The following is a 72,089-nucleotide window of genomic DNA, read 5'->3' as shown; positions in this document are numbered from 1 at the left end:
CACCATCATGAAGATCAAAACACAAGGACTGGATGAGAACACAATGCAAAACAAAACAACCAATCGAAAATAACTTGGGAGGACAGATTCTACACAAATCCCAAAGCCAAAAAACCATACATCATGAAATCACTCAGTCGGCTGCAATTTGAGAGTATGGAGTCTATACGAATCCTAATGATGCAACAAGACCAAACATCATGAACTCACTCAACTGGCCTCAATGCAAGAGCATGGATTCTACATGAATCCTAATGTCCACAAAACAATAACAAAGGTCCAAAAGAAACCATAACAACAGGTATAAAATCATTCAACCGAACACAAAGTCAGGAGTACGGATGCCACACGCATCTCAATGCAAACACAAAAGTGCAAAAAAGGTCTGACTGATATCCAAATGGATAATCCAGGTCCATGACCCAACTCATGCCAAGAAAATCTGTGAAATAGGGTGGCACACAAAATGAGGTAAAAACCCCAAAATTTTGAAAAACTTCAAAATTAAAACCCATTTGACCTTTGGGTATAAAAACCCCAAAAATTCAAAAATAATTAAGTTCAGACATCATACCCACCCAACCGAGTAGAACTAGCATACAAAAACAGAGGGGAACACTAGTTCTCAACCTCCAAACAAATGACTACCAAAAACAGAAGTAGAAACAAAGTCAAAACAATAAAACGGGAGAGCCCTACCTTGCAGCCAAAAGGAAAAAATGAGAATCTAAACCATAAAATAAATAGCCCATAGAAGTAACTAAAAATCATGGCAATCCAAGGTTTCCCTAAGCTGGATCCAACGAGCTCAACCTCGTGACGATCCCACGCCTATAGCTCCCACAACGAACAAAATAGTAAATCCTCATGAAGAGGATTTTGGGTTTTACTCTCCAACTTTCTAATTCAAAAGTGAGAAGTGAGGAATTAAATTCTTTTTTGGATATTTATTCACTTTTTGAGTGAATAATCGATTAGGGAAAATAACTAGCTAAACTTGTTAAACCCTGAATCAACCCAAATGAAAACAAGCTATTCCTACAAATAGGAATTCATCTATGGCAAAGCTGCCAGAAATTAAAATAAATCAATTAAAAAGCCTAAAAATCCAAAAACGCATAAATTTTCTTAACAACTTTTGCGATAAAGCGTACCTCTAAACGCACAGACACGCTCACTAGTCTAATCACATAATGCAAATGAGTTTAGATTTAATAATCTCCAAAAGGATTAATTAAACAACTACAATAAGGACACATCGACCATTCAAGGACAACATTGGTAAAATATGAATAGCTAAATCACTAACTCCATGTGCCACTACCAGGGATATAAATCATGCACACTAAACAACGCTTGCATATAATAACATAGCCGAAACAATAAATGCATTAAATCACCTAATTTAACCATTTATTTAATTATATTAAAATAATATATTTACATCACTCATTGTCATGCCCAAAATACGAGGGCAAAAACACACAATTTTTAATTTTTTTTAAAAAGTATAATAAATAAACAAACTATAAGTTTGATATATATATGTGCAAGGTTAAAGTATAAGTTCTCCACATAACGTCTTAATTTTATAGTCTTAAGGAGGAATTGAATCATTAAATATGAATTCTCGATACAAATCTGATATCGATAATAGCTACATTAATATTTTAATTTAAGAGCAATCTATTATAACCTAGAATAATCAAATCAAATTTTCTAATCTCACAATACAAAACAATTCTCTAGGTGAATAATCAACGTTAAAATTTAATCTAATAATCTCCTTTAATTTTACAACCTTTACTAACCTAAAGCATTTCAAGGTAAAATAATACGAACTTTCGATTTAAGAAAAATATAACCATTTATAATAAATGTCAAATAATTTTAAGATGGATTTAGTATGCTAACTACTTAACTTTAACAACATATTAACTAAAAAAAATACTAACTAAAATAATGTCTAACATACAATTAAATGCACTTCATTTTAATAATAAATTTTTTTAAAACTATAATCTATTAAAATAAAACATTCTAAATATTTACATTCAAACAAGTATATACCAATAACTAAATTTAAACTAAAACTAAATAGATTAAAATATACTAATACTAAAACAATAAAAAAAATAAGAATAATAATCTAACATAAAAAATACTACACTACATCTTACTTATCAAATTTACTAATAAGCTAACTAGCATATACTAATCTAACTAACCTATGCTAACTTATAACTAAAATAATTAACAGTAAACAAAACAAAATAATTCACATAAACCTAAACTAACATATTAAACTAACACTAAAATCTAACACCTATACTAACTATAATCTAACTTAAAACTAACTCCAAGCTAACTCCTACAACCTCTACCCCTATGCACACCCTACTCCCTAAGCTCCACGTGCCACCTGGCAAGCGCTTCCCAAGGGACAGATGCACTTCCCAAGCGCTGTCCTTGGGACAGCGCTCTGCCCCAAGCCTGCACAGGCCTCCAAGGTGGGCGATATAACATGAAGGTAAAAAATAAATAAATTTAAACTTATGCATTCCCCAAACAAGGAAACGTGAACTCAGCGCTAAACAAGGACGTTTGACCCAAGGTTGTGATGAGTGAACAGGTGACATCATCAGCATGCATGATGACTAAACAATCAATTCGCCTAGGGAGAAACAGGGGTAGATAAAGACCATGGGGGGGCATTAAATTAGAAAGTTAAATTGGTAAGAAAAGGATATTTAATAATATGATGCCATAAATATATTATTTGAATTTTCTTTGTAAACTTAACAAGTATATCAATGTTTTTATTCTAATTAGTTTAATTTCAAAATTTAAATTAAAAAGGATCATCTAAAGAATATTCTCTGTTGTCCAAACCCATTTAATTTCTTCTCCCATACAAAAGGCAAAGAGTTTTACTCTCTTGCAACACACTTTTTTTTTTGGTCTAAAATTTTCTAAGTATAAAATTTTCAATTGATTAATAACCAAGGGGGAATTAAATTTTTCCTTTCAAAGCAAAACTATAAGGACTTATTACAACTTAATATACCAAGAGTATGGATTATCCGTTTTATTCAATAATGCAATACTTGTTTGATTCAATAATCATGAAAACTGAATCTACATCCATGATCATAATTTTCATTTTCAACATAAAAGAAAACTTGAAATTTTATCAAATTGAACATCATCAATTTCATCCTATTTTGATGTGCATCCATCCACATTAAAATTTACAATTAAATCACATGATAAGCAATTATACTCAAACACCAATTTTATTGGCAAACCTGATTCAAGGGCTCAGCCGGGAAAGAATCAAGAAGAAAACCTGACTTCTTTGCCAATACAAAAAAGTTTGAAATACCAATTTTACATAGGATCTCAATCCCAAATTTCAACAATTTAATCGAATTTTCTTCATGACCCTCATCAAGGGATTTATAATGTTTTTTGCAACACATTTCTAGAACCATGGAGGGAACAAAAACTTATCAGGTGACAACAAACATGTCCAAGAAACAATTCAAACATGCATATTCATACAAGGTTTTCACAAAGGGATTCACAATGAATCAAAACTAGGGAAAGGTGGATTCTTCCAACCAAGAGAAGTCAAGCACAACGCCAAACAGATGCCCAATCGGGGCTATATACCAAGAACTTCTATTCTTCGATTTCAACATACCATAATCATACAAGGTTTTTGTTGACAGGTAGGGGCCCATAACACCCTACCCTTTCTCCCTCTTCTCATCTTGAGAAGAGACTCTACACTGGTTGGAGTCCGACTAAACAAACTTTTCCCAAAATTGGTCACTTCTGCCCTCTCCAAGGGTGAGTAATACCAAAACACCCATGCAAGAAAAATCTCAAAATTTCAAACATAAACATGAAAAGAAATCATCCAAAAATAGCATGGTTTTCAAAGCTTCCCAACATACCCACAAACATACAAACATTGAAACAACAACAAGGTAGCATAAAAATGAAACAAGCATGGAAACTGAACAAGGAAGATGAGAATTTCCTACCTTCACAAGAGGTAATGGTAATGAACAAGTTTGAGTAGAGTTTCCCTTTCCTTGCTTCAATCTTCAAACTCCTCTCTAAATGTAGAGATTGGGTAACAACCTCTACTAGTCCAAGAAAGGCCTCTAAATAAGCCTCAAACTCAACCACCAAAAAGGATCAATAAATTCTTCCGCCCACTTACAATTCTAGAAACTCCTAACTCAACCCATACCATGGTTAAAAACTAAGTGGAGGTGAGGTAAGGCAACTCATGGTAACCACTTGCAATTTTCGCACAAAGGCAAAATGAGACTTTTTGAGTGATCTCCAAAGTCAACAAAAGGGGCTTAGGGGTTGGAAAAGACCCCCAACCCATACCCATACGCCTTGGGTATAATTATTTCATGATTTAAAGCTTTAGGAATAGGTTTAGAGCCAAACAAAAGTTAGAAAATAATTAGGACCATCTAACAACTCTAACAACACAGATTAAGCACTAATCTGAATTAGGGATGACTAAACTCGATTAAGAACCAAATTAGCAACTGACACTAAATTAATCCATCTTAGGTCCCGAGGTTACACAGCTAACCCTACTCAGCACGAAGAAGATCAACATAAACAATTCACGAGTGTCAAGCGACACTAAAAGAACATAGTTACGAACATTAACATTTACTGAACACAGAGAGATACATACATACATCTCACAGTACAACACTTGGATTACGAACAACAAGGTTTCCAAAATTAACACATAGGGATCAGTTATGTTCCTTCGTCGATTTCTTCGGCTAAAATATCTGCACACTCATTGCACACATCAGTAGTCCCGAAAATCACATGTACATATGTAAATATATACGTATCAGGAATCACATAAATTAAAACATCTATCTATAACAAAAATCAGGGTTCCTCTCATCCTATTCACTTCTTAACCATTTAAAATCTCTTAAATCAAAGTAACAATCCTACATTTACTAATTTCATCGACATACATAAACATAAAACATTAAATGACAAACATCAAATATCTGAAAATATCATCACACAACATGAAATATTATGATATGTTCTAAGCATCAGATAATGTCTCGACATCTTGAGACGTAAGTATCAAAAAAGATAAAGTAATAACTAAGGCTACGAAGGGTCGGGGCGAGGCCTCACACTCATGTTCTCATAAAGCATAACAATGCAAGAATGAAGTAAATAACCATAGCATTAAATCCATCACATAACATAATCAATGATATGCCCAAATACTGGATAACTAGGTATCATCATAAAACACACTGTCATCTCAAATGGCATCATTATGTAATATGATCAACTAAGCAGTATAGTAGTCTAATATCTATGATATTGAAATCAAAGTATAACATCTGACCCTCAGGTCCTCTCAAATGTAAAACATAACATAAGTAACAAATATCTCTCAGATCAAATATAACAAGGTGAATGTCCATAGCACATAACCAAATAATCCGCATGAACAATCCATTTCTAATAATTTAAGCATTTAATAAAGGTTGATTAAAGAAAAACAAAAAGGCACTTAAAACACATAAGTGAACATAGTCATAAACATGACTAACCACTGCTACAGGAGCCTAGTCTAGTGTAGCATGGTAATAGTATATAGTGCAATCTCTACACACATCTCAAGGTAATCAAAAAACAACCTCATGATACCACATCGATCCTAATAACCACTGGCACAAACTTTAGTGAACCATAAATCACGACATAATCTCATAAATTAGCCAAAAGTAATAATCAAAGCAACTGATACAGAAACATAAATCAAATCACCTCAATGGTGTAGACCACTCATGGTCACAATAATGATCCATCACCACAAAAGATCAACAAGGTTGCATCCATCAGGATGACATACAGAAGTCAAATGGGAGAGCACTACACCCAAAGACGAAATATGTAAGTTCAAGGAAGAGGTTAAGAGGGATGTGTGTGACCTACAAGGAGATATATCAAATATACAAAGCGTGTTAAGCATGCATATGAATGAAACAAGGAAGGAGTTCTCAAGCAATCAAGGTGAAACCTTCAAGTCGACTAATAATGAGACAAATTTTAATAGTCTTACGGATCTAGGAATTTTTTTTAAAAGGTGGATATGCACAAATTTGATGGAAAGGATCCTCTAACATGGATAAATCAAATAGAGAATTTTTATAAGGTACATCAAACCCCATATGGACAAAAGATCACGATGGCTTCCTTATATCTAGAACCAAATCAATTCATTTGGTATCGATGTGTTTGTACTCATAAGAGGGAAAAGGGTCTCGCCATAGCATGGTCAACTTTTAAAGAAGAACTCCAAGCACAATATAGCAATAGTGTGATAGACTCTTTAGCCAACTTGCTAAGCTTCAACAAATAGGATTAGTTAAGGATTATATTCCAAAATTACAAAATCTATCCTCAAGAGTGGATACAATTACAAAGGAGAACTTGAATGATCTATTCTTGGGTGCTCTCAAGGATCACATTCAACATGAGGTACGTATGTTTAGTCCTAGCTTAGTAAATGAGTCTTTTATATTGGCATGCAGGGTAGAGGAGAAGTTCTTGATTCCTAGAAAGTAAGGGGCTAATGTAACAAGAGAAAAAGGTTATTCAACTCCTTATCTTCCTCAACCTACTAGGTTGACTCCACAACAAATTGAGGAGAAAAGAGAAAAGGGTTAAGTTTCAATTGTGATAGAAAATATAGTTGAGGACATAAATATAGTGAAAAGAAATTGTTCTGTATTGAAGGTCCAAGTGAGGAAGAAGAGGATGAGCCCATATTAGAGGAGGATAGGGAGTTAGGCGAGGAATCGCATGATTCTTAATCAATCATTTCTTGTCATGCACTTTTAGGTTTCAGTGCACCACAAACTCTCAAGGTAGTGGGTTTCTTAAAGAAGCAAAAAGTAATAGTGTTGATCAACTCAGGTAGTACTCATAATTTTATCAACAAAAAGTTGGCAACTCTTCTAAATTGTTTTATATATCCAACACTAGAGTTTCAGGTTTTGATTGCAAATGGAGGCACAAATAGTTGTTCAGGGAAGTGTCATAGCATCAAATTATCCATGGGATATTATCAACTTGATACACCAATGTATGTGATATCTATGGGTGTGTCAAATATTATTTTGGGAGCATAATGGCTTACTACATTGGGAACAATTGAGATGAACTTCCAAGAACTATTCATGCAATTTCAATCAAAAGGAAAGGTAGTGGAGCTAAGGGGGTTGAAGGAAAAGTCCCCACAAATGGTAAGCTTTCATCAAATGCAAAAGTTTCTTAAGAAAGGAGCGAATGGATTTGTGTCCTAGCTATGTTCATTAGAAGTCTCTCAATCTAATGCTCTTACTCATCTAGATTTATAAGCAATAATTGATTGTCACTCAATGATTCTTGGATATATGCCTAAAGGACTTCCTCCTAAGAGGGATCATGACCATGCCATAGAACTAGTTCCAGGGAGCTAGCCACCAAACATCCAACCTTATAAGTACCCACACATACAAAAAAGTGAGATAGAAAAAAATGTTGAGGAAATGCTAGAGGTAGGAATTATCAAGCATAGCCAAAGGGCTTACTCCTCACCTATTGTGATGGTGCATAAGAAGGATGAAACTTGGGGCATGTGTCTAGATTATAGAGTGCTCAACAAGTACACCATTTAAGATAAGTTTCCTATTCTAGTCATTGATGATCTTCTAGATGAATTAAATAGAGTTATGTATTTTACCAAGTTAGATCCTAGATCAGATTATCACAAAATTTGAATTAAGGAGGAAGATATTTGTAAGAAAAAATCTCAAACTCATGAGGGTCATTATGAATTTTTGGTGATGCCATTTGGTCTTACCAATGCACCATCTACATTCCAGAGTTTGATGAATTCCATTTTTAAGAAGTTCTTGAGAAAATTTGTGTTAGTGTTTTTTGACAATATATTAATTTATAGCAAGACTTGAGAAGAACATTTGCAACATGTAGATCAAGCATTACAATTACTCGAAGATCATCAACTCTATGCTAAGCCATCCAAGTGAGCTTTTGGTCTTAAGGAGGTGGAGTATTTGGGACACATAGTTTCACATGGAGTAAAGGTGAACCCTAACAAAATTAAGGCTATCATGGAATGGCCTATTCCAAAAATCATTAAGAAGCTAAGGAGTTTTTTGGGATTGATAGGGTACTATAGAAGATTTGTGAAGAATTATGGTCATATAACAACACCCCTTGCCACTCTATTGAAGAAGGATTCTCTTCATTGGAATGAATTTGCTAATGTAGCATTTGAGCAATTGAAAAAGGCTATGTGTACAACATCGATGCTTGCCACTCTGGACTTCACCAAGGAATTCATTGTGGAATGTTATGCTTTTGGAAATGGGATAGGAGCAATTCTCATGCAAGAAGGTCGACCAATTTCTTTTGAGAGTCATTAATTGAAAGGTAAAAATCAACTCAAAACTATTTATGAGAAGGAAATGCTAGCAATCCTTCGTGCAGTTAAAAAATAGAGGCCTCATTTAATAGGTTGACACTTTAAGGTTAAGATAGATCATGATAGCCTAAAATATTTTTTGGAACAAAGACTATCTTTATAAGAGAAACAAAAATGGGTCACTAAGATGTTGGGATATGACTTTGAAATTGTATACAAGAAAGGGAAGGAAAATATTATGACTAATGCACTTTCTAGAATGGATGAAAAAGATGAAGCCTTGTAGTGTGCCCTTTCAATATTACAAGAAAATTGGGTGGTAGAAGCCAAAGTAGAGTGGCAAAATGATGTTGCAATGAGTAATCTCATTCAACAAATAAAAAGTGACCCTAATAGTTGAGATAAGTTTTGTTTAAAGGAGGATATTCTTTGGTATAAAGAGTGCTTGTATCTCTACAGGAATTCCACTCTTAAATACAAGATTCTCAAAGAATTAGATGAGTCCCCAGTTGGTGGTCATTCAAGACTTTTGAAGACATATCATCGGGTCAAACAAGATTATTTTTGGGAAGGGCTAAAAGGTGAGGTTCAAAAATTTGTGGCTAAATGTTTAGTTTGTCAAATAAATAAGGGAGAAATAATTAATACACTAGGTCTCTTGTAGCCTTTATCTATTCCTAGCCAACATTGGGAAGAGGTATCCATGGACTTCATCACGGGGCTTCCCAAATCTAAAGGTCATAATGTCATCATGGTAGTAGTTGATCGCCTCACTAAATATGCACATTTCATTGCATTATCACATCCTTTTACAACAAGTATAGTGGAAAAAGTTTTCTTGGAGAATATCCAAAAGCTACATGGTACACCTAAGGTTATTGTTAGTGATCGTGATCCTATCTTTACTAGTCACTTTCGAAAAGATTTATTCTCAACTTTGGGCATTCAATTGGGTCATAGTTCTTCGTACAATCCTCAATCAGATGGGCAAACTGAGGTTGTTAAGAAATGTTTGGAAGGATATCTACATTGTTTTGCTTTAGAGAAACAATCTCAATGTGTAGATTGGCTACCTCTTGTAGAATGGTGGTGCAATACTTCTTTTCATAGCTCATCAAAAATGTCTCCATTTTTTGTACTTTATGGATATCATCCTCATTCCATCACATCATCATTAAAGGTGTCATCAAGATTTTAGGTAGTAGAGTACCACTTGCTTCATCAACAATGGGTACTTTCAAGACTCAAGGAGAATTTGGCTATGACACAAAATCGAATGAAATAACAAGAAGACCAACATTATAGTGAAAGAAATTTTGAAGTTGGGGATTGGGTCTTCTTGAGATTGTAGCCTTGTAAACAAATCTCAATGAAGCAACACAAAAAGAATAATAAGTTGTTTCCAAGATATTATGGACCATACCAAATCATGCAAAAGATTGGTAGTGTTTCCTACAAGCTTGAGTTGCCACCAACAACAAAGATACATCTAGTTTTTCATGTTTCTTGTTTGAATAAGATAATTGTGTAGAATATTCCTACTCAAATACTGCTACTAGAGCTTGATGAAGAAGGAATAATAATTTTGGAACTAGAGTACATTCTTCAAACATGCATGAAGAAGTTAAGGAATAGAACCCTCACCCAATATCTCATCCAATGGAAGAACTTAATAGTTGAAGAGGCCACATGGGAGGATGAGGAGTTCATTCAAAAGAATCCACACTTGGTTAGCATTGAGGACAATGCTTCTTTCAAGAGAGGGGGCATGCTACGCCCTTAATATTAGTGTATATAGGGTTATGAATAGTAAACTTGTGGCTATCTTAATCCTTAATTACGTCATGTTATCATTATTATATTATTATTTAGGTAGGTAGGTCAGCCTAGGTGTTATGTAGGGTTGTGTCTATTTAGCTTAAGTATAATTAGGTATATATAGGAGGTTGTGAGTCTTATTTCAAGATCATATTGTGAAGTGTGCTCTCATTGGAGATATTTGGAGGTTGCCCCCTTGAAGTGGCCTGTTACTCTCAGTTATTAATAAGTATTTACATAATATTTTATATTATTTATTCTATTGTGCAAGTTATTTCATTACATTACTACTCCTAGATTTCCTCTTGATGCTCCGTTGAATTTTAGTTTTTTCCATCCATTTGGAGTCAAAACCCATCTACAATCCCTTCGAGATTGAGAGTTTTTCTTGGGATAAATTAAAGGTGGATTAATTAAATTTGTCCAGTTCTTTTTCATTTTGGTGTCCCAATCTGAAAAGGATCCCTTCTTTAGCAACTTTTCTTAAATGACTATTCATAACTTTTGTTATACATGTTTCTACCTTATTGAGAAGGGAGTGGATGTTGAGTTCAAAATTAACAAAAATATGCCTATTTATTTCTTTCCAAAATTCCCAAAGAGGATTGATGGGGAAATACACCATAATTTATTATATACTGAGCTACTATTTTTAGTTGGCCAGTACATTAAGTGTTGATCTAGATTCTTGGCTTGTCGTGAAGACTAGTTTAAAATCTTGTTGAGCCATCTTCAACAAGCTAGTGGGGCTGGACACAGATATAATGTGTGTTCTATTGTTTCTGAGTTTTCTTTACATAATAGGTATCTAAATAGTCCCTTGAAACCCATCTTTTTGAATCAATTCACAATAAGAATCCTTTTCTGAATTGATGACCATAGAAATAATCCTACTTTTGGCAAACGTGATGAATCCCAACAAAGTTTTTAAGGGATAAATTCTCTTTCCCAACTTTGTGATGAGGTTATAATTTCATATCCTCTCTTTACCTTATATTTCCCATCTTTAGAAGCCCCCTATATTAGCCTATCATCTATATTTATATGATTGATCTATCTCTAATTTAGGGCTTGTTCCAGTATTGCTTTATCTTCATTCATTCCATCTATTTCTTCCATAGTTCTCCATTTCCATATAACCTCTCCATTTACCATTTCTTAAGTTTTATAGTTGACTAACTTTTCCCCCCATTGGTTTATTAGATAATTTTTCAAATTGATTGAGAGGTTGAGAGAGTTTAAGGGAGGATGCCCATTCTAGGAGTCTTCCCAGAATAAGGCTTTGTTCCCTTTTCTTATGTCCCATGTTAATAATTCACTAATAATCTTGTGATATGTCATCATAAAATTCCATAGCTCTGATCCTTTGGGTGGATTAAAAACTTTGAATACTGATGAAGGGTCAAACTAGTTTAAGTATTTATGATACAAAATGTTGGCCCATTTACTATTTCTTTCTTGGTACATCTGCCAAACTAATTTTGCACCTAATGCTTCATTCTGCCAATTTAGGTTTTTGATTCCCATCCCTCCCATTTCTTTGGGTTTACATTTATTGTCCCACTCAATGAGTTCCATTTTTCATTTTCTCCTTCAATCCTTTCTAAAAGAAGTTCCTAAATTTTCTACCAATTTTTTATTCACACTTTTGGGTAAAGGTAGACATAACAAACAATATGTTGGGATAGTTGAGAGAACTGATTTGATTTTCAAGGTTCTTCCTACCTTAGTCAACTGTCTCCCTTTCCAATTTTCTATTTTCTTATTTGTTGCTTCTAGAATTTTATTCCAAGTTTTGGTACTATTAGTGTGTTTTTCCAAATATATCCCTAGGTACTTACATGGGAATACACCTTTTTTAAATCCCATTTCTCTTCTTATCTCTTGTTCTATATTGATGAAGAATATCTCTTATGTTCTGCATTTACTTTTTGCCTGAATGCCTTAGTGTATTTAAGAATAATCTATTTGAAGTTTTGTGCTTCTGCTAGTGTACTCTCCCTTGGTAGGATAGTGTCATCTGTGAATTGCTAATGTGTGACATTGAAGATATTTTTTGCTATCATCACTCCTTGAATTTTCCTATCTGATTGTGCTTTAGTTATTGCTCTACCAAATGTCTCTACCATGATAATAATAAAAAAGGGTGAAATAGGAACACCTTGTCTAATCCCTCCAGAGATGTCAAAAAAAACCTTCTCGATTACCATTGATCAACAATGAGATCTTTGGTGTTGATATACATGTGAAAATGGTATTGATCCATTACCGAGAGAATCCAAAGGATTTCAATGTTTTACAAAGGAGCCTCTCATCTACCATGTCATAGGCTTTTTGAATGTCAAGTTTCATGAGCATACATGCTTCTTTGTTGGTTTTAGATGAGTGTATGATTTCTTGAATGATTGTAATACTGTCTAAAATAGATCCACCTGGAACAAAACCGATTTGTTCTTCCAAGATGAGCTTAGGGAGTATACTCTTAAGTCTTAGAGCAATTGATTTGGATAAGATTTCATATAATTTATTGCATAATGCTATTGGTCTAAAATCTCCAGGTCCTTTAGGGTTCACTTTTTTTGGAATAAGTGTTAAGAAAGTATGATTAATTTACGATAATATTGACCCTAAATTCCTCGTAGCTTCAATTTCTTTCCAGAGATCTACTCCCATGATATCCCAATATTTTTTAAAGAAAAATGCTTGAAAACCATCTGTTACTGGGTATTTATCTAGATTCATACTATAAAACTCATTTGATTTCTTCTAAAGTAAAAGGTTTATTTAACAATAGGTTGTTTGCTCCACTAACCAATTGGGGAATATTTTCCAACATATTTTCTTGAGCTTTTAGATTAGAGTAATCAAAGTTATTAAGAATGATCTTATAATATTCTACAAAAATCTCTGCTATCTTGGTGGGTTCTTCTACTACAATTCCTTTGCTATTTTTAATTTTTTGAATTCTATTTATAGATCTATTATTAATGGTGCTATTGTGAATTTTTGTTGTATTTATGCCCCCTTCCTATAACCAATTTTCTCTGGACTTTTGTTTCAAATAGATTTCCTCTTTTGCTAGTATTGACTCCTAGTTTGTTAATATTTTTTTTTTCTTTATAATATTTCTCATTATCCATACCTCTTTTGATGATCTCCTCATTTAGTTTTTTAATCTCCTCTTCATTTTCTATTTTTTCTTTGAAGATGCTATTAAAATGAGTCTTGTTCCATTTTATGACGTTCTTTTAGTATTTTAAGTTTATAGACAAAACAAAACATTCTTGATCCTTTAAAAGTACCTTCTTGCCAATGAAGTTGTCATCCATGAACCACATTTTTCTCATTGAAATAGTTTCCTAGTAGGTTTGACTAGCTCTAAAAGCTCAATTCTGACATGAAAGTCGTCCCGAGCTTGAGAAGGGTAAAATGGATGCTCGAAGAGTCAAATCCAAGTCACTAAGGTCACCTTTGAAAAAAAAACCTATCTAATCTTTTTGCTATATAATAAAAACCTTTCCTTTTGTTGTTCCATGTATATACCTCATTATTGACAGGTATATCCATTAAGTTGTTGTTCTGTTCCCAATCTTTAAAATTTGTCATTACCCAATTTACTGATTGTATCCCCCCAAATTTCTCTTCCAATTTTAGGATGGCATTAAAATCACTCTTGATGATAACACTCTCATTATTTATGCTTTTCATAAAGTGACTAATTTCATTCCATATCTCTTTCTTCTCTGTTTTTTGTATTGGCCCATACACATTGATGAGTATGAACTATATATTATTTCTAAAATTTTTGATTATGCTCCCCATCCAATTGTTTTTAATAGTAATCTTGGTATAAACCATTTTTTGAGGGTTATATTATCCCTATGCCTCCTGAGGCTCTGTTAGATTTTATTAGATCCATACTCCAGTTTCCTATTTTCTTTTCTAATTTATTGCCTTCTTCTTTGTTAAGTTTAGTTTCCCAAATTAGAATTATGTCTGATTCAAATATATTTAGATTCCACTTTAACAAGTGTTTTTTGCTAAAGGCATTTAGTCCTCTAGCATTCCATGATGTAATCCTCATTGGTCTATGGGAAGGCCCTTCCCCTTCCCTTCTTTCATAATTTCACTAATCATTTTCTAATCCTTAGCTTGTCTTGTTGTTGATCTTAGCTCTTGGAGTGATTTCCTCCCCATCTTCTTTTTTTCTTTACCACACTTTGGTTTTTCATACCTTCTTGATTGATTGTTATTCCACGGTTATCCAAGTAGTTTTGGTCCTTAATTAAGCCTTCTATTTCATTAACTTATTCTAAATCTTTTTCTTCTGATTCTATTTCCTTCCAAATCCTTTCTTCACTCTCAGTTTCAATCAAGTCTTGATCCTTTTTTCTTTCCTATCCTTGCTCTTCTCTAATCTCTTTCTTTTCCAAACATTGTTCCCTTGATAAAACACCAAATTCCTCCCAATCTTGAAAGTTTGTTGTCTATCCACTCATGTGTCCATTCTTTGCTCCTCCTTTTCTTTTTGATCTACTCTACTAGTAGCTTCTATTCTATCTAGGAAGGTTTCTACTTCAATAGGGACTTGAATATCTTTGTTTACATGGATTTTCCTTTGCTCTTGTTGATTTTTGTTATCATTACTTACCCAAGGGTCCTCACCATTTTTCTAGTGTTTGCCAGAATTTATGGGATCTATACTTTTTCTTCTTTCTAATAGTCACATTACTCCAATGGTTTGATGTAGCTAATGGAATAGTAGCTTCCTTATCACATTGATATTCATTGTGTATCAACTTAAGAGCCTCTTCTTTACTATTATTTGTAATAGCTATTTGTTCTAAGTATTCTTTTCCTCTTTTCTATATATAAATGTATCCTATATTTTCTATCTTACTATTCTCACTCTGCTCTGCCTTACCCTACTTCTCTGTCAGGATTATTCCTTTGTCTCTGTTTGATGAAGTGCATCCTTTTCCTCTGCTTCTTCAACTGATATTCTAATTCTTTCTTGTTCCTTGAATATTTCTTCTTCATTAGAATCCTTATATTCTAAATGTGTCTAGATGCTGGTTGTTGATGACTTGGATTTTTGAATAGCTAGGATTTGAGGTGAATTTTGGAACTTTTTGTTTTCTACATATTTTTTGGCTTTCTTATAAAAGCGTTTCCTAAATAAATATGTCATGCTAGTTTTATCTTCTAAAGATTCTGCATTGAATGAGCCAAACTTAAATAGAGCTAATTATTGAGATAGGGTTTTCCTATGATAGGATACACAAACACGCGCGCGCGCGCGCACACACACACGAGAGAGGAAATTTGGTTCCTATTGGTACTTTATTGGTGTATGATACCTTGGATGGATTTGGAATAATGATCTCTTATGTGTTGATATGTTTTGCCCTAGCTACACTCTAAGATCCTATTTTGTTTGTTGTGATTGCTTTTGGTGTCCAATTTGCATATTTTGTTTTAACAAAGAAAGCATTTTGTTTCTCCACTTTTGCATTTATTAATTTGTTTCATGATAGTATCCTTGCCCTAAAATTTCCTTCACCCAAATTCATAACTATTGATATTTTTCATTTTTTTATATTTCTAGGGTTTCTGACATGTTGCCATCAATCCTCCTTTTCTACTCCATTTAAATTTGTATTCCCTAAGTGTGATGGTTTTGATATCCTTTGAATGGCAGGTTTCAAAATCATTAGGCAAGTTTCAAGTTTTGCATTATGATCTTCATGGAGTTTGATTAGGGATTCAAAGTTGCTCTTGGTAATCAAAGGGGGAGCATCTTGTTGATTGTATGGGTTATATCTATTTGTATACGATGTATTCTTGCTGATTATTGCCCATTTAGGGTTTTGAGACTGACAGTTTACAATTCCTTCTTTTTTCGCATAAGCAAAATAATTTGCTTTGTTCGCCATTTTTTAATCTTTTCTATAATTTAAAATAATTTTAACCTTTTTTGAATTTTAATCCATTGTTACTCATCTCTTTAAATTGTAAATTTTAATATTTTTTAGTGTGAATTTGGCCATTGGAAAAGGTCAAACAAAGTTTAGGGGAAAAAACCTATATTTTACGCATAATGTGGTCCATTCAAAATTCAAAGACACTATAGATAAGCATAAGAATAAAAAAATTGAGAAGACCATTTAGAAAAAAGAAGAAAAATGATCCTACTATTTTGATAGCTAGCTGTAATGTCTCCACTAGCAAGGACAATAATGCCTGCAAAACCAATGTTAGAATTTATACAATAATAAAATATATTTCACTATTCTACCCTCTATCTTAACCCAACCTTAAAGACATCTCCACTTCAAGATCAATAACCCTCTTGAGGATCCTTAGATCCTCGGTTACTTCTCTGTCTTTTATGAAGTGCTCCCTTTAAGGTCCTTCCTAGAAGAGACATTCTCTATCTAGGGCCCTTGACACATATGCATATGTTAACATCCACAAAATGTTTTAGTCTTATAACCATATTAAGATCACTCTCTTCCCAAAGAGACTCTCTCGATCTTAAGCTATTAACCACATTGAGATCACTCTCTTCTCAAAGAGACTCTCTTGATCTTAAGCTATTAACCATCTTATGATCATTCTCTTCCCTAAAAAGGAACTCTCTTGATCTTAAACCATTAACTATTAAGTCATGTGTGTTATCCATTTCAAATTACATCATTACCTATACATATTTATATGCATAAATTATCCATAAGTATGATTAATTAATATAAATTAATTTATAAACATGATTAAATAAATACAATCCATAAACATACCTTTCTAATTACCTTCCTCTTTACCTGGTCTATGTGGCTCCATCGTTAGTCAACCTTTCAATGAATTAGTTCTTCTAGAGATTATCTCAACTCTATATTTACTTTTTAAAATTCTTCATTTTCTAATCATAAAAAAATGATAAAATATACTTTTTTTTTTTTTTTTCCCAAGAGTCACAACCTTTCATAATATAAATCTTTTGAAAAGTCACAACACTTCATAGTTATAATCATTTCAAAAAGTCACAACACTTCATAACTAAAATATTTTTAAAATGTCCTAATATTTTATAATTACAACATTTTTGAAGAGTCACAATTCACAATTATGACACTTTCGAAGGTTCACATCCTTTCAATATCATTGATACCCTTTCACAAAGTCACTTCCTTATTTTCTTTATATTACTTTCCTCTTCCATTTTTCCTTTTTGAACTCCTACTTCTCTTTTTCTCCTTCTCTAAAATAAACTCTTTCCCCTTTTATATCTTGATTTTAAGAGGTCATATCAATTTGTTAAATATCCATTGACTTTTTGTTAACTTTAGTTAATTTATATTATTCTATATTATATTATTTATTTACTTACTTATTTGTGTTTATTATTATTTATTATTAAATTCTATTTAGAAAGTTAACATACTTTTTACAATATTATCTCTTGTATTTAATTTAATTTCTTTATTTATTCATTTTGATTATTGATTTTTAATTATTTAAAATACCATACTAAATACTATTTCATTCACATATTAAATAATAATAATTTCCTATTTGTAAATTTTAGTATTAGCTTTAATATAACTTTATTATCTTACTTACTAACATTGTATTATCTTATTATTATTAGTTCATGCGAAATATTTTTACATTCATGTTAGTGCAAATATAACATTAACTTACCAATCAAATCAAATAATTTAAAATTTTATATGCAACTTACAATGTGTATATCTATTTTTCATTTTTCCTTATTTTATAAATGACATTTTGTGCTCATTCTATTAGTCCATACTATTTTTGGTAGAGAGAAAAATCAAATTTCTTTAACAAAAATTCACATATTTTTTTCAACAACAATGATGTCATGCATTAATGATAGCTTTATCTTTTTCACAATTGTGACAAATTGATTAGAGTTTTCAAAAAGTAATTATTTTATCTTCCACCTCACTACTTAAGACATAAATGCATGTCTAATCAACCACAATAATAACTAAATCATTTTTCTTACCAAAGATTGTAAATATATCAATTTACTATTTTTAACATCTTTTGAGTTTAAGTTTATTTAAAATCTTACTTAAAAACTAATTATCATATCATTTTAAAATATATTTATTTAATTTTTTCTTCACAATAAAATAATTCTAATTTTAAAATTAATCTTTTATTCTAAATTATAATTAAATTAATAAGTAACAAAAATATATCTTTAAGAATATAATTATTTGATAAATTTTACTAAAAATATTTATAAATTTTATTACAAAAAAATTTAAATTTAATTTTTAATGTTTTATATTGTCTATTTTAAATATATTTATTAATTTTACATTGTCCTTTACTTTTGTCAATCGTAAAATGTTAACTTTTTTCACACTATGTTTAACTAGCTATTTTTTCCAATATTGTTTTAATTCTTTTATGCATTTTAAAATTTGTAAAACTAATATTGTTTTTCAAACTTACTAATTCATTTGTTGGTTTGGATTAAGTAGTCAACAATTTATTTTTTAAAATTTAATATTTGAATTTATATTGGAAAAGGTAGAAATGAATACTTCATTGATTTAACTCAATTTTATAAATGTTATTTAAATATTTCTTAAAATAACATAATCCTTAATTTTTAAAAAAAAAATTCTCTTCCAATTATCTCTATTTAGTTATCCCTATAATAACATGTCATTCTCTCTTTTAAATCTCTTCATATCCTTTGTATCTTTCATTTCTATCTATAAATCTCTATTATCATTATCTCTCTTTTCAATCTATCTTCATATATATAAATCTCCATTTTCCTTCTTTTCTAACTACTAGTACAGATATCTTAAATAAATCTATCTAAATAAATGCCGATCGATATCCATTACAAATTAATTATAATTTAATTTATTATATTTATGTTTTTTTTTTTTGTTTTTTTGAAAGAGGGGTAAATGCTTTGACCTGGAGCTATGAACCCATGAAGTCACAAACGGGGGACCTCATCCCTATTAGATTTGAACCTTGATGACAAGGATAACAACTCAACAACTTAACCATCACAAAATGCCACTATTGGCTACTACATTTAGTTTTTTATTGACTTAAATTTTTTATTTTAATTTTTTAAAAAAAAGATGATTTATATTTCCAAATATTATAATTTAAATAAATATTTTATGTGGTATTTATTAAATTATTTTAAAAAATATATATTATTTATAATAAGATTAAAACTTTTGATTTATCAATGGTTGTCAAATTTAATTTAGAAAAATAAAAAGTTAACATTAACATACTCACACCATCCCACTCCACCCCTTCTATTATTGTAAAATGTCTATCGACATTAATTACAACAAATATATCTCTTTTAACTCTCTATTCCAGAAACTTTGACGCAATGGTCTCTTGTTATAGCCTACTCTTCGATGAATGTATGCAACCAAGAAACTTGGTGAAATTACACCACCAAATTACAAAGGAAAGAGCCATCCGGAAATCAATAGGTAAAATAATCCCCCGACCTTGCATAGGAAAACATTGTTTTCCAAAAGTGATTTAGTTAGAGGGGCTGTCCCATAACAAATGTTTACCTTGATGCACATATAAATTGCCGCTCATAGGGACCAACTAAAATATAAATTCAGTCTTGTCAACTTTGGCAAAATATCTGTTTTCTCTTTACTCTCGAGATCCGCGACTGCCACGGAGAGAGTCGTAAAAGCAATCTGTACGCGCCAACGCCACAATTCAGCCGTTTTAAAAGTAATTATAACTGAGAATACCACACCCGAGGAGAGCCATATTTTCTGTGAGCTCAGAATTTTGAAGGTGTAAGAGCTGAAATTTGGAAATGGGTAGTTTTCTGGGTTGGGTGTGTATTGGTCAGGCGACTGTGGGAATTATTGAGAAGTGGGGTCGCTTTGTGAAGCTTGCAGAGCCAGGCCTGCACTTTGTGAATCCCTGTGTGGGAGAATGGCTCGCTGGCACTTTGTCTACTCGCCTTCAATCCCTGGACGTCCGTGTTGAGACCAAAACAAAGGTATGTTTTATATTTTCATTTACCGGGTTAGTATAATTGACTCGGGTTTGGATTCTCTTCAATTGGGCTTACCTTGAATGGGCGAGGTCAGTGGCTTATGGATGTTGAATTGGGCACCGCCGTGTTCAAATTTGTTACACGATGCATGAATTGTGTTTCATCATTTTATGTGTATGGGGTTTCCACCGTTATATATTATTAGGGATTTCTCTTTCTTTTCTCGAGGAGTGAGTTAGCATTTCAATTAAAATGATTTGGGGTTTGTGTTATTGAATTGAGTTTTACTTTGATTGAATGAGATCATAGATCATACTGCGTTTGAATTGGGCTTCGCCATTGTCAAATTGGTCTCACATTGCTTGGATTGGGTTTCACCAGTTTATGCATATGCTTTTTCCGCTGTTCAATATGATTAGGGAATTCTCTTTCTTTTCTCGATTAAATACATGGAGTATTTAATATGCTAATCGTTCTTTCAGCAATCCATCTCTCATTAATTCATTAAAAAGTAATTAAATATTCTGAAGTCATTTAACTAAATGAAGTATCTTTTAGAAGCTTCAAGTAGGTTGAATCAGATCTTTCTACAAGATTCAACTGAACCTTTTAAAAGAGATAACAGCAAATCATTCGGAGATCTAGGATATGATATTTCTTTTAAGAGAATTCTGTAGAGTTTTTAATTTAGGTTTAGCGTACTCTAGGATGAAAACTCTTAGGTAATATGGTTGGTTGGACAAAAACCCAACTCAACCTTTGGTGAATTCTTAACAGCAATCACAGTTACAGTTCAATCGTCAGATTGCGAAGATTTTAGAAACTTGGAACTCTTTCAGAAAGGAAAATAATGGGTTACAGGCAGATAGAGAAATATATATATATTTTTTTCATATTTGGGGGAAATGTCACAAGGGCTGCTAGCTATTGTACTCTTTACAGTATGGCTATAGCACCTTTCTAGAATACTACTACAGCCCTGCCACCATTGCTATCTTATTGTAAAACATGGAGAAATGTGCAATCTGCAAATCTGGAGTGAAGGCTTCTGGATGTTTATAGGGGAGTTGCATCTTTTTATTGAAGGATTCATAGGCCAAACCATAGCTACTCCATTATATGTGTTATTGTGTATTTCACTGCTAGGTGCAACTTGTATGGTACTGCTAATAAGAGAATTTTAATTGATAGTGCAAACAGTTATATTCAGTTCCAGATCTTGCAATATTTTGATTCAGTATTATTACAAGTAATTGCATGAGTTTAAGGCACCCATTGAAGATAGTGATTTGCAAGGAAGTGCACATTTAGAAGTCATTGGTTATGTTCAGAAGTCCATTTAAAGGCTCAATAATTAGGGCGGGATTAGCTTCAGTTCTGCCCTGGTTTGGAAGAGTTCAGAATTGTCCTTGTTAAATGGCAGGAATTCTATTTGGTTTGGAAACTGTTTGAGAAATCTGAGTGTAACAGTAATGCCCTGTGTAGGATTGATACAATTCCTGAAACTCTGTAGCTGATGATAGACCTGCAGATTTTGAGACATCTATATTCAGGTTTATGTTCAAAATCATTCTCAGAGTTCTATATTGTATGACAGACTTTCATGATAATAAACAAGGCCAGACTTGGATTGTTTAAATAACTGTGTTTGCAGAATTATTGTTGCAGATTTTCTTATCAGAATTTTAGCTCGTCTTTCATTAACGAATGTATGTCAGTCATACCAAAATTGCATAAGAAAACTTCATAAGGAAGCCTGCCAAGTGTTTGACAAAATGTTTACGAGGAAAAGTGCATGATCTTTTGATGATAGTTTAGTCTTTTTTACAATGCTATCAAAGCTGGAATCCTACCAGCCTCTTAATCATGACATCCCTTAAGATATATCTTGGATTCAGCAATAGCCTCCTGAAATTCCTCCTTGCAAATACCCTGTACACAAGATGAAGTAGAAATTCACATTCGCAAAAGAATTCCATTGGATAAGGAATTTAAAATGGAAACAAAAGTTATTGTGGAAGAAAAAATTACACATTGTGGTCTTCCTTTGAACTTGGTGAAATCACCATATTGGCGGGAAATGATGCTGGCAATCAATATTGCGCTTCTTGTTTTTGGAAGTCCTGGGTACGGAAAGGCGCACACCACCTTATTGTTGAAAAAGAAGAATTTTGTGGAGACATCACTGAAACCAATTAGAGATTCTTGGGTTGATTAGGAGTCTCTATTGTTTTTCATGAATGGAAAGATTGCAAAATCTGTCCATTAATAAATTTTATTATAGAGTCCCCCAAAGTGGCAATGTTTTTGTGAATGGTTGATTGTGAGGGGCAAATCAAAGTTCTAGAGTTTATTTCTAAAATCTTCATTGAGTTAATAGAGGTGGTGGGTAATGAGAATGTGGTCCAAGGCATTATGGACAATGCAAAAAATTGTAGGGCTACATGTACTTGGGTAGAGCAAAGATATCATGCATTAAACACACGCTTGACTTGGTGATGCAAACAATTGACAATCAATTAGAGTGGGTGAAAGAAATATGCCATGAGTGTGAGGAGATCTAGATGTTTGTGACAAATCATCAAATGTCACAAGCAATTATTAGGACTTTTGGGAGATTGGAATTCTTGAAGGTAAATTTAATTTATTTATATACTTTTATTTATGCCATGTTCAATATGTAGATAAATTTATAATATTTTTTAATGTATTAACAATATATTGTAATATGTTATTATCATAGTCCTAGGTTGTTGAGACCTGATTTGCATTGCATACTATTGTTATATGATGACTTCTGAAGGTGTGAGAAGCATTGGGTGCAATGATTATTAATGGGGTGTTTGGAAGCAATCAAATTCATTCATTGGTCTTGGATGATGATGGTGGATTGTGGGGAATGTGTATGAATTTCATTGAGCCTATCATGAGTATGCTTGGGTTTGCTGATTAGATGTATCATGTTTGAGGGATGTCTATGATGGCATGGACATGATGATAGAGCAAATAAAGGTCATCGTAGAAAAAAAGAGAATGATCCCGAAGAGACCATTTTCATGAGGGTGGAATCAATCATTCGATATCAGTTGAACAAGATGACTACACCGTTGCACCACATTACAAATCAATTAGATACCTGCCCAACCAATGTAGAAGATGTCAATCCGAGACTTACAAAAACTGCTATATAAAAAGCTCCATGGGCAATGAAGGTTGATTGACAATATTAATGTTGCTATCAACGAGGAGGAGATGAATGTCCTCAAGCTAAGCTTCCAGATCTGCAATCTAATACTTCTCAAACAAGAATAATATGGCTGCAAGATACAAATCCCACAGTTATATTTTGAAGAAATGAATATGATGGGCTAATAGTAATGATCTGGCTGTCAGCAAAGAGGAAATGAATATCCTCAAGATAATGCTTTAGATCTGCAACTTGAGTCCCCTCAAACAAGGGCATATGTGTGCAAGGTGTTAATCCCCAGTAGCTATGTCTAGAAGATGAATTTCTTGCTGCATTGAATCAATGGTGGCCATGATGTCCCAATGCCAAGATGATTAGGAACACCAAAAGATGAAGATTGAGATGGGGTCTAAATATGAGGAGTACAAACATTAAGACAAGCCTCAGTTCCATTGGAATTGCAAGACTTGCAATATACTCAAGATCCTCTAAAGTATAATTGTCAAATGGTATACAATCTGCATATGCAAGGGGAATAAGACAACATGTTGCAAGTTCCTTTTGCGAATGGAGAGATATGAGGGTCTCCATGTATGTCCAAAAGTCTAGTCCAAAGTGTGTGGGGATATTCAAGGTCCGATATGAGCCCATACAAATAAGGCAAAAGATCTAGCCAATTGAGATGTGTTAGGATGCTGTCCTAACAAGATTCATATTACATTTTTCCATGATGACAATAGTAAGATGAACAAAAAAACCCATGGTAACTATTCAAAATGATAAAATCAGACCTAAATAACCTTAGTGGAATGCATATAAAGTAGATCTAATGATGACATCTCGTGAAAACAAGTCCTTTCCAAGTGCTAAAATGTCCAAGTAATTGACTAGCAAACAAAAAAGGTTGAATAAAATATAATTGGGCAATATTTTGGACATATGCATATATTGATATGAGAAGCTGTGAATCACCTTTCCAACTCTTGAAGAATTGTGAAAATGGGAGAAATTGGTGAAAAGAAATGAGTTCAAAAGCGGAAATGTTAGATATGATTCACAAGGTTGGGGAAAAGAAATGAGCTCAAAAGTAGGAATGATAGATATGATTCACCAAGAATAACAAAAATCTGGAGCAAAATATTGAATATGAAACCATCATAAGTAGAAAGTGGTCAGAAGTAGTTTTTTAATGATATCTTTTATATTATTTTGGCAATGCATGCAAAATTATGGCAAAAAAAGAGGTTAAATTTAATTAGTAGACAATCCGCAAAAACAATGCATCCAATCTGAGTTAGCGAAATTTCTTCATTGTATGCAAAATCTGACAAATACCTAGTAGTTTTTGGAGCTATGAACAAAACATAGGAATATTTGTTCTTCAAAAATTTGCAAAAAAGAAAGGGTCAAATCTTCTTTTTTTTTTGAAAAATTGACAAATATTGACAAAATGAGAGGTTGGGGAAAACCTAAAAATGTTTTTCTGGAAGATAAGCCAATTTTTCTCCTCAAGGTTGGATCTCTCAAAAAATGAATAGGAAGTTATAGATTGGATGCTTTGACACAATGCTGGAGTTAATAGTTAACCCTATGGCTCTTATAATACATTTGGAGTCAAAACGCTTATCACATGTGAAGAGAGCCATAATTGATGCTATTCAACCTTGAGAGAAATTGATCCAAATAGGAATTTGATATTAATTTATAAATGATTTGAATAGAATACAATGAACCCTTATAAAGCCACAAAGATAAAAACCTAGATGCAAACCCTAGAGGAAGATTAAAAGAGAGCTTGACAAGTATCGACACCATAATGTATGAGACAGCATGTGCTAATTAAAGCTGAATCTATTAAGATAAAAAGTATCTTAAAGGATCTAATTATATAAATAATTAGATAATGCCTCAATTACTCTAACAATATCTGCATTGAAGATTTTCCAAAATGGCTAACCAAAGGCACTCAACTTACTTTAATATCATGTTTGATTTGGCTATGGAGGGAGCTACTCACTATTTAGAGGCCTAATAAAATGCTAAGTAAATTGAGAAAATCAATATGAGAAGAGTAAATTGCCTTACTCTTATCAAATATCACATTAATTATTTGTATGATTTTTCTGCAATTTTGAACTATTATGGAGGGAGCCACCCACTATTTATAGGCCTAATGAAATGCTAAGTGAATTGAGAAGATTAATATGAGAAGATAAAACTGCCTTAATCCTTGCTCCTCTGCAAAAAATACTTATTACCAAATTTAAATTCTTTTATCTTAGACACTTTCTTAGGTTGCCACAATCTACAATGCTGAGTTGACCACCTAAATAATGCAGCTTGTTGATCTCTTTGCCATAGTTTCTGGCCAAAAAACCAATGCATCAACAATGGAAACATTTATAGTGTAATGTGCCCTATTAGAACACATTCTAGGTTGCCCTAGAATTCCCAATAAAGGTATGATCTATATTTAGTTAAGAATACAAATTGGCAACTTTATATTTTGATTTAGAGCTTGTAATTAGGTTAATTATCATTAAGAAATGTGAATAAGTGTATCATCTTACTAAAGTTACAAATAGAGTTCTAGTATCATTATAATTTAGATCATGTACATCATACATGTGGAATTCCCTTTAGGATTTTCCCAACAACTTATCCACATAATGTAACACCATGGGAGATCATACAAGGCACCTCGAGCTTATCCATCAAGCCTAGGATTACAACATGACATCTGCCATTCGACCTCCTAGCCCCACTCAAGGTTAGTACTACTTGAATGGTGTAACACCCTGAAGTATAATAAATAAAATTTTAATACAATATCTAGCATAAAAGTAGTGAATGTTAGAAAGTAAAGTCCACACACTTTTTTTTTTGTGGGGGGGGGGGTGTTTAAGTTTAACTTATAATATACAACTTTAATACCAAAACAATGAAGCATAACAAGAGTTAAACCATGCATAGTGACACAAAGCTTTGTTAACTAGGGAAACCCTCAATTAGAGGGAAAACCTCGGTGGGGATGGTACCCATAGTGTACTAATATATAAGTTCCTTTTGAAAGGATGCGACCCTGTTAGGAGCCAAATACAATGCAATCAGTAACAAATTCAATGTATTGAACTGGCCAATACTACAACTCAATCGCCAATACAGTCCCTTTGAAGCTAAAATCCATTAACTAACTTAATCTCTGCTCTGCTTTGATTATCCAGCCTTCAAGCTCCCATTATATCACCATACACACATATACATGGATTATCACTATGATATCTAGCCAAGGAAAACATCTTTCCTTTATACCCTTCCCAATTAATTAATTAGGTCGGCCTATTAAAGCTTCCCCAATGTACAATAGATTACATAGGGCCTTGCTAAGGCATAAACATTTGCCTTCTAAAACCTTATTACAATAAGGTTCCCACATATTGCAATAGAGTTAATACAATCTTCAATAAGGATCCTTACATTACACCAACACAGCCATCTGCTAGTAAAACATATTGCATATTTCACTTCAGCGACCTCTCTAGAATAATTTCAAAGACTTGCTAACACAAACATAGCTGCATGAATATGTCTTCAACCACAATCCAAGCTCACTAACCTTTGTTCCACTTGGCTAATAAGATACAACCAATTTCCCGACATCCGTCTCTGACAATATTTTCTGCATATGGGTCTGCTACCAGTCTTCAACAAATGAATTGTAACTCCTCCAACACTCAACAGAAACATGAGCGAACATAGATGTAGCATCTATACTAATCCGTGAGCATAATCCTAAGCTCACATTGCTTAACTTGTTCTGTGCCAACTTCCTTGTGCCATTAATCCTTTGTGATGTACAAAATCGTTGTCTGTCATGAACTCAATAACATATGTTGTCATCAATGACAAAACTTGTCATTAATACAACACATAAATAACACATCCACATGCTAACCAAACCTGTATTCCTAACAGGGAGATTTTACAAGCACCTTGAGCTTATTCATCAAGCATAGGAGTACATAATGACATCTTCCATTTGGCCTCCCAGCCCTACTCAAGGTTAGTACTACTCAAATGGTGTAACATCCTAAACTTGAATAAACAAAATTCTAATACAATATCCAGCATAAAACTAGTAAATTAAAAAATTTCGCTGTTCATATATAATTCAAATGAAATGGAATTCTCTTTCACATGATCAAGATAAACTATGCCATAACAGATATAACTACTTTAAGGTGAATGAAAATAATAAGCATCTAACAAATTAAACTGCCTTCACATGAACTTGAATATAAACTAATTAACAGAATTGATTGCTTTCACACAAGCTTGAAAACAACCAATTAACATAACCAACTGCTTTCACATTATCTATAATTTTATCCAAATAACTGAATTTGATTGCTTTATCCCTCAAGGAGCACATAAACATGAGGTGGAGGTGAATTTTTGTTCTTTCTTCCATCATGGAAGTCTTGTATCATTTTTGACATATTTGACAGAGGTAGAACATCATCAGGTGCTTTACCTCCCAAACATTGATCAATGTTCCTCTGCACAACTTCTTATTGGAAGTAGTCCAACCCTACAAACAACCCTACAAGAGAGGTGTATATACAGACCTAGGTCTAATTGCCATCCGATCTTGGTGTTTAAGACCTACATCATTCTTAGTCAACCACACCATCTAGGTTCCCCCTGAACTAGCATGACCCTTCTGGAAAGAGTTACACATCTGGTTCACATGCATCTTGCAATGTGACATGTCGGACAAGTTTTACAATTATACTCGCACTAACTTGTGTTATCAGATTTATAACAACTGAGTCCAATTGACACTCTTGGTTTTATTAACCAACATCAGGCTAATAACCATTTTCTATGGACTGTTAACTTAGTGATTAATGACCTTCTGGGATGAACCCTTTTCTAATATACATTTGTTCTCATTTAGAAATAGAATTAATTATGTATGACTTCACTAACCTTTCGTGCATTTGCATGGTTATGATTTGATTTTTTTTTAACTGTCATCCTGCTTCAATTTAGCAATAGATCTGGACTAAAATTCCTTGTTCTTTAATTTAGATTCAGACATAGTGTTGACAGGAGGTGCAATAGAATGAGTCGAGTGTCCTTCCCTATTATGCATATTATTGGTTCATTAATTTTAGAGCACTTTCTAGTCTTTTCACCTTCTTGATCATTTGTTGAACTAGTGGTTCATAAAGATTCAATAATAGGTATTTAAGCACGAGGATGTAATTTCCTTTCAGATTGACATGCCGTTATTTCCGTATAGTGCATAATATATAATTATTTATAAATCCAGACGAAAGGCATGAATCGTATTATTAATTTTTGCATTATGCTTATGAATCAATGTCTTTGTCTATGGATATCATCTTTCTCTTTCTACTATGAAAATACAATGGAATGGCAATGACCATAGATAACAGAAATTGCATTCCTATCTGCAGATTTCAAATGAATGTCGATTCTTATAGATGAGAATTATTACATTCTAATAAACAGTCTTGGTCTAATTAATCAACATCAGGCTAACAACCATTGCCTATTGACATTAAGGTCTTCTAACCTTCAAGGAACGGTGAACCCTAATTAGCAACTGTTCTGTAGTTAACTTAGTGGTTCATGACCTTCTAGGATTAACCCTTTGACAGGAGAATGATTTGAGTGTCCTTCCTTATCATGTATATTATTGGTTCATTAATTTTAGAGCACTTTCTAGTCTTTCAGTTTCACGACCACAAATATTTCTTGATCAGTTGTTTGAACTAGTGTCTCATAAAAATTCAATAATAGGTATTTAAGCATGAGGATGTAATTTCCTTTCAGATTGACATGCCATTATTTTTGTATAGTTCATAATAATTAATTAATTATAAAGCCAGACAAAAGGCATCAACCATATTATTAATTTTAGAGCACTTTCTAGTCTTTTCAGTGTCACGACCAAAAATATTTCTTGATCAGTTGTTTGAACTAGTGTTCATAAAAAGTCAATAATAGGTATTTAGGCATGAGGATGTAATTTCCTTTCAGATTGACATGCCATTATTTCCGTATAGTGCATAATAATTAATTAATTATAAAGCCAGACAAAAGGCATCAACCATATTATTAATTTTTAAGCACTTTCTAGTCTTTTCAGTTTCACGACCACACATATTTCTTGATCAGTTGTTTGAACTAGTGTGTCATAAAGATTCAATAATAGGTATTTAAGCATGAGGATGTAATTTCCATTCAGATTGACATGCCATTATTTCCTTATGGTGATAATAATTAATTAATTATAAAGGTAGACAAAAGGCATCAACCATATTATTAATTTTTGCATTATGCTTATGAATCAATGTCCTTGTCAATAGATAAAATCTCTCTTTCTAATATGAAGATACAATGGAATGACAATGACCATGGATAACATATATTCATTCCAATTCACAGATTTCAAATGAATGTCAATTCTTATAGATGACAAACATTACATTCCAATAAACAATTTTCAAATGAATATCAATGATTATGGATGACAAATATTGCATTCTAATATGCAATTTTCAAATGTATGTCAATGATTACAGATGACAAATGTCACATTCTTATATGCAGTTTTTAAAGAATGTAATTGACTATAGATGAGAGATATCACATTCTAATATATAGATCTCCATTGAATGACCCAAGTTATTGTCCCCATCTCTCATATTTGTGATGTACAAACTCAATTGAGTGACTCTGATTGTCAATGATAAATTTCATGCAAATTCAAATTTAACGATGCAAATTTAAGTATTATATATTGTCTCATGATCGGATATTCAAATTCAACGATAGAAAATTTATAATAGAATTATAAATGGAAAGGATTAACTTGTGTAATCAAATAAGGATGAAGTTTCCTTGACACGATTTTGCGACTCTATTAGATGAACCATTGATCTTTCCTTGTGATATTGTACCTATTCCATGTCTTGAGTTGGAGATTTGATGAGCTATATCAATGAAATTATGATCCTTTAGGATCAAAGTAACTTGCAATGACTAGTTGCAAACAAGAATGTAGAGGTGACTTGTTGTAGTTCTACAACACGCGCCCCATTTTCTACTTAGAAATGGGAACTCCCCTTTTTCTCATTTTAGGTCATGGGAATCTTCTCTTCAAAATAGGGTGTCTTTCGAGATGCCTCAGAGAGCAGGAGTAGCATGGTCTAGGTCTAGTTGTCGGGAAAAGGCAATGTCCTATTCAGGTGGTCATAATAGTCCTTTTTGGTAAAAAACAGGTAAAGTGCATACCTTGCGCAATTATGCATGGTGTGCAAAACAAAGAACTCCCTACACTGTACGCCATTTGCTGCCTATAAATACCTCGAGGGGGCCCTAACAAGCTCATTTTCTCGGACGACCTCCATGATCGCAGACTTGCACATCCCTTCATCTCCACACTTTCTACAATCTTTGTAGCCTCGCATAATGCAAGGTAGGATCTCTGCTAGGCACCTTGTGCACCTACGCAGGTGCGCAAGTGTGCATACTTTGCGCACCCCCTTTCACATAGCCAAAGGCTCCAAAATAGGCCTTGTGTATATTGCGCACCTTGCGCATGTGTAGGTGGGCAATGTCTGCACCTCCCCCTTTCACCATGCTCACTGCCAAGTGCACTTGCACATCCTGCGCACTTGTGCATGTGCGCAAAACCCAATTTTTGCACTTTTTAGCAAGTTTGTCTAGGTTAAGGGTTTTTTTTGCCTTCTTTTTGAGTCGTCAAGAATCTTTTCACCTTCTAAACACATGGCTTATTGACATCTATTGTTTTCGTGCAGATTACAATGACATCCTCATCATCAGCAACTGCACCAAAGATTTCACCCAAGTCCGTGACCTTCACTTACAAAGGAGTCCCACACAAGTCCTGATTAGTGAACTTATGTTTAGAGATTAAAGATACAAAGCTCAAACACCTAAACTTGAACGAGTTCCTTGTCTTATGCAACAAACCTCATTAGAGGTTTGAGTTCGTGTTTGCAATGACCAAGAATGAGTTAGTGAATGCAACATCCCATCCATCATCAATGCAATCTTCTGAGCTTATTGTAGCTTTGGCCCAGATTCATGTCCCAGACGAGAGGGTGGCAAAGAATGTTATGAGAGACATTGTTTTGGATATTAGACTAGATAACTTTGAAAGGGTCTTCCACCTCCTTGTTGCAAATCAATACTACATCTCCTTCCACATAATACTTAACTGGTACAAACAACACAAACAAGAAGTTGATGAGTTAGTGTAGAACAAATGTCTAATAGAGAAAACTCCTAAGGGTAAGAAAGTAGGCAAAGTTGATATGACTTGAGGGTACATGATTTCAAACATCAGGTATTGCATTGTACCATTGAGAAGAGTAATGGGACTCCCATCCGCTAGGCACTTGGAGACATGGACCAACATGATTGATTGGGGCACTATTGTCTGTGAATCCCTAGGTGAGCAATTGTGACTAGTAAAGGCAAATCCTAGATTTTACATGACCTATGTCGTATACTTGCTTGCAACTAAAGAAGAATACCCAGGGCTGACAAGGAAGGGGATTTCATCAAATAACGGTGCATGGCCGTACATTGTATATGCTCAGTTGGTCAAGAAGAAGTTGAGGGATGGGAGCACCAATGATGCCTTCATCTCTGCAGTTATCGGATTCCTAGAGGGAGATTACGCCAAAAGAATGCTAGTGGAAGTAACTGCAAGGGCGACTAAAATAGTGGCTGACTTATACAATTCTACACATTCACATTGATTGGGGCACTATCCTCAATGAATCCCTAGATGAGCATTTGTGACTGGTAAAGATAGATCCTAGATTTTACATGACCTCCTATGTCATATACTTGTTCGCCGCTAACGCAGAATACCCAAGGCTAACAAGGAAGGGGAGCCCATTGGATAGTGGTGCATGGTTGTACATTGTATATCCTCTACTAGTCCAGAAGAAGTGGAGGGATGACAACATTGAATATAGGATTGTGAACAATTCATTCATCTTTGTAGTTATTAGATCCTTATAGGGAGATTATGCCAAAAGAATGTTAGGAAAAGTAGCCGTAAGGGTGACCGAAATAGGGGCTTACTTTATACAATTATTCACATTTACATATATTAGGGTCGTTGGTTCAACATTGCATCCAAAGAAGCTCTGTCGATATCCTTTAGATAGCTAGGCAAATTCGTTTTGCATATGATAGGATCCGTACTAAACATCGGAAAACTTGGGTATGGCCTATCACTATGAGGTGAATTAAAAACAAGATATCCGCACTTTCGATGTAGAATGGAAAGATTGCTCACTAGATGATTTCCCTATCGCCTGCCATTGACTTAAGAGTTCTAATCCTGATTGCTGCAACACTTGTCTTTTGTGCACTAAATGCTACAGGATTATGAAGATCGATACCCCCAAGTTCACAAAAGTCTTTAAGTCTTGAGTTCATATATCTACTTTCATTGTCCATACGAAGAACCTTGATGGCTTTACTTGATTGCTTCTCAGCATTACTCTTGAAGGCTAGAAACTTATCAAATACTTCGTTCTTGTGATCAAGAAAGTAGATCCATGTGTAGCTTGAAAAGTCATAATGACAGTGAGGACATAGCGACCCTTGCTAACTGATGTCACTGAAAAAGGACCTGCTAGAACTGTGTGAACCAACTCAAGAACAATTGATGCTCTCCAAGACTTCCCTTTGTCAAACTTCTCTTCTAGATGCATATCCATTGAACAAGTTGAACATTCACCCTTAGAAAAGTTGATTGCAGGTAGACCTTTGACCATATTTTTTGAGCTAAGTTGACGAAGATAACAAAAGGTAAGATGTCCATACTACTCATGCCATAATTTACTTTGTGATTGTGAATGTGTCAACAAGGCATGTGAAGGAGACTTAGGCACAAAGTGGGAGAAAGAATAAAGCCTTGTGTCATGATTAACTTTACCCACTGCAATCAATGAATCATCTTTAAGATTTCACACCATTACTGAATTAGGAAGGAACTCAACTTTATTGCCACCTCCATAGTGTGTGATTTCGTAAATTGAAAGGAGATTAGTGCTAAGGTTAGGAACATAGAGAACATCTTTGAACTCTCCATTTTCCATCTCAATTTGTCCTTTCCTTGCAACTTCCACCTATGTATCATTCCCTACAAAGATGTGAGGTACCTTAGACTGCTTCAATGAAGAAAAGTGTCCTTTTGAAGAACCCATATGATATGAGGCACTCGCGTCAAGAATCCATTCCCTTGAAGAATTTATGCTTGCCCTTTTCCCTTTGAAGTGGATGGATTTGAATCCTTGGAAGCATTTGGCACATTGATTTTGTTCTTCCTAAGTAAGTTTTCCAACTCATCTAATCTCTTAGTATTGCAATGATGCTCATCATGATTTGGTTTCTTGCAATATGCACAAAACAATTTATACTTCTTGTTGGAAGAAGAATTGCCTTGTTGTGAGGAGGAAGATTGTTGTGTCTCTGATTGTGATTTTGGCTTCCATTGCTTTTTCTTGCTGTTGGTGAAACTTTTGCCACCTTGATTTGTTTGGTTCTCATTACTAGCCACCAATGCTGTAGACTTGGATGACTTGAGAATTCCCATATCTATCAACTTGGATTGTTCCAACATCAACATCTTTGTAAATGCATCAAATGAAGGCTTAGTGAAGGCACTTCCCATGGTCAACTTGTGAGTGTTGTAACTCGAAACAAAAGATGCATACTTTGAAGGTAGCCTCTTCAAGATGTGATGAATTAGTCTATCATCCTTCATGGGATTACCACAATCCTTAAGTAGTACTCTCAATTCATTGGTTTTGTTGACATAGTCTTGAATTGTGTCAAAATTCTTAGAATCCAATAGAATTAGATCATCCTCAATTTGGAATCCCTTTTCCTCATCCACCTTACCATACAAACCTTCAAGTTTGTCCCAAGCACCCTTGGTATCCTTAAAGCTGGATATGTGGAAGAAGAGATCTCTATGAACAGAACTCCTAATAATTCCTAAAGCCTGGTTGTCTTTAACTTGCCAATCAACTTGTGCATCAACATCAGTGGATTTTACAATTGTACCATCAACATATAGATTTAAACCTTTTTCCATTAGTCTACTCCATACAATATCTTTCCATGTAGTATAGTTGTGTGAAGTTAAAAGTGGAGTTTTAGGTGAACCCATGATGCAAAATTAAAAAAGCACGAGAGGAAGAGAGACACAAGAACACAAGACACCCTCCCAAAAAAATGATGCTTTTGGCACTTTATATGTAGTGCGTTTACAATAGGCCACTTGTCAAAATGGACAAAAGTGGGCTTTTGATTTTGCTGTTAACAGCCTCCTTTTGGAGTTCAAATCTGGTACTTAGCAATGTAGCTCAGATGTATAACAATTTTGAAGTTTAATCAAAGCAATTCAATGCAAAAAACTACCTATTTTTGAAAGTGGTATTTCTGTCCACACAAGCCTATAATCTAATTGCAGATCTGGAAAGTAGTCAAAAAAAAATGCACTTTCAAAAAAACCAGAACCTGAAAATGTGTCCAGATGAGCTCGTACAAAGTGTTAAAAGTTGCAAAATGCAAGATTGGATAGTCCAGTTGCCAAAAACTGAAATTTCTGACAAATCTGTGGACCAAAACTAGAAAATAATAGCACCATTGAAAATTTTTGGAAATTCTAGCCAAAATTTTTAAAAAATTGCACTTGATTTGGAGTCCAGATGATTGAGATATGGCCTCCCAAAGTTGGACTATGAAATAAAAACTGCATATGGCGAGGGGTCTGATCAGCAAAACAATTTGTTAAAATTTACGTCCAAACGACTGTCGCGGTAGTGCAATCTGGCTTGTTGGTGACAGTTAAACGACCGTCAAATTGAATACTGTGAAAAGGTGACGTCAACAAAAAATGATCTATAATTTAGAGCTTGTAATTAGGTTAATTATCATTAAGAAATGTGAATAAGCGTATCATCTTAGTAAAGTTACAAAGAGAGTTCTAGTATCATTATAATTTAGATCACGTATATGTGGAATTCCCTTAAGGATTTTCCTAACAACTTATCCACATAATGTAGCACCATGGGAGATCATACAAGGCACCTTGAGCTTATCCATCAAGCCTAGGATTACAACATGACATCTGCCATTCGGCCTCCTAGCCCTACCCAAGGTTAGTATTACTCGAATGGTGTAACACCCTAAAGTATAATAAATAAAATTTTAATTCAATATCTAGCATAAAAGTAGTAAATGTTAGAAAGTAAAGTCCACACACTTTTTTTTTTTGGGAAGTAGTAAATGTTAGAAAGTAAAGTCCACACACTTTTTTTTTGCGGGGGGGGTGGGGGGGGGGGTGTTTAAACAGTTGCGACCAACTTCTATTCCTTAACTTATAATATACAACTTTAATACCAAAACAATGAAGCATAACAGGAGTTAAACCATGCACAGTGACACAAAGATTTGTTCACTAGGGAAACCTTCGATTGGAGGGAAAACCTCGGTGGGGATGGTACCCATAGTGTACTAATATATAAGTTCCTTGTGAAAGGATGCGACCCTGTTAGGAGCCAAATACGATACAATCAGTAACAAATTCAATGTATTGAACTGGCCAATACTGCAACTCAATTGCCAATACAGTCCCTTTGAAGCTAAAATCCATTAACTAACTTAATCTCTGCTCTGCTTTGATTATCCAACCTTCAAGCTCCCATTATATCACCATACACACATATACATGGATCATCACTATGATATCTAGCCAAGGAAAACATCTTTCGTTTATACCCTTCCCAATTAATTGATTAGGTCAGCCTGTTAAAGCTTCCCCAATGTACAATAGATTACATAGGGCCTTGCTAAGGCATACACATTTGCCTTCTAAAACCTTGTTACATTAAGGTTCCCACATGTTGCAATATAGTTAATACAATCTTCAATAAGGATCCTTACGTTACACCAACACAGTCATCTGCTAGTAAAACATATGACACGTTTCACTTTAGCGATCTCTCTAGAATAATTTCAAAGATGTGCTAACACAAACATAGCTGCATGAATATGTCTTCAACCACAATCCAAGCTCACTAACCTTTGTTCCACTTGGCTAATAAGATACAACCAATTTCCCAAAATCCGTCTCTGACAATATTTTCTGCATACTGGTCTGCTACCAGTCTTCAACAAATGAATTGTAACTACTCCAACACTCAACAGAAACAAAAGCGAACATAGATGTAGCATCTGTACTCATCCGTGAACATAATCCTAAAGCTTAACCTGTTCTGTGCCAACTTCCTTGTGCCAATAATCCTTTGCGTGTACAAAATCTATGTCTGTCATGAACTCATTAACATATGTTGTCATCAATGACAAAACTTGTCATTAATACAACACATAAATAACACATCCATGTGCTAACCAAACCTGTATTCCTAACAGGGAGATTTTACAAGCACCTTGAGCTTATTCATCAAGCATAGGAGTACATAACGACATCTTTCGCTTCCCAGCCCCACTCAAGGTTAGTACTACTCAAATGGTGTAACATCCTAAACTTGAATAAACAAAATTCTAATACAATATCCAGCATAAAACTAGTAAATTAAAAATTTTCTCCGTTCATATATAATTCAAATGAAATGGAATTCTCGTTCACATGATTAAGATAAACTATTCTATAACAGATATAACTACTTTCAAGTGAATGAAAATAATAAGCATCGAACAGATTAAACTGCCTTCACATGAACTTGAATATATAAACTAATTAACAGAATTGATTGCTTTCACACAAGCTTGAAAACAACCAATTAACACAACCAACTGCTTTCACATGATCTATAATTTTATTGAAATAACTGGATTTGATTGCTTTATCCCTCAAGGAGCACATAAACATGAGGGGGAGATGAATTTTTGTTCTTTCTTCCATCATGGAAGTCTTATATCATTCTTGACATATTTGACAGAGGTAGAACATCATCAGGTGCTTTACCTCCCAAATATTGATCAATGGTCCTCTGCACAACTTCTTATTGGAAGTAGTCCAACCCTACAAACAACCCTACAAGAGAGGTGCATATACAGACCTAGATCTAATTGCCATCCGATCTTGGTGTTTAAGACCTACATCATTCTTAGTCAACCACACCATCTAGGTTCCCCCTTAACTAGCATGACCCTTCTGGATAGGGTTACATATCTGGTTCACATGCATCTTGCAATGTGACATGTTGGACAAGGTTTATAATTATGCTAGCACTAACTTGTGTTATCAGATTTATAACAACTGAGTCCAATTGACACTCTTGGTTTTATTAATCAACATCAGGCTACTAACCATTGTCTATTGACTGTTAATGTAGTGATTAATGACCTTCTGGGATGAACCCTTTTCTAATATACATTTGTTCTCATTTAGAAATATAATTAATTATGTATGATTTCACTAACCTTTCATGCATTTGCATGGTTATGATTTGATTTTTTTAATTCTCATCCTGCTTCCATTTAGCAATAGGTCTAGACTAAAATTCCTTGTTCTTTTATTTTAGATTCAGACATAGTGTTGACAGGAGGTCCAATAGAATAAGTCGAGTGTCCTTCCCTATATGCATATTATTGGTTCATTAATATTAGAGCACTTTCTAGTTTGTTTCAGTTTCTTGATCATAAATACTTCTTGATCATTTGTTGAACTAGTGGTTCATAAAGATTCAATAATAGGTATTTAAGCATGAGGATGTAATTTCCTTTCAGATTGACATGCCATTATTTCTGTACAGTGCATAATAAATAATTATTTATAATCCAGACAAAAGGCATGAATCGTATTATGAATTTTTGCATTATGCTTATGAATCAATGTCCTTGTCTATGGATATCATCTTTCTCTTGCTAATATGAAAATGCAACGGAATGACAATGACCATAGATAGATAACAGATATTGCAATCCAATCTGCAGATTTCAAATGAATGTCAATTCTTATAGATGACAATTATTACATTCTAATAAACAGTCTTGGTCTAGTTAATCAACATCAGGCTAACAACCATTGCCTATTGACATTAAGGTCTTCTAACCTTCAAGGAATGGTGAACCCTAATTAGCAACTGTTCTGTAGTTAACTAAGTGGTTCATGACCTTCTATGATTTCACTAATCTTTGATGTATTTGCATGGTGACGATTTTTTAAATCTGTTATCCTGCTTCAGTTTAGCAATGGATCTGGATTAAAACTCCTTGTTCTTAATTTTAGATTCAGATATAGTGTTGACAGGAGAATGAGTTTAGTGTCCGTCCTTATCATGTATATTAGTGGTTCATTAATTTTAGAGCACTTTCTAATCTCTTCAGTTTCACGACCACAAATATTTCTTGATCAGTTGTTTGAACTAGTGTCTCATAAAGATTCAATAATAGGTATTTAAGCATGAGGATGTAATTTCCTTTCAGATTGACATGCCATTATTTCCGTATAGTGCATAATAATTAATTAATTATAAAGCCAGACAAAAGGCATCAACCATATTATTAATTTTAGAGCACTTTCTAGTCTTTTCAGTTTCACGACCAAAAATATTTCTTGATCAGTTGTTTGAACTAGTGTCTCATAAAGATTCAATAATAGGTATTTAGGCATGAGGATGTAATTTCCTTTCAGATTGACGTGCCATTATTTCCGTATATTGCATAATAATTAATTAATTATAAAGCCAGACAAAAGGCATCAACCATATTATTAATTTTTGCATTATGCTTATGAATCAATGTCCTTGTCAATAGATAAAATCTCTCTTTCTAATATGAAGATACAATGGAATGACAATGACCATAGTTAACATATATTTATTCCAATTCACAGATTTCAAATGAATGTCTGTCAATTCTTATAGATGACAAAAATTACATTCCAATAAACAATTTTCAAATGAATATCAATGATTTTAGATGACGAATATTGCATTCTAATATGCAATTTTCAAATGTACGTCAATGATTACAGATGAGAAATGTCACATTCTTATATGCAGATTTTAAATGAATGTAAATGACTATAGATGAGATATATCACATTCTAATATGCAGATCTCCATTGAATGACACGGGTTATTGTCCTCATCTCTCATATTTGTGATGTACAAACTCAATTGAGTGACTTTGATTGTCAATGATGAATTTCATGCAAATTCAAATTCAACGATGCAAACTCAAGTATTATATATTGTCTCACGATTGGATATTCAAATTCAACGATAGAAAATTTATAATAGAATTATAAACAGAAAGGGTTAACATGTTTGATCAAATAAAGATGATGTTTCCTTGACACGATTTTGCGCTCTGAACCATTGATCTTTCCACGTGATAGCGTACGCGTTCCATGGCTTGAGTTGGAGATTTGATGAGCTATATCAATGAAAATATGGATCAAAGTAACTTGCAATGATAGTTTCAAACAAGAATGTAGAGGTGAATTGTTGTAGTTCCACAACACGCGCCCCATTTTCTACTTAGAAATGGAAATCCCCCTTTTTGTCATTTTAGGTCATGGGAATCTTCTCTTCAAAATAGGGTGTCTTCCGAGATGCCTTAGAGAGCAGGAGTACCTTGGTCTAGGTCTAGTTGTCGGGAAAAGGCAATGTTGTCCTATTTAGGTGGTCATAATAGTCCTTTTTGGTAAAAAAAAGGTAAAGTGTGTACCTTGTGCACTTATGCATGGTGTACAAAACAAAGAACTCCCCACACCTTGCTAAATGCGGAGGTGTGCACTTGTGCAGGTGTGGAACTCCTTGCACTGCATGCCATCTGCTGCCTATAAATACCTCGAGGGGGCCCTAACAAGCTCATTTTCTTTGACGACCTCCACGATTGCGGACTTGCACATCCCTACATCTCAACACTGTCTACTATATTTGTATTCTCGCATAATGCAAGGTAGAATCTCTGCTACGCACCTTGTGCACTTGTGTAGGTGCACACGTGTGCATACTTTGCAATGGAGCCTTGCGTATATTGCACACCTTGAGCATGTGTAGGTGCACAATGTCTACACCTCGCCCTTTAACCATACTCATCGCTAAGTGCACTTGCACACCTTGCGCACTTGTGTATGTGTGCAAAACCCAAATTTTGCACTTTTTAGCTAGTTTGTCTAGGGCTTAGGGTTTTTTTTTTGCGGCCTTTTTGAGTCATCAGGAATCTTTTCACCTTCTAAACACATGGCTTACTGACATCTATTGGTTTCGTGCAGATTACAATGGCATCCTCATCATCAGCAGTTGCAACAAAGATTTCACCTAAGTCGGTGACATTCACTTACAAAGGAGTCCCACACAAGTCTTGATTAATGAACTTATATTTAGAGATTAAAGATACAAAGCTCAGACACCTAAACTTGAATGAGTTCCTCGTCTTATGCAACGAGCCTCACGAGAGGTTTGAGTTTGTGTCTGCAATGATCAAGAACGAGTTAGTGAATGCAACATCCCATTTGACATCAATGCAATCATCTGAGCTTATTGTAGCTTTGGCTGAGAATTATGTCCTAGACGAGAGGGTGGCAAAGAATGTTATGAGAGAGATTGTTTTGGATATTAGACTAGATAACATTGAAAGGGTCTTCCACCTCCTTGCTGCAAATCAAGACTACAAGATCTTCTACATAACACTTAATTGGTACAAACAACACAAACAAGAAGTTGATGAGTTAGTGTAGAATAAATGTCTAATAGAGAAAACTCCTAAGGGTAAGAAAGTAGGCAAAATTGATATGACTTGAGGGTACATGATTTCAGACATCGGGTATTTGCATTGTACTACTGAGAAGAGTAATGGGACTCCCGTCCGCTAGGAACTTGGAGACATGGACCGACATGATTGATTGGGGCACTATCGTCTACAAATCCCTAAATGAACAATTGTGACTGGTAAGGGCAGATCCTAGATTTTACATTACCTATGTCATATACTTGCTCGCAGCTAAAGAAGAATACCCAGGGCTGACAAGGGGAATTCATCAAATAACGGTGTATGGTCATACATTGTATATCCTCAACTAGTCAAGAAGAAGTTGAGGGATGGGAACACCAATGATGCCTTCATCTTTTTAGTTATCGAATTACTAGAGGGAGATTACGCGAAAATAATGTTAGTGGAAGTAGCCGCAAGGGTGACTGAAATATGGGCTTACTTATACAATTCTACACATTCACATTGATTGGGGTACTATCCTCAATGAATCCCTAGATGATGAGTAGTTGTGACTGGTAAAGATAGATCCTAGATTTTACATGACCTCCTATGTTGTATACTTGTTCGCCACTAAGGCAGAATACCCAAGGCTAACAAGGAAGGGGAGCCCATCGGATAGTGGTGTATGGTTGTACATTGTATATCCTCTACTAGTCAAGAAGAAGTCCAGGGATGACAACATTGAATATAGGATTGTGAACAATTGCTTCATCTTTGCAGTTATTAGATCCTTAGATGGAGATTATGCCAAAAGAATGTTAGCGGAAGTAGCCGCAAGGGTGACCGAAATAGGGGCTTACTTTATACAATTATTCACATTCACATATATTAGGGTGGCTAGTTCAACATTTGCATCCAAAGAAGCTCCCTCGATATCCTTCAGATAGCCAAGCAGATTCATTTTGCATATGACAAGATCCGTACTAAACATTGGAAAACTTGGGTATGGCCTATCACTATGAAGTAGAAACAAGATATTTGCACTTTCGATGTCGAATCGGAAGATTGCCCACTAGATGATTTCCTTGTCGCTTGCCCCAATTTGACAACATTAGAATGTCTTGGCATATTGTAGGCAAGGTATTCATACCCAATTTCTCCATAGAGGACCATTGGATACATTGTATAGATGACTATGATGTCCGGATCAGGGATTATTGCAAGATGGATCTCATCTTGGCAGAGAAGGTCCCAGGGCCGTAGATCAACCACAAGTTTTGGAACAAGGATTCTTTGAAGATCCTAGACCCCTTGTATAATAAAGATAAAGTCTTCGACAGACCTATTTTAAACTCTGAGGTGCATTGCGAGGAGAATGATATGATCTAATGCATTGTGCTCGACACATCATTAAGTTGACTACGGATTGGGTCACCAAACCTTTTCTGTTGTATACCTTGCTAGAAAGGCCATCTTTGAAGAAGGGGAAAGGAGGAAAGGTGACAACTCATAAATGGGATCTGCCTCCCCAGTGCGCCTAAAGAGAATGTACATGGATGACAGAGAGGTCGAATACTATCATTGGGAGGAGAAAATCAAGAATAGAAAGAGGAAGTCCTCAGAGAGTGAGGAAGGCCAAGAACAAGAGCAAGCACCCAAACAAGAGGCTCAAGAAGAGGCTGCAATTGGACCCTCAGTTTCTATAAAGAAAATGACCACCACCGTGGTAGTGGGTGAGAAAGGCAGGAGGGTGCAGAAGAAGAAACATAGTGTCTCCGCTGTCATTCTTGAGACCTTGCCAAAGGATCTAGAAGAGGAAGAAGCAGAAGAGTGAGGAAGCCTAAGAACAAGAGCAAGTGCCTGAACAAGAGGCTCAAGAAGAGGTTGCACCTAGATCAGTAGTGGGTAGTGGGTAGAGGTTGCACAAGGACAACCACTGCAATAGTGGGTCAGAAAGGCAGGAAGCTGAAGAAGAAGAAACATAGTGTCTGTCCCTATCATTTCAAAGACCATACTAAAGGATCCAGAAGAGGAAGAAGTAGAAGAGGAGCATATGCCTCTTAATCGGAGGACCTGGTCAGATAAGGCAGATGAAGTAGAAAAGAGGAGGGGATCTCTTCACGTATGTTCATAGCAATTTGTCTAGTGTGCATGCACTTTTGTGGTTGCACAATTTGATGAGTTGTGAAAAAGCATACTATCTTACAAAGTTTCATTGATGATTGCATAAGGGATATTACAGTTGCACTGCGCCAAATTTCGTTAGTTTCCTATCACCCCCTTCGAAGATTTAATTTGCATACGTGTTGCTGTTGTGGCTTATGCCCGTTTAGTTTTCATTTTCAGCAATTTGCTTGACTTTCTTGTTACCTTATCTGTTTTTCAATTTTCTTTTCACAAAAGTCTGGTTAAGTTCAAAATTCATACTAGTTAAGACTTGCATGCATCACCATATAAAAATCAGAAAATACAAAATATATTGTTTTTCACTAAATATTTTTTGAGTGTCACAATGAAACAGATTGGACCTCATTGAACCAGCAAATGCATCCTCGTTAGATGGAAACATTTATATCCAATTAAGCTACCTAGTCGGTTGAAAAACACCCTCCTAGAATCAACAAATGTGTTGGTGTTTGAAAACTACCAGGTTGCTCTAAACCCAATACCAGGATGCAGAAGACAAAAACAAGCCTAAGGACTAGCTAGATCCCATATTCAACAAGATTTTCTTCAGATCTGGACCAACTTTAATAGAGCACAAAGACTCTCTACACTTTGGGTTCAGCAGGGCCAAGGCTGGTGCACCCTAGGGATGGAAATGACTAGATATTTTGATCTTCTTCACAATTCATTCACTAACACTCTTTTCTTCAGATCTATCCCCTATAGTAGAAAATGGTCAACAATTCTTCTTACATTTGCAATGAATCCCTGATTACAATAGCTAACTATAATTCATAGAGATACTATTACAAACACGTAACGACCAGCAATTTAATTCTTCATTACAAAAATGTAAATATTGATTTGATTTTAAATGTGCTTTGTGCAATCACATGAACTTATCAATTTCCATCTGAATTGATGATTAGTGCCTTATCCATTGCTATACAGAACATAGTTATAGGATTTGGACTCGCCTCTGACTTGGAAAGTCATAATTTGACTTGGACTTGGACTCGACAAGGACTGGGAAAATTGGAAAACCCATGAAATTCAAAGATTTTTAAGAATTTTAAGATTGTTTCATGCATCTTTGAGTCAATTAACATCAAATACACAATAATTGAGATAAATAGAAGCTACTTAATACACACACAATTTTGCATAGATTACATAAGTATAAAAGTGAATTTTTGAAGGAAAAAAACTGAATAACACAATGTAAAGTTATAAACTATAAACTTAAAATAATAAACATAGTGTCACTCCAGTGTTAAAGACTCAAACGTCTACAATATTCATGGATTACGAAATCCATGGTAATAAAAGTTCAAAACATATATCAAAATAACAATTAGAAGACTAAGGCTCATAGTAGTCTATGTCCTACTACGAGTGCACCTAAGATAAGTCATGGAAGACTGTAGAGCCATCCTCTCTCCTTGTGTCTGAGGCTGAACCTCATCCTCATCCTCATCATCATCCTCATCATCAACATAATCCTCATCATCAGACTTGGATCTATCACTCCTAGCGTTAGGGTCCTGCACTCTGTCTCCTCACGCTCTAGCCTCCTCGACTACCATCGCTACTACCTCAGCCTCCTAATCCACCTGATCTACCCACTTTACATCTTCATCATTGAAGACAAGATCAACAATCTCTGCGTTCCACTTTGCATGTGGATCAACATTCTCTAATACAATTAGTGATGTATCGGTGCCAAGGATTTGTCTATGGCAAAGGCGAAGGTTGTAGTGAACAAAGACAAGATCATTCAATTTTTTCACTACCAACCTATTGTGCTTCTTCGAGTGTATGTGCCAATAGACTCTAATTACGTTCACATCCCGATGCACTAGATGGCTAGCTCAATATGCAAATCGCAATCCTTTGTAAATTTGGCACCTTTTTGCCAAACATCTCCCACCATGCATTTGAAACAAGAAAATTTTAAATCATATCAATAATTTTGAATTTATCAAATTAAAATGGTAATAGAATTAGAAATTAGGATGTAGAACAAAGATTTTTACCAGGCATCAATTCTGTCCTATTTTTCTTGCACAACTCCTGTGCAAATAAGTCCCCTTGAGCGCACGGACTACAATTGTTCCAACTCTTGAATCAAGTGACATTCTCTCTACAACATCGTAGAGGCCGCTTGACACCTCATCATCAGCCTTGAAATGTGGGCTGAATTGGTATGCTAGATTAATGAAGTAGGCCGCTGCATGTATAGGCTTGTGAAGTAAATTGTGCCAACGTCTATCAATGACATCCCATATAAGTCCATACTTATCTCGATTCTCTGAAAAAAAAGAGCGAATGGCCTTCTTCACCCTATCCATGGCCTCATAAATATAGCCCATTGAGGGCTTCTCTCTTATCAATAGTTTGCAGGAGAACAACAAGCGGCTTTACAAACTGCAACCATTATGAAAGTCGGAAGAGAAATAATCAGCTTGAAGATTTTTCTTTAAAAAATGAACAATAATTTATAACATAATTTCATAAACAAAATAAAGTTGAAATGAGAACAAAAAGAAAAATTACCGTCACAATATCAACAATCGGTGTCCAAAAGGAAGCCTCATCAAAAATGTGATCAGCTGCATCAATCTTTGCAGTGGTCTTTGCATATGATGATGCAATTTACTCCTCACTAACAAACATGCATCTCAAACCTTTCTTTGAATCAAGCAAAGATTTCAATGTGAGAAAATTGGTTGCAAATCTAGTGACCCCTGGACGAGACCACTCTTTTTGCTCGTTGTGTTTCCTCATGAGTTTGAGGACCCATGTACGATTATATATGAATTTGCATACACTCCTTCCTTGCTCTATAATTGTTTTTATTCAAAGGAGTTTACCAAGATCCTCTAACATTAGGTCAATGCAGCGAGCAGCACAAGGGGTCAAAATATGTGAGGGTGTCTCTCCATAAGAAGCTTCCTTGCAACAACATAATATGCTGCATTATTTATAACTATCTGCACCACATTCTCCTCACCCGCGTCCTTTATCACTTCATCCATTACCTTACAAAGATATTCAATATTCTTTGTTTTTCCTGAGGCATCAATTGATTTCAAAAAAACTGTGGCACTTGAAGAAAAAGAAACAAATTAGTATCATGATTAATGATGAATCATAATTTATAAACTTAATCACTTAAGTACAAGTTCTACTGCTAAATTTTTAATGTCTAAGACTCTAAGTACAATTATCTGATGAGGAGACAAGAAAGTTGAGGAGTGTTCTACTCCTGTCAGTCCAACCATTAGTCATGATGGTGTAACCCTTCGTCATCCACACCTCACGCTACTCCTTGATTGCACCTTCTACATCAGCCACCCTTTGGGTCAAAATAGGGCCTCCTAGCTCATCAGCACTAGGGGCTTTGAATCCCGAATCACAAATAGTAACAACATCGATTCCAATTTGCCAATAAGGGGACCTAAAACAAATTAAATAAAAGTTAAACAAATTAGTATATTATAAATAAATTTGAAAACAAAATACAAATTAAAATAAACAAAATAAGCATATTATTATCTTTTGAAAGTTGAAAGTTGAAAGTTGAAAGCAAGAGGAGACATAAATTTAAATTTAAATAAATAAGTACCTTGTTGCATTGAATGAGATGTTATTGTAGATAAAGAAGTCTTCAAGTGCCAATTTTGCATAATCATGCTTCTCTTTGTTCCAACTCATGCTCTCAAGCGATTGTTGTGCACCTGGAGCCGTGCGTGGAACAAACATGGAATCAAGTGTCGATCTTTGCTTACGAATGCGAGGCCCAATGGTCAAGCTTGTAGAAGCAGTGACTTCCATAGATTTAGTAGGAGATAATGGAGAGCAAAATCTAGAAGATTCTTGTTGGGCTAGTTGTGCCATTTCTTCTTGTTGCTTCTTTTTCAATTTTTTTTCTTCATTTTTTTCTCTAGAAGAGTTAGCATGTCTTGCATAACATCTTGGAGTACATCTTTGCATTTTTTAGCATGACACCTAGGTATATGTGTTAGGTGATACTTCAATCTATTTATTCCTCCCCCATTATATACCACACCACAATGCCAACATGTAACAACTCCTTTTTTGTGCCCTGGGATGGCATGTTTCCAAGCCCTATCCCTTGCTATTACACGCAGGCCTAGTTCCACTTCCCTCACCCTGAGGCATTATGTCAAATTTCAATACGCTTGCTGCTAGCCTGCTGCAATATGAATATATTATAAATAGAAAAAAGTTAGCATTAAATCAGATTTTTAAATTTTAGGACATTCTTACTTTGTCATCAACATAAATTAAAATAAATTTAGATTGTAAATAGTAGAAGTAGAGACTAAACAAATGTAAACAAAATGAGAAGTAAAAAATATGAATGTAAAAGTTTAAAACATATTACAAAACACCACAAAGAAGTGCAACTTGTTGCTTACCCCTTCAAATTTGTACAAAGTCAAACAATGGAAATGCAAGTTTGTAGAAGCCTCCTCCAAATGCTTCCTTAAGCTTCTCTCAATGCTTAAGTGCAAGCTACAAAGTTGCACAACCATCAGCAATCGATATGGGAGAGCCAACTGATTTGCTGATTTCTCTTTCAAAACTCCAATATTCTTCTCTAACTCTTTCCGCTCTCTTGTGAGCATAGGCAAATGGTGGAATGATATTTTTAGGTCAATTAGATGTTATAAGAATCGGAAAAGTCCAACTTAAGTCAACATTTTTTATGTTTTATTTTTGCACTTTAAGTGTTTGTTGCTTGCGAGAGTCCTGGGCTCGAGACTCGGCGAGTCCACATGGACTCAGCCAGGACTTGGTTGAGTCTAAGTCCAGAGGCCAATTGCATCGGAAAGTGGGACTTTGCCTCGGACTCGCAAAGTCTTGTTCAGACAGAGTCTCATTACATTGATACATAGTCTTACCAGAAAAACTTGACCTAATTAATTGCCTTGTAATTAAGTTTATCAACAGTTAACCCTAAATTTCATTCTTATGATATCCTTTCCATACATCTATAAACCCTATCAATTCATGAAAGCATTTATTTAACTCCTTGAATTAAAAGCAATCAATGAAAAGATATACAACCTATCCAAGTTGCATTAAAGTGAAAGAACCTTGTTCATTTAATACCAAAATTACAGATATATGAAAAATGGAGACAACACTCAGAGACACAGATATTGCAGAGCCTTTATTTGTCTTAATTTTCCTTGAAAACAATACACTACTAATATAAACTCAAGAATAACTCAAGATACGATAGAACTGTCATTCAAGATTCATTCGTATTCTTAGATTTGCATAATTGAATACATCACAAAAATTGACACACAAACTCATTGGACCAACTACAAAATAGTATAAACACTAAAATTGTACAAACTTCAAACCATCCTCTAGCCTTGGGAACTCACTTATATAGTGTGAGATGCAACAAGCTATGGGCATAGAGGGAAAAAACAACTGTCCCTAGAACAAAAGATTTAGAAAAGGACAAAAAATCACTATCACAAAAGACAAAATTTGGTGCTTGTTGCATCTCACACTATATAAGTGTTCAAATGAATATAAAATGTACTCAAAAATGGGTAAAACAATGAATTGTGCTAAGAACCTTAAACGTCAGTTACTCACGTATGTGCAAGTGATTTATTCTCGTTCGATAAGAACCTAGAAATGTTTTGAGATCCATTGGTCTTAGCTATTTTATTATTCTTACTTCAAAAGCATCCTAGATAGAGCTTCGTTGCTATTCAAGTGTCGATAGCCCCGATGAGGTTTTGGAAGACCACTGTAGTGTTGAAGTAGGTGCGTGATGTTTACTAATCCCAATTTCACCCCGAGAGCTTCCAAAATCCTAAGAGTAATTAAGTACGAGTAAAATGTTGTAATTGAAAGACTCCTATTGTATGGAGTTTTTGAGACTGGGACATTTTAGGAGACAGGGACGTGTTTTCGGTGCTGGTACGGATCGAAGCCAAAATTTAGGAGATGGGATGCTAGGGGATGGCTATTAAAAATATAGAAGATTTTTTATATAGAGAGAATTCACATATTCATATTATAACATTCATAAATCATTCACCATAGACATTTTAGAAGCTCAATATGTAGCATATTAACAAAATTCAAATACATTCATTGTAAAAAAATGGCGTACATATAGCAAAAATGTCCAAGGGCTCCAAATTTCATGCATGAAATGACATAAAATATTGAAATCTAAACAATGGACATTCTATTATAACTAAAGTACTTAATAGTAAATACTTAACAATAACATACAAGTCAAACTCCATAATCAGCTGTTCATAATAATATTAAAATGTAAATATAGTAACTAGACTACTAAAGAATATACATAGGAGCTCGCAATAGTATATAGCTGTCCATAATCAGTAGATACTAGATGGTATGTCTAAGAGTCGAAATTAGGTAAATTTGATGCTATAACTTCCTCTTTGAACTATTGTTCATTCCTTGACAAGTTGCTCCTCTTGCTGCTCTTCTACTTTGCAAATTTGAAAATGGTTAAATTTTTTTTTTTGGTTATTTTATGCTTGGATTAGGTTTTGTTATTGTTAAATGTGGTTTGGTTGTCTTTGTGGTCAAGACCTTGCTTTTCAAATTTAAAAATGTCTTATTGTTTAACATTGATAGTCCAAAAATGGTTTGACCATAGGGGATGACTAAAGGCCCTTGGGACGTGTAGGGGACTTCTAGCCGTCCCCTAGCCGTCCTAGAAACTTCTAGCCACCTCATGTACCCTGCTTCTCTCAAAGTGTTGTTTCAGAAATGTCCCATATTTTGGGAAAAAGGAAACGAATTTGGCAAAGGGGAATTCTTGTCTATGCATCATCATTTCTTCTCTGGTACAAGTACAAGCAAAAAATGGGTGGAGTTGTGTCCTTGTGGAGCATTGAAAGACTCAAGTGCCTTAAAAACAATAAATGAATTCAATTTAAATTTAGTACAAAACCTTTTCAAAGGATTAGCTATTAGGAAAAAATTCCAGTTCAAGGTATTCTTGCAAGAGGTATCCAAGAAATCAATTGAACAAATCTACTAGGAGAACACCAAAATGTGTGGGAGAACACATCACCTTTCTCACAAATTGGAATCCCTCTAAATCAAACTACCCAAAGCAGATGTTACATCCCAAATTTTGCCCTAAGTTTTAAAAATTGATCATAGCCGTTGGTTTAACAAATTATTTCTTTCCTGATCATGTGAAGTGAGTTAGTTAATTATAGATGTATCAATTTATTTCCTTCTTGATCATGTGAAGTGAGTTAGTTAATTATAGATGTATCAATTTATTTCTTTCTTGATCATGCGAAGTGAGTTAGATAATTATATACGTTGTATCAACTAATAATGAGTTATTTCATTCATGATCATGTGAAATAAGTTAGTTATTATAGATGTTGATGAAATCTATAACTGTCACTAGATGATCGACAATAGTTTTTGAATTAACGATTAATATATCTTTGAGTTAATGTCTTGGTGAGAATGTTTTGTTTGGGTGATTGCAGGAAGAAGACTGAAGAGAGGAGAAGTATTGCTAAACAGGATCATCGGAAGGGGATGGTCGATTGGTCCAGTCATCAGAATCGATAGGTTTGACTTAAGACTACCTTGATAAGGATACTGAGACTTGACAACATGTTGCATTATAGGACCGCATGAGCTATTAGAAAAACAATATAATAAAGACATAAATAATCTAAATTAAGAACATAAAATTCATACCTTTAGAGATCCATTGTTGGAATTTCTTATTTAATTATTATTATAAACCCATAACTACGAACACATGTATATAAAAATAAAATGACATCAATAGTTATAATTTTATAATCTAAAGATGTCATTTCACCTATATGTACACATGAACGTATAAATGAGTGCACAATAATAATTAAATAAAAAATAGTAATAATAAAAACTCTTCACCTCTTTATTCTTTTCCCTCTTGTTTTCTTTCCTTTTTATAATTCAAATTTATGGGTCATTCGAACAGCTTTCTTGATAACCGAAGGCAGCCGAAGAGTCAAACCGGCCATTTTAAAAAGAGCACGGTGGATCATATTCATTCATTCTTCTCACTGCAAATTTCCACTACCCTCCCAACACCTGAATTCGTGTTAAATCAAACCGAGTGAATTCTGAACCTTAACAATCGCATAGCCTGCATTCTGTCCTTTTATCTCATTCACGTTCTTATTCTTCGATAAGTTTAAAGCAAGGAAAATTGCGGAAGAACATCATTTCCTACCACGGAAGGGGGGTCATAGCAATAGGTCACGTGAGTTATATCAGACCCGATTCTTTGTATATACAATCTGTTATCCTTCTTTCCTTCACTGCTTTACCAAATCAGCAAGTTAATACTGCCATCCAATAAATGTAACATGGAATTGAAAATGTGTGCATAACTATAGTGTCTAGTCGGATTATCACAGGGTCTGATGACATGTTTCCAGTAGTAATAGTCTTAAATATGAAAGGTGGAACTATAAAGATAACCATAAGATAATGCTCCCATTCGAATTTATTTATTTTTCTTTTATATCTTATGCAAAAGTGTGAATAATATTATGATGTTCAAACACCGAGGAATTCACCGGTAGGGATGCCATTGATGGTGAAGAGATGTAATTGAGATAAAGTGGATGTAATCTCATATGCACCTAGGACTCATCGGCAAGACGCCACAATGGTGGAGGTGAATAATTGCTTGCAAGAATAAAAAATTTAAATCAGATAACTATGAAACAGACATATATGATAGCTCATGCATGTCCTAATGATGAAAACAATTGTCAAGTCAAGTGGTGGAGATCGGGTGTACGAACCCAACTTCGAAATCCTTGGCCAAGGTAGCAGGCAGATGTGCCTATCATGTGATCTATTTTGTTTGTCTAGATGCTTCAGTTATTTTGGGGAATAACTGTTGGGACACTCAAACCACCTGATTGCTCAAATAGCTGAACTTAAGAACATCCCAAGCCTGATCCCGAGGTAGGGAGGGCCGTTCTATTAAGTTAGGATATGTGAGGATAAGTATGGTCCGTGGTTGGGAGGTTAAGCCTATTTCAATGGTTCTCCTCTCACCAATGCCGAGGCTTGGACAACAAGACAAAGAATTCTTCATCATCTCTGTATGTTCTTTGCATATTTACTTTTGGACTAATGAGAGCATAATTTGATAGTGTAGAACTATATGCATGTATTCAAATAAAAAGTAGTTGTTACTTTACATTCAGGTGAACATGTTAGATTGATTTTAATGATAACGAAGTAATCATTTATTTAATTCCTTTACATTTCATTGATGTTAATATGCAAATAGCATTGATAGCAGTTACCTCTTTCTAGTTATAGTTAGTTGAGATCATTGTCTTGTGAATGGGATTAGTTGTTAGTTATATACTAAATAAAATTGGTTAGGAAAATTCGTATGTTACAACAGATTCCTAAACTAAAGCAATATAAGCAACTATTACCAAACAACTTCGGTCAAATAACTCAAGACAAGCCTACACTAACCCACTTGAACCAAATGGTTCAAGACAAACTTACTCTAACTTTGTACAAGAATTCCGAAGGGATGACGCAAACCAAACTAACATTTACACTTGATTTGACATGGTTTCTCAAGATGTTCAAGAGCAACAAGGCTTGGATGATGGTTCTCAATTTTGCAAATTTATCCTTGTACTTGGAAAAAAAAAAATGTAAAATCAATAATTGAGGCAATTTATATGGTCCATGATCAATCCAAATGCAAGCTTTCTATCCTAAACCTCCATAATCAAAGTAATAACTATCAAAATTCTCAACATTAGAAGCGAGGAAAGAAATAACCTAGGATGTCTTGAGTGGTAATTCATATTGAAATCCTTGTTGATCATCTACGTCTTTAGAAGGTCGTAGTGGGTGGTGGATACCCCCTCTAGTGCGAGCATCAAACTCATGGGTGGTTAAGGTAGGATCAACTTTGCAATCAAACCCTTGAAATATTGCATTAGGAGGCTTGTCCTTGTATAGCATGAACCATGCATGTAACATACAAATTTTGTAGGATGAAGTATATTACTAAATACTGAAATTGAAACAGCAATGAAAGAAGCATACATAATCATATTACCGAAGTAAATATTCATAACACTTTACAATCCTTTTCATGTGAAAAAGTAAATGAAAAATAAAACCGTTTGTTTTGTACAACATAAACTAAATCATTACCATTCTTTTCATGAATTAATTACAAGAAAGAAAGATTTGTATATTGCATGATAAAGAGTGAAAGAAAACATACAATGCCGGCTGAGGTATCTGTTGATGTTGTTCAAGCCTCCTCTTTTAGGAAAGAGGAGAAGCATTAACTTAGGCTTAACCTCCCAACCACAGACCTTTTTAATCCCCACACTTTTTTATGACAAGAAAGGCCCTCCCTACCTCAAGTTTAGGCTTGGGGCACTATCAGTCTAGCCATTCGAGCAATACTAGTGTTTAGAATGTCCGCTCAGTTTATAGATGAACATGCCTGATTAACAGGCGCCACCGACATCATGTGATCTATAGAAGGCAAGCATTGCCTTTTACGACCTTGGCCAAGGATTTAGATGGGTCTTATGATACTTGATCACCACCGCTTGACTTGACAACAGAGTATATGAATTGGATAACATGAGCTTACTTGGATGTTCGTACAGTTTAATTATATATTTTATCACGCCTCCCTACTCTGGGGTCAGGCTTGGGGTACTATCAGTCCAGCCATTCGAGCAATGGTGTTTAGAATGTCCGCTCAGTTAATAGATTGACATGCCCGACTCAGTTAATAGATGGACATGCCCGATTAATTGACACCATCGACATCATGTGATTTATAGAAGGCAAGCATTGCCTTTAACGACCTTGGCCAAGGATTTAGATGGGTCTTATGATACTCGATCACCACCGCTTGACTTGAAAACAGAGTATATGAATTGGACAATAGGAGCTTACTTGGATGTTCTTAGAGTTTAATTATATATTTTATCATGCTTTAATAGTTCTGATTTCTGTTCTTCCCTTTGCAGGGATTTCCTCCACCTCTTCACCCTCTTTCATTGGTCCTTCCAACTAGGGTGAATCCTTGGCGATTGATTATGCTACTAAGCATGGAATTCCTCCATTAGCAGTATATTGCTGACTCTCAGCTGAAAACATGAGATAAAACCATTCTGGCAGTAAGCTGTTTTGATGAATCAGAAATAATAAAATTAAGATGTGTTCACGGACATACATAAATCTGTTCTTTATGAGAGTCACTCTTGTGCATTCTGACTCATTTAAATTCTAAATAGATGGCATTTAGTCATGAAGAAAGAAACAATAAAAGTTAGTAGACATGAGCCGAGTACTTATACTTTGCTTGTAACATTGAACATGAATGGCAGATTTAGATTTATCGAGAAAGTTATTGGCATCGATTCTGAATAAGAAGAAATGGAAGTAAACATAACTTGATTGTTGATTAGTGAGGCTTGGGATGTCTTGTTGTTCTTGGTTCAAACCGTCTGAACAGTAGAGAATAATGCTATAGCAATCTGCTCTATAAGAACTGTGAGATTAGAGGAAGCTCGATAATTTAATGTAAAGAAGCCAAGAGGGAAGAAAAGGTAGAATGCAGTTCTCGGCAATGAGAGAGTTTTAAATATAATGCTGCCACAGTTTTAAAAGAATAAGATCCTTGGTTATCTTGAATTCACTGATTAAAGGAAGAGGCACCAAATGTATTCAATGTCTCTCATAGAGATTTTATATTTTTAAAACATTTATCAACGGGCTCCTTTGAAGAGCTATTAAAAGAAGAGAAATCCAAAATTATATGTATATATATATATATATGCATGTTTATATTTATACATATGTTAATAGAGACGAGCTTGAAGATTTAATAGCATGGTGGCATTATACCTTTATATATATATATATATATATATATATATAACAACAAAGAACAACAAAGGTACAACTTTTGATTATGTTTTAAATATATATAAAAATGTTTTATATGTTGCCCAAGTAGCTCATGCGTGACCAATGTATGTACCTTGTTACGAAGTTGCTAGATTCTTGCCAAGGTAGTACAGGCCATACTTGATGACCGGACAAATGGCAATGCTTTCTCCCCTTCATTTGCTCCTCCAACCACCTGTGCAACATTCCCACAATAATAACATGTTTTTCCCGTTTAAATCAATACCAAAATGTAACACAGAGAATTGTAATAATGGCTAACTACCATGATCCAGTATATATAACAAGCAATTGTTAACTACCTTTATCAAATACATGACGAGCAACGGTTAACTACCATCATCAATAAGCAATTATACAACATAACTGTAAACAATCAAGTTCACATGAAATAAACAGTTAACTTCCTTTCCACATGATAAGGGGAAATGAGGGTTTTAGACTTATCATCTTAATGGCTATAAATTTAATTTAATTAGGTCAACAATTTGGGATGTAACAATGCATCCTTGTGAACATTGCTAAGTGATTCTCAAAAATAAAAGATTCCTTGATAATTTCTCCTTCAAACATCTCCCCAATTTGTTCAAATGCAATATCCAATTTTGACATCAATCCTAACTATTTTTCATCATCTTCCCCCATGGCGTTGCATGTATATTTCTCTTTAGGAACATCTTGCCATGAGTTCATCAAATTCAATCTCAAGAGGTGAAGACTCTCGAGGTTGAATATGGTGGTGAACCACGCCACTTGCAACAACTTGATTGTCTTGAAATACATTTTGGTAACAAATCAAAATCTTTCACACTATCCTTCAAAAGTGGAAGGAAGCTCATCACCAAAGATCCTCATGAGTTCATCGAATTCCATCTCAAGAGGTGAAGTCTCTAGAGGTCAAAGATGGTGGTAAACCATGTCACTTGCAACAACTTGATTGTCTTGAAATACATTTTGGTAACGAATCAAAATCTTTCATGCTATCCTTTAGCACCCCACAAAGGTTTCAATATCTTTGATTGTTTTATCAAATTATTCCTCATACCTTGATTCATCTATGTTAACTTGTAATTCCTCATTCAACTCATTCATCTAACTATTTCGCTCCCAAAGGATTTATGAAATTCCTTGCAATTCATCCTCAAGAATTTGCCCTCGTAATACGAGGGAAAGCTCACCAAGGATCACCTCCTCAAACTTGTGATGATTACCCTCTAGTTCTTCAAGATGATCTTTTTCTTCTATGTCTCCTCTTTGATGAAATTGATTGCATCCTTGATTTTCTTCTCAACACCTTGTGAAGTGATGTGTGAAAGTTCTTCCTCTAGATTGCCATTGTCATGAAGCTTATCCATGCTACCTTGATGCAACTGATTTCTTTCTTTAACCTTTGGTTCCTAACTTGTGTGATCATTACCACCTTCACTAGACATCCAACTTGGGAGCTGGAATAAATCCTAACCCTTCGCAAATATTTCCTCATACCAACCCATTTGAAACTTGATCAAGTAAATAGTTTCTTGAGAAGATGAGCAAGTAGATTCTGAATGTGACAGGTGATGTACACTACACCAAGCATTTCCTCCATATCCACTTCTTAGTTTCCTAATGATATTCCTCCATATCCAATTCTCCCTTGTAATGCTAAGTCCACCCTCAAGAGAAAAATCAAACAATGCATTTCCTCATGCTCAGTGGTGGCATGTATCTCCAAGTAGAGGCAAATCACATCGATGTAACCTCTTGCTCAGATCAAAGCAAATGGGAAGAACATCCACCTGCCTATCCATTGAGAAACCTTTCCTTTTTTATTTTTTATTTTTCAAAGTTCTCACCTTTATTTATTTAGTTTTATCACTTTTGAAGAGATCTACCATCTCAAATACAACTTGAAAACTCACTTGTTAACAACTCCATGAATGAAGTTTGTTCAGCCCTCGTAGCGCCAATTTCTGTTGATGTGAGTTTTGTTCCACTACAACTTGAAAGTTGACTTGTTAACAACTCCATGAATGAAGTTTGTTCAGCCCTCCTAGCACCAATTTCTGTTGACATGAGTTTTGTTCCACTACAACATGTAGAATCAAATACTTAATGTTTCAAGGAGAAACACCAAACACTCAATCCTCTCTTGATATAAGGTCATGTTACATGTGTAGAATCATATAGTAGACTGTTTGCGAAGTTTTGTGAAAGCATGAAAAGTCAATTATAGACCTGGAACATACATCTTTGTGTCATTTTGTGGCAATAAATCAGTGCTAGGTTGGTTTTGTGTCATTGGGACCTTTGTGGGAGATTTGGTGAATTTTGGATGTTGCATCAAGGTGCCATCTTGTTGTAACAAACCTATATCATGGTCAGAACTGTATAGAAGACCTGTTTGTATCAATATTAGTCCACTTACTACGAACTGGAGGTGTAGTTTTTAGGGGTGTAACAGTGTAGCCCCAATATAGATAATTGGTGAACGTGGTTTTGGGTGAGGAGCATTGAGAAACATATACTTGATCCACTACCTGTAGCAGCCCTCTTTAGAGTCAATGTCAAACCTGTAACAGTCAACTTCAACATTGTTTCCAAGTTTTTTCATGTTAGTATCTCATATGTCATTTCATATTTCATTTACGGGTTCTTATGTGCAAGTGATTATCTATAAAAAATTTTAATAATGCTATGCCTGTACCATGTACACTGATAATTTATATCAGACTTAATTTCCTAAATGATAGCTCCTTCCTTCTTTTTATTTAATTAAACACTAAACCCTCCTTATTAAACTTAATGATCCTCAAACCCTAATTGATCCTTTTATAGAAATCTTAAGCCAAAAAGCTATTTATTCCCTGTGAATTCTTTTATTTAGCAACTTAGGCAAATAATAATATTTGCCTCACATTTAATAATTCACCACCATTGCTTAGGAAAGACTTATGCCATAACTTGGTCCCTTTTTAATAATTGCCATTGAATAATTTTTTTTTTGATCGGTAAGAGGCTGAAGCCAAGATTAATTATTATGTGTTGTGATTAATTAATTATTATTATTATTTATTAAGTGTGATCATGAATAGATTCAAATCCAAGACCTCATCAATAAGAGGCTCACAATTTACCATTGTGTTGTAGGCTATTGCCTAATTGCCACTGAATAATTAAATTCACATTAGTGATAATTATAGCTTTTTCTTTCCTTTTATTTAATTTAACACTTAACTCTCTTTATTAACTTAATACTTTAGCTGCTCTCTCTTTATTAACTTCGGTGGCTGTTCTCTCTCTGCTTGTGCCTGGGCTCCTTTTCACAGGGTCCTCTGCCATTCTTGCAGAGATTTTGGCCTCGGACGCTGTAGGGGAAAAGGAGGCTGTTGGGGTTGTGGCTTTTGGGGCAAGGGTGCTTGTGGATCTTGGTCTTTCGGATTTTTCTGTTGGCTCGGGCTCCTTGTTGGTCCTAAAAATCGTGTTCCTCTTGGATTTCTTCCAGCCTTGCCCCTATTTAGGTGGGGTCAAACCCTTTAGAGGTGGGCTCTGTTCTTTAAGTAATATGGTGGAGGTGCTTTTCTTGCCACTTGGTTCCCTTACTCTGGCTTTCTTTGGAGGTGGACACAAGTCCGATAGAGGAGGATTGCTGTTGCAGGAGGGATCTCAGTTGCTTTGGAAGGTTCCTCTTTTCATATTGTCTTTTGTTGGCTGGTTGTGTCCAGGTGAGTTTTCTTCTACGGGGAAGTTATCTGGGTTAGGCCCAAAGTGTTATGATGCAGCTGCTCCATTTCTTGTTATTTATCTTTTGCTGCGGTTTGTTCTGCTGGAAGGAGATGTTCATTCTCAAATCCCTTCGGGGGGAGGCCTTTGCGGGGCTGCCCCCTGGCTTCTGTGGTGGTTCTTCCTGACCTTCGGATTTTGTTCCCTGAATCTTCACTCCTCTTTCATACTTCCTTTTGAGGTGGGAGTTCTTTTAGAGGTGGAGGCTCAGCCTATAGAGTTGGCAAGAAGCTGGTTGGAAGAGGTGGGCTGGAGATTTGGAGGTTTGGGTGGCCACTGCTGGAGATTTTCTTTAAAGCCTGTGATCATTGATCGTATTATTTTTTGTCGGGCTGGCTGTGAACAGGAGGTGAGGGGAGTGTTCCTCTCTCCTTCCTCTTCATTAAAGGTTGGGGGAGCCTTTCAAAACCCTTTTGGGCTTGTCCATATCTGGAGAGTCGTGTGTATGCCAGTGATCTCTAACTTTCTCATCCATTGTCTGGCAAGTTGTATCAGTGTGAAAGAGGGGTTTCTTTCCTCCTGGCCCTGCGTGCTGCTCTAGCTTTATCTTCCTATCTTTGTGTAGTAGTTTCAGTGGTTAGCTTGTTTGTTGGCCCTGGATGCTGCCTGGGTGAGCAGGTTGTTAGTGGTTGTTTCGCTATGCTGATCTGGTAATAGTTTGGGGTCCTTGGCTCCTTTATTACCTCTGTTTGCAGTCTGTTCTGTGGATGTTCTTCTCTTGGCTGCTGTTCTTTTCTTCTGGATTTGGGAATCTGTCCCTATCCTAGGAAGCATCCCGTCTTGTGGGTTCTGGATCCCCGCCAACATCCATCTGTATGGGGTTTCAAGTCCTCTCAAAACCTGTTTTCCTAATCAAAAACTTAATACTTTAGCCTATGGGGAGAATAGATTATAAGGTAGCATTAGTATTTATTTATTTATTGATGTGCTAGGCAAAAATGGGTAATCATAAAGAGAAGAATGCAATCTCTATCTTTATATAACACAAAATACAACCAAAGAAAAAATAATGTTACAACCCTAAGCTAATTTTATGACAGACAAAAGAAATACGTTAACTCGAAAATGAAGGAAACAATCGTTGAGCATGTAAGATAAGTGATAATTCTTGAACAAGATGCCGCAGCATGAATAACACACAAAATACAACCAAAGAAAAAATAATGTTACAACCCCAAGCTAATTTTATGACAGACAAAAGAAATACGTTAACTTGAAAATGAAGGAAACAATCGTTGAGCATGTAAGATAAGTGATAATTCTTGAACAAGATGCTGCAGCATGAATAACGTTTGACACAATGCCCTCAAAGATAGCAGGTTATACCCAGAAAGAAACATTGAAGGAGCTTAAGAAACTTTTCAGGTAAATGATCTTTATGTTATAACCATGGTTAGAACAAAATAATTGATTGGTGCTGGCTGATTACAATTTGATGTATAAAACCTATGATTTCTGACACTTAATAAGTTCATAGTCAATACTAATGAAGGGGAAACATATACAGAGATCATGATCTACTTTACAGAAAATTCAAACAGGTAAAGGATCAATTGAAAACTTATTTCTTGCAACCATTAGATATTTAAAACCTAAGTCACAGGATACGCTGAATGTCATCCATGAAGTTTGAATTTCCACAAATTTTTACCCTTTCCGAACTTCATCCAAATTTTACGATTTTTATATAATATTGTTATTATAATAATATTATTTAAAATAAAAATAATATTGAGTTAGTTTGTTTAATTATTTAGAAATGTCACATTATTTTGACAATATTGTGGATATATTACTTATATTTAAAAATAAATTGTTTTTATATAAGTAAATTTAATGTCATTTTTTTCCGAAGTTTTACCTCTGCTGAACTTCATCCGAATTTTATGATCCATGAACTCGAATTTGAATTCAAACCTTGTGACTTAGTTTAAAGCAGCTGCATAGAGTAAAGCTATTTCCTCTTGCCAGGCTTAACTAGACATACCTGTGAATCAGTACTATACTCCCCTTGTTTTTTCCTTCTGTTTATCTTAAACTCTACTCTACTCTCCCTCCTTCCTTTCTGCTTAAAATTACGTTGACAGGTTCTTTTCTCAGGATATCAGATTCACGCATGCCTAAATGCATGGTATTGACAAGGTGTCCCCCTCTCCAAAAGTAGACCAATCTCAAACTCAGAAGAATGAATTTCTTGACGAATTTAATAGGACCGACTGAGGAGTTCTCATTGCATCATATGCAACTCTTTGTTTAATGATTGTACGTAGAGTTAAAATGGAAGTCACCCTCATTATCAATATGACTTCACTCTTTTAGCAGTTAGTTTTGCACCTCACTCCCTTAACTTCCTCCATGACTAGACTTCGATGTATTTTAGTTTTGCACTGCACCCCCTTAACTTCCTCCATGACTATGCTTCCATGTATTTATTATTCTTTTTAGCTATTAGTAATGCAAGTAATCCATGTTTCCTTACTCCCTCTATGAATTTTACTTCCTTGAGATTGCTAGAGCATTTTAGCATGAGATTGGAGGTATAAAAAGATCATTTGTTTTTTAATAAATTTATTCTAGTTATATCACATTTACTTGTCTTTTACATGAAGAGTTATTAGTTAAAACTTAAAAATAATAATATCATTCCATTACGTGCTAATTAAATTAATTAAAAATTTCTTTCTGAATTGATAAATACTCCACCTCAGTTAATTGTTATCATTAATTTTCCTAGCTCAATGACTTAGGTTTAAATTCTGCCAAAGGAAAGGGTTGTGACATCTAAATTCTTTAATAATGTTGAATGTTGATTATTTCTTCTCGAGGCTAGTTTGCTTTAATAATGAACTTCTGTTACAAGAAACCCTTTGATAAAATCAAACACAACTTAGGTTCAGATGAAGAAAACACTGACTACTTCAAAAGATTGTCAGATGGGTAACATTCAATTGTCAGTTGTTACATTTATCTGGTGGTTTTATACAATATGCTATAGTAATGTGCAATCTATGGCATCATTACAAATTCCCTGCACATGTTCTTATTCAGTGGTAATGTGGAATTGTTTGCAGGACAATGTCTTTGTGCAATTGTTATGCTCCATCCAGTTCCGTGTTGTGAAAACGAATGCTGATGATGCATTTTATGAGTTGCAAAATCCTAAAGAACAAATCCAAGCTTATGTTTTTGATGGTATTCCTCATTAATTTTTCCATCTTCTCTGTTCTCTCAAGTTTGCCTTGTAATTGAAGTTAGTGAACAATCTTTTCATGAATAATATTGCAGTGGTGCGGGCAAATGTTCCTAGAATGGGCCTAGATGATTTATTTGAGCAAAAAGGTGATGTTGCACAAGCTGTGTTGGAGGAACTTGAAAAGGTAATGTGTGCTTATTTCTCATTTTCTTTTTAGGTTCTTGATGATTCTTCATTGCTTATGGCCTGTTATTGGACCTGTGAATAATTATTTCAGAGTTTCATGGTTGTTTCTTCTTCACTATTAATTTTAGGTAATTCTTTACATACTGGTGTGGATACACCCATTTGCAAAGTTGGCATTAAATAGCCTTGACAATCTTATCTCATAATTTCACCCAAGTTACCTGCTTTTCTCTTCAACAAGGAGAAAATACAAATCTGGCATTTGGATGATGGATAGATTATTATAGAAATAAAGCAGACAATTGTTTCAGACAGTACTTTTCAAGGTGTTCTACTAAAGTCTAGAACTTTAGAGTTTGATCTGTTGGAAATTTCGGTCTATTTCATTTCTTAATGTTGCCTCGTGAGAAATCACCTCTGATTTGTTATAGCTTTACGTTTGTTGTATTTCTTAAGAGAATATCTGGATGAAAATAAAAAATAATTTGATCCAGTCCCATTAAGTAGCTGTGAACCTAAGGACATTATGTATCTAATATTTTTAATGAACTCCCTGCAAGATCAGCATATGGTATGATTTTTTTTTACATGTTTCTTAACATATCAATACATTATGAAAGGCCTTAAAATGCATTTTGAAGAGTACCTGATGTGTGGGGTGCAAATTTCCCAATCAGGCAATGGGATCCTATGGCTATAACATAGAGCAGATTCTGGTGGTTGATATTATTCCAGATCCTTCTGTGCGCAAGGCAATGAATGAGATCAATGCAGGTACGAAGGGGTTCACTGTCTCATCTTTTCTAGGCGTTTGCATGCTTGAAATTTGTTATTTAGAAGGAATCGCATATATGGTCAAAATAGAACTTCATGTTAGATGGTTGAAATAGAATGCTATTTTAGTTTTTCAGCAACTTATGATATGCTGATCTTGTGCTTTTTGAGTAATTGAACTGACCATTTGGATGCACATGTACACAATGCACACATGGATGGGATGCACATGTACACAATGCACACACGGATGGTCTATCCTACCTTACCCATGGATGGGATGCACATGTACACAATGCACACACGGATGGTCTATCCTACCTTACCCTTACTTTATAGAGCTTATATCTGGGGGAGGGAGTTCAATTCTTAATTTCTAAATTCTTGTTCGTCATGGGCAAAGTTTACACCAATTATCTAAGATTTAAGGGGATCTTTCTTTGCAGCCCAACGCATGCAGCTTGCAAGTGTGTATAAAGGTGAAGCAGAAAAGATACTGCAAGTCAAAAAGGCAGAAGGGGAAGCTGAGGCAAAATATCTTGCTGGCGTCGGGGTCGCACGACAGCGACAAGCAATAACAGATGGGCTACGAGAAAATGTGTTAGAATTTTCACATAAGGTGCCTGGTACTTCTACCAGGGATGTTATGGATCTAGTGATGATGACTCAATACTTTGACACCATGAAAGATGTTGGGGCATCATCGAAGAATTCGACAATTTTCATTCCTCATGGTCCAGGTCATGTCAGAGAGATAAGTGATCAAATACGAAATGGAGTTATGGAAGCATCATGTGCTTCTCAGGGATGAGGAGCATCTGATTTTTAGAACATTTTCTGGATAAATTTTGTTGCATTTTGGTAATAAATTCCAGCACATGTAAAGCATGTCAAAGGTGCTGATATTCTGATTTTTAGAACATTTTCTGGATAAATTTTTGGTGAATTTTGGTAATAAATTGATAATTCCAGCACATGTAAAGCATCTCAAAAGTGCTGATATTGCTTTTCTATTTTATGTGAGAAGTATGCGTGTATTGAGATAAATTCACCTGTTTTTCACTCTAATTTATTTGAGTTCCCAATGCGTCAACTGGGAAGTCATTTTGGAAACAAATGTTCAATAGTGCTGATTTTACAAGTAATTCTCTGGCCTAATTTACCCAGTCATTTTATATTTTCTTGCTACTGTTTGAAATCTGTGAGGTATCAGCAAGGTAACTTGATTTCTGCAGATTTAGATAGAATGACAACCTTTGTTGGTTTTTAGTAACATATTTCTTTTGACAGCCACATTAACACAAGGGTATGCTCATTAACATTTGAAACCTCACGGTCCTAGCAAGGCATTCAATTTGCCCTTATCACTACTAGAAGATAGCAGACTATATTGTAGACACTGTTACTGACAATTAAAAAAGTTTCCATCACAATATGCATCAACTGAGGCATGGATCAATGAATGTTTTTCTAAGCATTAAGTTATAGAGTTGTTCTATTAAGAAGAGTAATTCCACGAAAGATTTATTTAATGTATTCAAAGAAGTGATGTGGCTGCATCCTCAAAAAATTAGAGCTTCAAAACGTGAAAAGTCCACATGATAGATCTATTTAATAAACTACTTAATTGAATGCCAATCTATTATTTTCGTTAGAATGAAATGATGTGGTTGTAGTGTTTTGTAAAATTTGGGACATTTGTCTATTAGAGAGGATCTATTTAATAAACTACTTAATTGAATGCCAATCTATTACTTTTGTTAGAATGAAAGATGTGGTTGTAGTGTTTTGTAAAATTTGGGACAATGGTCCATGAAAGATTACTAACATTGATAAGTAGGAGAGATAATTTCCACAGCAAGTCAAATTGTGATATTGCTATCAGGATTTAATTGTATGATTTTTGAGTCAAATTCATTGACTCATGTTTCATGAGTAGTGATTCAACATGAATCCATCTCTCATGAGAATAAATGGAACACTCAGCACTCATTGGATCTAGGTGATGCTCACAAGGGTGAAGCACTGAGACTTCTTCGAAGGTCACCCATCCTAGTACTAGTTCAGCCTGAGTGCACTCAATTATAGAGTTTCTTCCATGGTTAAACTTGAAGCGTGCAATCCCATTTGCAAAACCTTCACCAAGTGTTGTGCCTCATGAACCATTCATGAGAAAACCCCTTAAGCTCATCAATTGATATGTAGAAAATAATTTTCATACCAAGTCAAATTGTGATATTGATATCAGGACTTAACTGTGTGATTTTTGAGTCAAACCCATTGACCCATCTTTCATGAGTAGTGATTCAACGTGAATCCATCTCTCATGAGAATAATTGGGACTCTTAGCACTCATTGGCTCTAGGTGATGCTCACAAGGGTGAAGCATTGAGACTTCTCGGGAGGTCAGCTATCCCATTACTACTTCAGCCTAAGTGTGCTTAACTATAGAGTTTCCTCCATGGTTAAACCCAAAGCTTGCAACTCTATTTGCAAAACCTTCACCAAGTGTTGTGCCTTATGAACCATTCATTAGAAAACCCTCTAAGTTCATTAGTTGATAAGTAGGAGATAATTTTCACAGCAAGTCAAATTGTGATATTGCTATTAGGATATAACTGTGTGATTTTTGATAATTTTCACAGCAAGTCAAATTGTGATATTGCTATTAGGATATAACTGTGTGATTTTTAAGTCAAACTCATTGACCCATCTTTCATGAGTACTGATTCAACATGAATTCATCTCTCATGAGAATAAATGGAACACTTAGCACTCATTGGATTTAGGTGATGCTCACAAGGGTCAAGCATGTGTCTAAGTTTGTTGTGTCACAACGTTGTATCAGAATCTACAATAGCTATTTGTTCTCCCTACTCAACTGTAGTAACTATTCCTGAATATTTATTTTTCTCTGAAACAATCAAAGTAGAAGGAACAATATGATTTTTACAAAGATAAGGTGCCTGCTTTTACACTTTTTGGTAGAAGGGAAATTTTTGAAACCTTCCAATTTTTATCATTAAAAGTAACTACACAACTCTCATCACCAAGTTGCCCTACTGAAATTAAATTCCTACCTAGCCTTGGAACATGTCTTACTTCATGTAGTAGCCAATGATTCCCATTTTACAATTTAATCATAACTTTTCCTTTTCCAACAATCTGACAGGGTTCATCATCCACTAAATAAATAAGTCCAAAATCCCCTTGGAAATAATCAATGAAATAACCTCTATGAGGTGTAGCATGAAATGAAACACCAAAATCTAAAACCCATGAATCATCAACACTTTCTAAAGACAGAGGCAGAACATCCTCTTTGGATTTGGTACTTACCACATTTACCTCCTTGTTTCCTTTTGGTTTATCTCTTTCATTTTTCTTTCGAGATCAACAATCTTTCTTCTTATGCCCTAGTTTCCCACAGTACTAGCAGTTGTTTGGTCATCTCAATTGAGATCTTTTCCCCTTTTGACTTTCCTCTTGATTTTCCATGATTTCTAGAATTATTTCCTCTTTCAGTCATTTTGCCTCTGCTTTGTACATTCAAAACACTTCCTAATGTAGATCCATCTGAGGCTTTCCTACGAGTTTTTTATATTCAAAATAACACTAATCACATCATCATGTTTTAGGGTATTGGATCTAGAAATAGAATTACTCACAACCATTACCAAGCCATTCCAGCTTTCAAGCAAAGAACAAAAAAAAGAGAGCCCTAATTTCTTCATCAAAATTAATACTTACAGAAGATAACTAACTAGTAATAGTATTAAACTCATTTGAATGATCTATAATAGATTCACCTTCGTTTTTGTAATGTTAAATGGCACTGATGGTGTCAAGCATTATCAAATGCTTCTAAGCGCCTTTCTGTTTAAAATCTCCTAGTCCTCATTTGTCATAGTTCCTTAGTTATTAATTTTTCCTTCCAAGCGATTTCCATAAATCCTTTTGATAAAGATAGTCTTTCATTTGCATCTTCCATAACTGAAAGTTCTGCCCATTAAACTTGTCAACCCTCAACTCACCCTCGTTTGCCATCACTCCCACTCAACAATAAAACTTTTCTATAGAGGATAACTAAAAAAATAACCTAGCTCTGATACCACTTGTTTGTTAGGATTAATCTCAGATAGAAATAATAGTTACATGCAAATATAGCCAATATCAGAAAATAATAGATCGCACATAAGAGAACACACGATACCAAGATTTAATGTAGTTCACCCAATCCCTTGGCTACGTACACCAACAACAAGTCTAATATTATTATTATTCAGTGATTACAACTTGATTACAATTTGTAATCCCTTATAGCTCAATACTGCCACAAGAACCAATTTTCTCATCACACATTATGAAAAATCCCTAACCCTAAGCCTTTTATACAAGCATTTTGTCGCTTACAAAATTAGGGCTAGAATAATAGAAAACTAGTAGTTGACACCTTTTACAATATAAGGTCATTTTTGGCTTTGGGGTCGCTGCCCCTGCAAACCCCCATGGGGGCATTGCCTCTCGACCCCACCTTGTATTGCGATAGGGAGTGCACCTAAGGCACTACCCCAAGAACCCACTTGACCTTGTTTTGCAGGCAATGCCCCAAAATCCCTGTGGAAATAATCTGGAGGGAAATTGCACCGAATAAACCCTAGTCTGATTAGGCTTCACATCACAACAATCTCCCACTTGGAGACTGATCAGACGCCACAATAATAACCTCCCACTTGGAGATTGATCTGAGCACCGTTAAACCTATAGCTCCCACTAGAATATCAAACTACCTTGGACTTTTTCATTCTTTTATTTTGTTTAGTCTAGAAGATCAATCGAAGTTGAAGAGAAATTCGACTTCTCCTTTGTCGCTACCTTTGTAAACATATCCATTGGATTGCCATCTGTATGTATATTATCTAACTTTAACTATCCATCATTAAAAACTGACTAAATGAAATGATACCAAAACTATATGTGTAGCAGCAACATACTCTGCCTTTGTAGTGGATAAAGCATTAACATCTTGTAATCAAGAAACCCAACTCATTACTGCCTCACCAACAGTAAATAAATAACCTGTAGTACTTTGCTTGGTATCAATATCCCCTGCCAAATTTGAGTTAATATAGCCCTATAAATCAGTAGTAGAGCCCCCAAAGTGTAAACACTTATTGGATGTTCCTCTCAAATATGTGAGAATCCATTTAACTGCATTCCAATGCTCAATTCTTAGATGACTCATATATCTACTAACAACTCCCACTACATGTGCAATATTTGGCCTAGTACATATGATAACATATATCAAGAATCCTACAGCTGAAGCATAAGGTACCTTAGACATTTTATTCTCCTCTTCTTGTGTCTTGGGACACATCTCCTTAGTCAACTTCAAATGACTAGGTAAAGGTGTGCTGACAACTTTAGCATTCTCCATAGAGAAACATTGCAACACCTTCTCGATATAATCAACTTGAGATAATATCAATGTTCTTCTTATCTCTGCAAATATTCATACCAAGGATTTGTTTTGCTATCCCCAAATCCTTCATAGGAAATGCATGTGCTGACATTTCAGCCTGTTAATATGATCCATGTTAGACCCAACCACAAGCATATCATCAACATAGAAACATAAAATAATGTAGCTGACATCATCCAACCTTTTAAAATAAACAAAATGATTTGAATGATACCTACTATATCCATGCTCATGCATAAACCTGTCAAATTTCAGACTATTGTCGAGGTGCTTGCTTCAAGCCATATAAACTTTTCTTCAAGTTGCATACTAGGTTCTCCTTATCTTTGACCTCAAATTCTTGTGGCTGTGCCATATATATCTCTTCATCCAAATCACCATGAAGGAAGGTTGTTTTAATATCAAGTTGCTCCAAATACAAATCTTTAGTAGCCACAATACTCAAAACAACATGAATAGAAGTCATTTAATAAGAAGAGAGAATATTTCATCAAAATCAATGCCTTTTTTCTGTTCAAATCTTTTTACAAACAACCCGACTTTAAATCTTTTCTTACCTCTATCCTCTTTTTTCAACTTGTCAATCCATTTATTCTATAAAGCCTTTTTACCTATAGGCAACTTGCATAAATCCCAAGTCTTATTTTTTTAGCACAGAGTCCATTTCATCTTTCATTGCAGACTCCCACTGAATCTCAGTATCCACTTGCACAACTTCATCATAACATTCAGATTCACCAACATCTGTTAGTAAAATAGAGTACAAGGAAGGAGAAAATCTTTCTAGAGGTCTATTTGGCCTTGTTGATCGTCTAAAATTCATTGGAGTGTGGTATTTGTTGTTGCAGTTGTTGTAGATCATGAGGAATTGCTGGAACATCAACTTTTGGAGTATCATCCAACACTACATAATTACTGTCTTTCTTCTCATGTTGCTACAACAGATCTTTGTACAACACTTTCTCATTGAATATGACATCCCTGCTTCTTACAATTTTATGATTTGCAAAATCCCAAACTCTATAACCAAATTCATTAATGCCATATTGAACAAATACACATTTCTTTGACTTAACTTCCAACAAATTCAATTGGAAAATGTCTTCCCACTTTCACCTGATTGAAGCAAACCCTACAAATACAATTATTATTTTATACCAATGAAGCTCTTGGGGATAATGGGCCCTTAATTAATGACCTATTGTCCGAACTTCTAATAATTTTGTTAATTTCTTTAAGCAGAAACATTCTATAACAAAATCTGTTTATTTTTTCTACCTTCACCCTTTAAGATATTGTAGACATCTAAATTTGATTACATAATTTAGTAATCTTATTTAGTCATCTCATGATGTATTATTGATTAAGTATTCACTATATAATTAATAAATGCTATCACCTAATTAATTAATTAAATTAATTGACTATAGCCCAATTAATAATCAATTGACAACCAATAGTTTGATTTATTTTAACAGAATTTAGACTGCAGGAATCGGTGCAACATGGCCCCCTTATAAACTGCAGTTAAATCACTATTCCTCTATTAAATTTAATAATTACATAAATTATTTAACTTAATTCATATTCATAAATTTTACTATTTAATTAATTAAATCACTATTCCTCAATTAAATTAAATAATTGCACAAATTATTTAATTTAATTCAAAAACTCCATTTAATTAATTCAGTTAATTAGATCCCTATTCCACCATTAAATTAAATAAATCCACAATATTGTTTAATTTAATTATGAAAATCCCCTCTTTTTAATTAATTCAATTAATTAAAGCCCTCCACAGACTAATCTTCAACCCAATAGTTAGCCGAACCCAACCCATGCACCAATAATTCAATTTATTTAATTACACAATTTTTTTCTAACAAATTCATCCACTAGCCACATCATCCAGTCAATTGAACCACCTCACTCACCTTAACTGAAACACATCACCCCCTTATCCATATCTAAATCCCCTCTCCAGACGACTTGGACAAAAGAAGGCACAATTAAGTCTCCCTAACTCATAGCCCAAACCTACTCTCTTACCACATCTCCTTCTTCTACCTCTAAACATAGAAGTCTATCTCACACCTCAATCAATTAACTACCAATTAGGAATTCTTATCTTCTCCTCACCTAATTGCCTATAAATTAAGCCCTCAATCCTTCACAAATCATCCACCTTTTCAGTAAATGTATTATAGCATTTTGAGAGCTAATTATTGTCAAAACAATATTAAAATACTAAAATTTTCATACATGTATCACCACTTTCATCCATTGTTGAAGCTTGAGCACCTATTTAGCATACATCCACAATCATTCGATCACATCTACATATCAACAAGGCTATAGAGATATAAGGTTTGCATTTCCTTTGTTTTGGTTTCCTTTATAGTCAATCTTATTTGTTTGCTTTGATATTAACTTGTGAATGCTTAGGTTATTCTTTGTGTTCTTTACAAATTAGTTTCTATTGCATACAATATGGACATATAAGAGCTTCACATTTCCCACTCTTTTATTATTATTTAGAAGAGTTAATTTTAAGTATAGAAGTACACCATTTCAATCATATTTTAAAATACAAAATTAGTGTTACGTCTAATTTATTATTTCAACTATGTAGTTTGAAAATTATGATACACGTAAGGAATCAACTATGGTAAAGTAGGACATGACTCTATCACTTATTAGAAAAGTAGGAAACATTATTTTGTTTGGAAAATGAAAGATTAAACCTTTATTTCTATGGAGTCTTATTTTCCCCGAGTTTAAGAGGTTCATGAAATTGATATTGGAAGGAAGCCAAAGCCCCCTACAGACCACTTCATTAAGGAGATGGAGGAAGGTCTTGACAATTTTTTTGTGACACCTCTTTCGATAAGAAATGTAGACTCGGGGAGGACCTAGTTCTGAGATAAATCAAAGCTCTTTGGAGCACTTTTTGCAACCACCTTGATTTTTGGTGGGTCTCCTTGTCTGTTGGTGGGCTCTATTAAATTCTATTTTACTTTAATTTGTGTTAGTTTTTTTTTTATGTTGTTGATTGATGCTTTTTTGGGTTGAATGCTTCATCTTTTCTTTGTAAAAGGGATCAAGACACTTTCAAGATCC

At 34.6% G+C, this 72,089-nt stretch overlaps 1 protein-coding gene across 1 annotated transcript; it reads left to right on the top strand.

The window, feature by feature from the left end:
* Positions 1-20,133: 20,133 nt before the first annotated feature.
* Positions 20,134-64,528, top strand: LOC149563201 (hypersensitive-induced response protein 4-like). Its single transcript, XM_089826573.1, has 5 exons — positions 20,134-20,387; positions 62,400-62,520; positions 62,614-62,705; positions 63,385-63,481; positions 63,928-64,528. The coding sequence occupies exons 1-5, from the start codon at positions 20,199-20,201 to the stop codon at positions 64,290-64,292; spliced, it is 864 nt and encodes a 287-aa protein (XP_089682699.1). The 5' UTR covers positions 20,134-20,198; the 3' UTR covers positions 64,293-64,528.
* Positions 64,529-72,089: the final 7,561 nt, after the last annotated feature.

This window comes from Cupressus sempervirens, chromosome 4 (genome assembly GCF_028749045.1).
Source record: "Cupressus sempervirens isolate cs-2001-9-10 chromosome 4, ASM2874904v1, whole genome shotgun sequence".
In the NCBI taxonomy this organism is placed as follows: domain Eukaryota; kingdom Viridiplantae; phylum Streptophyta; class Pinopsida; order Cupressales; family Cupressaceae; genus Cupressus; species Cupressus sempervirens.
This window is presented reverse-complemented; position numbering and strand designations above follow the sequence as displayed.

Bases quoted from the DNA above. Each gene is read 5' to 3' on its own strand.
- LOC149563201 (XM_089826573.1), top strand. From the start codon at position 20,199: ATGGGTAGTTTTCTGGGTTGGGTGTGTATTGGTCAGGCGACTGTGGGA. The intron at 62,521-62,613 runs GTATTCCTCATT...ATAATATTGCAG, and splicing joins CCAAGCTTATGTTTTTGATG to TGGTGCGGGCAAATGTTCCT. The intron at 62,706-63,384 runs GTAATGTGTGCT...TTTCCCAATCAG, and splicing joins TGTTGGAGGAACTTGAAAAG to GCAATGGGATCCTATGGCTA.